Consider the following 72089-nt stretch of genomic DNA (forward strand, 5'->3'; position numbering starts at 1 on the left):
AGAGTTCAGTCCGACTTGTGGCCTCAGTTACTGTTTTATTGCTATGAAGAGACACCACGACCAAGACAACTTACAGAAGGAAGCACTTAATTGAGGGCTTGATTACAGCTTCAGAGGGTGAGCCATGATGATTGTGGTGGCAAGCATAGAAGCAGGTAGTAGCCATGTCCCTGGAGCAGTAGCTGAGAGCTTCTATCTGATCACCAGCAATAGGCAGAGAGGGAGAGACTGGATCTGGCTTGGACTTAAAATCCCAAAGCCCACTCCAGTGACACACCTCCTCTGTTGAGGCCACACCTACTGATCCTTCCTAAACAGTCCACCATCTCTGAACCAAACCTTCAGATTTTTGAGCCTATGGGGCCATTCCCATTAAAACTTTCTCACTCCCCAACAGTATTCAATTAGTGAAGCTGCTAAGGAAACAGCTGTTGGAATGCTCAAGAGACAGCTCCTTCTCTTTCCTACACACCATGTAGGAGTCAGGCTGCCCACTCTCATAAGTCTTTGCACTTTGCCTAAATCCTGAGGATGTGATGTAGTCAGTCAGTTAAGATTAGAGCTAGATTCTCAGATAACTCTTCTGAAATATGGGGAAGGAACCAAAGTTTTGTTCCATTTCAATTCTGGAAACAAAATACTTAAAGTATGGTGCTCTGGAACTCATATTTATCTCTCTGCAATAGAAGGAAGATCTGAAATCGATGACTATTGTGTCCCTCAAGAAAGACTCATATTTGTGTACAGAAAGAGCAGAAAAGAAGTACATGCTATCTTATTGGCTAAGAAGCAAAATACAATGTCAAATGCATGTTTAAATTCCAGAAACTATTTAAATGTCACATAATAGAATAGACTCTCTCATAAGAGAGCACTGGAATCCACACCTTGCACAGCCTTGGTGCAGTGGGAAGGGGCTTGGACCTGCCTAGGCTCAGTGTGCTGGGCTCTGCTGACTCCCCAAGGGAGTCCTCAATTTTGGGGGTGTGGGGATGCAGGGTGGCTTGGGAAAGACGGGTGGGGGTGGGAAGTGGGAGGAGGGGGGTCTGTGGGTAATGTGGAGTAAGTAGAAAATTTCTCAATAAAGAAAAATGAAAAAAAGAGAGCTTGTCAACCTAAAATGAATGCTAAATCTAATTAAAAACCTCAGTGCCAGGCATGGGAATCAGTGGGAGGCCACAACTGACTCAGTTTCCCAGTTTGAATCTAAGTCTCTTCTGAGTCAATAGAGTTCAAGCTTGTTTGCTCCAAGGCTGTGAGGAAGTTCTGATTAGCCCACAAGAGGGAACACACTATCTAGCTAGATGCAGGCTGCTGATGCCAGCCAGAGGTACTTGGAGATAGAAAAAGAAACTGCTTGCTCCTTGATGCAAGGCAGGGTAGATAGTAGTTGAATGCCTGGGCTGTGCATTGATCTACCTCTGTCCTTCAAGACTGTATATAAGCTGGCTGTGAAATAAACTCGGGGCTGTCTGACATTGACTGGCAGACCTCTCAACTCTTTTCTGTCTTCGTCATTGTCTCTTCAATCTGCACACCTCTACCCATTTGCCCAGCTGACTGTCGGCAGGCCCCGACAGGAATCCTGCCTTCAAGCTGTTCATTGAGACTTCAAGTGTCTCTTGCAAATGAGATAGGCTATTGCTATTGGCTTTGATTGCCTTGATTGTATGTAACAACCCTTTGCTAATGAGACTTAAGTCTTGAAGAAATTTAGCTAGAATTGACCTGAAAACTCCTTTCTGAGGATGAGTTTTCAAGTATATGTAAGATTCCAAGGGAGAAAAGCAATACATATTCCTACCAAATTGTATAAATTCTGTGAAAAAAAAATGACCATCATGGAAAGAACATCCACAAGGGTGCAATAGTAGAACTTTATCTTGATGGAAACTAAAAATATATGTCTTATTGGATTTAAGACATGCTCAAAGGAAGGAATTTAGGCCCAATACTGTAAACCTAGTTAACTATGCATGTCTGGAGAGGTCATAGACTTAAGAGGAGAACTTACTATCGCCACTATCCTAAGTCAGTACAGCTTCTAACAGTACTTTAAATATTGATAACTATACACAGAGGTAAGTGTAGTTCTCACACCTCATCACAGAAGGTTCATTTTGGAGCATATAGGGGCCACTGCAGAGTTTGACAACTGGTCACAATGCAGAGCATAAGTGGCTGCGACATCTCTAGTTCCAGTTAAGACATCAACAATGCAATCCTACACCTAAGGCTCATGGAATACCATAGAGAAGCAGCAGGAGGGATTTTTAAGAACCAAAGGCCCAGGACACCCGCTGAGAGTGTGACAGGAAGGAGAACACTTATTCACTGCTGTGAATGAAAACAGGTGTAAACATTGTGGAAATCAGTATGGAGGTTCCTCCAAATGCTGACCATACACCTGACACACTAGCTATACCACTCCTGAGGAATTAACCAAAAGAATCTACATCTTTCTAAAGAGATACTGGCTCCCATCTGGTTACTGGTCCTGTCCCAACTTGACTTGCTCAACTTGGTTGACTCCCCTGGGAGGCCTTACCCTCTCTGAGGGGTGAATGGAGGGGGAAGGTGGGGAATAACCCAGAAAAGGGCAGGGAGGGGGAACTGTGGTTGGTATGTAAAATGAGAAAAAACTTTTAAATAAAAAAAAGGGGGGAGGAGATACTTATTCTTCCATGTTCATTGCAACTCTATTCATAAGCACTAGGAATTAGAAACACTCTAGATGTCCATCAGCTGATGAGAGAAATCTGAAAATGTGGTACATTTACACAGTGGGGTATTATTCAGATGCAAATAAGAAAAATGAAATTATGAAATTTTCAAGCAGGTTGTTGAAACTAGAAACAGTCATCCTGTGCAAGATTAACCAGATCCAATAAATAAAGAAGCATGGTGTTTTCTCAAATACATGCATGCTAGTTTTTAACATGTGTGCTTTATTTGGAATATCCGTGTGTGTTATGTGTCAATAAGAGGCCATGAGGGAGAAGAGGATCTTCAGAGGAAGAGGAAATACAAAAACTGCCATAAATGGGGAAATGGAACACGAAGGGTTAATAGACCTGGGAATGAGAAGACAGAATAGAGGAAGGAATGTGGGGGAGGGATAGCTAGCCCTAAAGGCATTTTGAACAAATCAGTATGGAAAAATCTGTTATAGAAACTTCCTGAAACAATGCTCCAAACAAAGTTGAGCTTAGTTATAATCTTTGAGGATAGACACACACTTAGAAGGCTGTTTGACAGGATTATTTAGCAAAGTACCAACAGTAGTTCCCCTAGAGCCTAAGGCCTCTGAACTGTGGGATTTTCAGCCATGTCACAATACTAGGCATGGATTCCCTCCTGTTGAGTAGGCTTCAAATCCAAACAGAAATCATTGTTACTCTGTATCAGTCAGGCCACAAATGCACTACTGAGCATATATTACTGGAAGTGCAGTACTGAGCATGCAGGGTCCAGCTCTGGTTAATACTCTTGGGACTTTTCTTCCACAGAAGCCTGCATAAGATTTTCCAGTGCTATGTAACCTAACCAGCCGGGAGGACTTTACTCAGTAAGTTCCAGGAGGATTTCTCTATGTCATGCAACAATAGAATGTGGAGGCTTTAGACATAGAATCTTACTATCTAGTTACAGTGGGCAGCCAAGAACCATGACAATAAGCTGTGTTGTTTTGTATACCTTTATGGCTTCCTTGAACAAAAACTCACATGCCTGATACTGAGATTGTTGTTTAATAAGTTCATCTAATTTCTCCAAAGCTAGATTTGTTCACATAAAAATCATAATATGAGTATTAAGTTGATAAGTTCTTATATTAAGATATTCTTTTTAGAACATTCAGTTGATCAATTATTCAGACTGGAAGAATATTTAATGTGGGGATACTGAGGCACATGCACCAGAGTCCCTTACACAAACAGACTTAAGGTCTAAGGAGCCCCCAGTGGTATGATCACATGGTCCATAGTTGACATGTTGAAGACTGTTATTCACCAAATACTCCTTAATATTTTCATTTTCCAGGTGATTATAAAGTTATCATGAACTCATAAACATATTTTAGACCTGGCTAGAATGAATGACTCAGTTGGACTTACTCAAGTAACCCACTTTCATTCACTGTACACATGGGTGATGTCATCAAGATTTCACAGCCTTTAGCTAATGGTGCTTTCCATTATGTCTATTTGCTTCTTGGTTTTTTTTGTTTGTTTTTTTTTTTTTAACTCAAAGTCATGTTGATTTATTTCCAGTTATTTTTCAGTGTTGGAATCTGTAACTCCCCTCCCTATATTACTGAATATAATCTGCTTCCACTGTTCCTGCTCTAACTGCTCACTGCTACCACACTGTGCACTCTGATCTGTCTGAAGAGGATTCTGTCCTTTGTGTTCTTCCTTTGGTACAAAATTGTCTCATTGAATGCTAACTGTTAAGGTACTCAATGACTTCATTTTGATTGACAACATACACACACATGCACATATACAGAGGAGGGAGAGAGGGGGATTGTTGTACTGGAATTGAAATGCAATGCTCATAACTCCTGCCCCCTAGTGTCCATGCATTGCATCATCTCCTCGGTGGGTAGGACCTAGAACATGTCCAGTGACATTTTTAAATTATGTTGTATTTTATAAGGAAAGCCAAGGGACTGAACAGGAACTGAGTCTCTCATCAGTTTGATGTATGTTGAATTTGACTTTCAGTTCATCAAAGTGAAGACTGTAGCAGATTTGCTGGCTCTTTTTAAATGTATGTTTACAGTGATTATTTTAATCTGGACCTCTTAATTTACTCATGTGGTAACACATCTGCAATATTCCTAGCAATATCTATCACATCTTTTTCTTGGACATTTTGATGACATGTAGAAATCTGGTAACTATGCAATGTTCTGATTCTTTTGACCCTGGTACTTGCTTTGAAATGTGTAAAGATGCTGTAATTTCCTTATTCTAAAATATATTATTCTCCCATTTTGGTTTACAACTTTATATTCTTATTTTCTAAAAACACACAAGTTTCTACTAAGAAAGCATTAAGCTTCCTTTGTGCATGATGAAAGCCTTGGATTCACACTCAGAAGTCAGCAAAGAGAGGGGGATGTCTATTGCAGTTGTGAACTTGTTATTTCTCAAATGGGCCTCTAGAGGATGCTCCTTTCTAAAATGTAAATGGTGTTCTCATAGATTAGAATAAACTCACAGAAACTTTCTTTCCCTCCTTTCCTGCCACACCCCTCTCCCCTTAGAGCCTTTCCTGTCCCCTTTAGCATACATTTCCTGTGTTTTACGACCCTACCACTTTCTCCTAAGCTCTTTCTTCCAGCCCTTGTGGCTATGTTCTAGTACTTCTCCAAGGGGAGGAGGATTTAGTGGGATCTGGGAGGAGTTGTAGTGGAAACAGGGTGGCGGTTGATACTATTGGAATACATTATGTTCATACAAGAAGTTACTAGATAGTTATTTGTTTTTAAACCTCCTCCAATGCTTCAGTAGGTGTTCCGACAGAACATATTTCATGCAGATGTTAGAGACAGGCCAAGGGAAAGATAGTGTCTCTTCTGGATTGTCTCCCCAGTGTCCCTAGGTTGAAGGTATCTAAACCTGCTTTAACTTGGAGCAGCTTCTCTGTCTACCTCTCCGACTCTTCAGGCTGTATTTGCTTCCTGGGACTCTTCAGGAAAAAGTGATCTGCTTCCTGCCCACCTTGGTGACATTCCTGTGCATTCTGAGGCTCAGAGTGGCCCTACTGCCCACTGTCACTCTTCTTTAGGGTCTCTTCCATAAAAATAACACTGTGCTGTTTACTGTGAACAGAGACCCTCCTTTAGGCTGAGATCCCTACACAGCACTGATGCTGCAGGAGAATGTAGAGCTCAGATAGTGCTCCTGCCTGATGGCTGCCTCTGTGCAGCTACAGTAGCTGCTCTGGCTCCAAGGGACAGCAAGCTGCTCATTCCTTGTCCCACAGTGTCCTGTCTTGCTTATATAATACCCTCACCTTGGTATCCAGCACCACCTGAAGGCCACACCAGGAAGCCAGCCTGTCTCAGACTTGGAGGGCTTTCAAACTGAGTGCAGGAAGGATGGAATCTCCTTCTACCTGAGACTCCTCTGACAGGGGGACTGAGGGAGTTGGGCACTCCTCAGCTCTGAGTCCCAAGTATAGAGCTGAACAGAAACAACTTGAGACTTGCAGAGTGAAAAGCCAGGGTCCCAGCCTCGGACAGTTTTAGGCAGTTGGCCTGTTCCATGAATGCAACAGTAAAGAGAAAGTGGAATATTGAGAAATGCTTCATTCGTACGGCACAGATCTTAGTTGCCAATTATTTGTTTCTCATTTTGCAAAGAAATGATCTTGATTTTCCATTAGTAGAATTTTGACTTAGGTAAAAAAAAAAAAATGTCCTGCATAGCACTTTTCACCTGAGTCAAAATTTCTATGAAATTATCCTACAGTATTGGAAATCATTAGCTTGTCCACTACTGTTCAAGGGAATAATGGGTTGAAATAGAGTAAGTTTGGGTGTGTGTTGTGGAATATTTGATCATTCTATGTAAAGATGTGTTTCTGTCCTTCCTTGCCTGTGTAAGGCATCTTTTGATTGATTTAATAAAGAGCTGAATGACCAGTATCTAGGAGAGGATAGGCAGGACTTCCAGGTAGAGATAGGAACTCTGGGAAGAATTTGATGCAGGGGATTAAGGTGAGACACTGAAAAAGTCAGACATACAGTATGGAGGAGAATTAATCTGTCACATGGCAGAAAATAGATTAATATAAATGGGTTGATCTAAGGTTTAAGAACTAGTTGAGAATAAGCATAACATAAGGCCATGCTTTCATACTTAAGAAAGTCTCTGTCATTATTCCGGAGCTGGAGGTACAAAGAAAGCAAGGCTATTGCTGTAACTGAAGTTTTTCTGGTCCTCCTTGTTCCTGTAGCTGCTCAGACCTCAAATGAACACACAGAGACTTATTCTAATTAAAGCTGCATGGCATACGGCTCAGGCTTCTTGCTAGCTAGATCTTACACTTAAATTAAACCATTTCTATAAATCTATACTTTGCCATGTGGCTTGTGGCTTTCCGGTATCTTTACATCATGCTTCTCATGGTAGCAGCTGGTAACGTCTCCTGACTCTGCCTTCCACTTCCCAGAATTCTCCTCTCTGCTTTTCCCGCCTATACTATACTTCCTGTCTGGCTACTGGCCAATCAACATTTTCTTTATTAATCAATCATAAAAACACATTTTCACAGCATACAGAAAGATATCCACGGCATATTGCTGTGAGTTATTTTTGAGGTAATTGTTTATTTCTTTTTAGTAGTCTTATTTCACAAGAAGTCATCTTTATGGAGAAAACCTTAAAATACATTCCGTATTGTTATGAACACAAATGCATTGTCCTCTTCATTCACCATGTGCAATATCACACCAGGGCTACTGCCCCTGTCACTGTGGAGGCAGCACCCCTATATAAGTTTTCTCCAATATACTTCCTTCTTATATGGTCATATTTTAAACAATATTTAGAGCAACCCTAGATTGTTGCAGGAGTGTTCCAATTTTTAAAATGCATTCAAAACCTATGAAACCATTACATTACTCAACTGTTATGTTACCATTCCTTCTTCTATTGTGGTGATTTTACTTCAATATTTCACAGGTGAAGATTCTTTTTTAAAATGTGTATGAGAGTGGGTCTGCGCAAATGTCTGGCACATGTGTGCAGGTTCTGAGGAGGACAGAAGAGAGCATCAGGTCTACTGGAGCTTAAGATACAGATTCTGTGAGCCACCTCATGTGGATGCTGTGGGGGGAACTAAGGCCTCCTGGAAAGGCAAGGAACCTTATCTGCTGAACCATCCCTCAGGTCCCAGTAAAGTGTCCTTAGTTAGAACACGCATCTGTTTCCTGAGTTAAACTTTTAGTGTGTTGTGTCTCTGAGTGTGCCAGACTGTTTAGGGCTGAGGCTTGTTCTCTTTGGGAGTGGTTGGTCTTCACCCGCTTTCCTGGGTCTCTAACTCCCTACAACCCCAGGGTCATCTCAAAATGTTTCTCCCCAACACTGTCACCCATACTGTGCTCTGCCCAGACTGTTGGCCATGTCTGGTTTGGGAGGAGCTTCAAGCTCAGAAGGCTGGGAGGGAACTCTGCAATGTCTGGCCTGGCAGGGCTCCTGGGTGGAGCTGACTGGTTGCAGGAGGAGGGACAGTCAACAGCCATCCTGACACCACAGCCCAGGGCTTGGTTCCTTGCTTCTGTCTCCAGCAGCCAGACAAGCACCATGAAGAGGCTGCTGTGCCTCTCTGCTGGGGCTGCTGTGCACCCAGGTTTGCTGTGAGTCTGGCTGTCCACATTCAGGGGACAGGGAGGATTCGGTCAGCACATGGAAGGGAGGGGATGCAGCTGAGGGGTCCTGCAGAGCTCCCACCTTCTCAGAGGACATAGGGTGTGTTCAGGGTTCTGTGGATGCTCAATGACACCATCTGTGTCTCTTTGTCTGTTTCTAATCAGGGGTGAAAAGTCAACAAGTGAAGCAGAGTCCTGTGTCCTTGGTCCTGCACGAGGGAGATCATGCAGAGATGCAGTGTAACTCTTCTACCTCTGCAACCCAAATGCAGTGGTTTTACCAAAGTCCTGGGGGACATCTGAAGAGCCTGTTTTACAATCCTTCTGGAACAAAACAGAACGGAAGACTGACATCTACAACAGTAGCTAAAGAATATCGAAGTTCTCTGTACATTTCCTCCTCTCAGACCACAGACTCAGGCACTTATTTCTGTGCTATGAGTGCACAGTGCTCCCCGCACACCTGCAGCCAGTACACAAACCTGCAACTGGGAGGGTGTGGGCATTGCCCAGTCAAAGACATCAGAATTCCACCATAGAACATCTGCTTGATTTAATATCCCTTTTCTGTATAGGCAGTGGTTTGACCTGGAATAAGATTTTGGCCATGAACGTTAACGATTTGGATGTTTAAATTCTCAATTCATATACCTTCTTGAACCATAAACGTCCATCTTAGACCTAACAGAGATATTGATGTGATCATTTAAGTCGCAGTGTGCTGAATTCACAAACAATGAGGAGAAAGGGACAGGAGAGGGAAAGGCAGGCTTCCAGGTGATCCTGCTGTGGGCAGGGGCAGGGTCAGTGAGGAGAAAACAAACTGTAGCAACAGCAAGAACATCAAGTCATGGAAGACACAGAATGTGCACACAGCTGGATTCTCTGTTTCCTTTCTGTAGCTGTGATACAACTCTCTGAGAAAAAGCTACTGAGGAAATTAAAAGATCTATTTAGCTTTTCCTTCCAGGTCATAGTCCATCATTGGTGGTAATTAAGGCAGGAACTCAAACAGGAAATTACAACAGAAAATATGGACAAACTCTGCAGCTAGGTCACTCACAGATTCAAACTTATGAAACCCAGGACACTTTCCTACAGAATGGTGCCACCTTCAGTGGGCTGGTCTCCATCCAATCCAAAATTCAAAACTAAAATGGGGCTTGGAGTTTTAGTGCGATTTTATGGAAGACATTGGGGATATTGAAAGTACTGAATTTTCTAACCCATTATTCTGAGTTACCTTTTCATATATTTAAATTTGCTCATCATTTCTGTGAAGTTTTCTAGACAGAAATCTGAATATCTTTAAGAAAATAAAGAGAACAGTAACTATGAGAAATTACTCAAACATGTATCTTGTACAGATAACGTTAAATAGAAGATCTAAAACATCTTACAACTCAATAAAAGAGAATGAATAGCTCATTATAAAATGAGCCAGATGAGCAGACCCTGTGCAAAGGAATGTGTGTGTGTGTGATAAGGACAAATGATTAGATTGTAGTTAGGGATTATGCTGTTTTAGTAAGGTGGTGGTTGTAGGTTCTGGTCCAAGATTCATGACTTTACTAGTGGATGGAGGCCATTGCAGACAACACAACCAGTCAAGATGCAGAGTGCTGGAATCTAATCTCTGTGGATATGTCCACAATATAACTGTTGCATCAAAGGCTCAGGAAACAATAAAGAAGCTGGGAGGAAAGATGATAATATCCAGAAGATCAGGGAGTTTTTTCTGTGAAATTGTGTCTCTTAAGAATGTCAGGAGCTATACATGTGAAGATTCACCAACATGGTTGTCTCAACATGAGCTGAAAAAGAACAACAATAGACATGTTAAGGTTTAATAGACATGGAAAAGTGCACAAAGCCTCAATCCTAGCTAATGAGCTACTGGCAACTAAGGAATGCTGATAGTGGGAGACACAGACTTTCCCAGAGAAGAGTTAACAATTGGTTATCCAATACAAACTGGTCAGCCTTGAAAACATGCATACGAGTACCGTTATATAGAGGAATGGGTTGTATTTACATATTTTAAATAAGTACATTTATATTTACATATACAACAATCATTCAAGAAAGACGAGGGCATAAAGTAACAAGAGAGCAAGGAGGGGGAGACAGAGAGTTTTGAAGGAGGGATTGATATGATTATATTAAAACTGAAAAAATAAGAAATGATAAAAGTGTGTGCAAGAAAAATAAACTTTATAGCTTAATAATCAGCATGTCTACAGTCTATATAAGGGCATCGATAAAATATGACTCATGTGAAATCCAAATATTTGCTTATTTTATAAGCTTTACTGTAACAAGCATTGTCATTTCCTTTTAACAAATAAATGGCTTCTCCAGAACAAAGTGGTTTTAGGTATAAAAGAAAGATAGGGAACCATGGGGGAGGTGTGTAGAAATGCTGGAAGGTGGAGAAAACTAGGCTACAGCTGACCTCAACAAAGACAAACATCTCTTTCCATCTCAAAAATATTGGCTCCAGAGAAAGATTCAATGACTTTCTTCAAGGCCTGGTCTTCTAAGCTCAGGACACTGGAGTGAAGACCTTATTTGTCCACAGAGGGGCAGTGCTGCTTCAGAGCAGGTGAAGGTTGTGGCTCTTCCACACACTCCTGAATAAGCTAGAGATGATTATTTAAAATACCTAAATTTTCTGCTATGTGCTTAAGTTTACATAGAGAAAAAAACATGTATCTGTCTAGCTGTTTACCTTATTATTCCTGTTTATCCTGGGCCCATAGTGTTGACAAATAAGAATTTATTTGCAAGTGAACACTATGCAGATACATGTTATCCTACATGGCTGGGGCCACATTACCTTCTCTAATGTACATTTCTAAGATTGTCCCCCACACTTGGTCCAATATCCAGCCAAGCTTATGTGACCTGTGCCTATAGTTATGTTGTATATCCTTTCCACTTCGAAATTCACTCATGGCTTGAAGCCAGCTCAGTCTTCTCCTCCATCAGGATCTTCTCTGACTGGATCAGGAAGCAGTGTCCTCATCCTTCTTCCTTCATCGTCCTGTCTAGACACACAGGTGTCTTTGGTAGGCTTCAGTTTTCTGCTCTTGAGTGCTGAGCCGAGAATGAAGATTAGAACAGTGTGTATCATGAAAGACATCCAAGCTCTACTGTACAGTAGGCAGTATGGCACTCAGCAAATACACAGGACATCTTCCTCATCCTGTTTAACTTTTTCAGTTTCATGTCCCTGTTTTCAGGCATTTGATATTTTAATATCTAATGAAAACTTCAGAAATAACTTCAGAAAAGTCCCTTTGTTTTAAACCAACCATTCTTTCTGCTAGTATCAGAAATCCTCCACCAGTAATTGTCATCATCTTTGTCCAGCATCTCCCTGCTGTCCATAACACAGGTCTGTTTTCACTGAGAAGCAGTCTGTGTCATCAGAATGACTGTGCAGGTATCAGTGCTGTGTGGTGCTGCCATTTAGATATAGATGTCTGGCTGAAGAAAAAAAAAAAGACACCAAATGTAAAAATAAATAAATAAATAAAAGAGAACAACAACAAAAACCTCTAGGATGCTGAAGTATAACCTGTTTGGATAGAATTTTATTGTTTTTCTTCTTAGAATATTTTTACTTCATTTATAAAATTGTGCAGATGAGGAAGATACAAAGTGTTTGTTCAAATTTCTGGAGAAATGCTACATTCTTGAGGTGTGTGTCCTGTGCAGGTTGCGGAATGTTTTCATATTCTCTCATTCATCTGAAGATCTGAAGATCAAAGCCTTTCCTATGTAAGCATTCTGTTAATTTCTCATTTTTGTTCCCACAGGTGTATTCTTACATGCATTTAGTTAACCTGGTCATTATTTTATAAGAATATAATAAAATTTCAACTAATTCAAATCTTTCATTTGTAAGATCATAAAAACCATGGAAATGTGAACAATCATAATGAAATTTAAGTTCTCTTAGGTGATTGGAGCATAATCTCTATGCTTCACTTGTTCATAACCTTATCTCATAACGGCATATTATATCCACTATGTGTCCTGAATTATCTTATCTACATTTTCAATAAAACCCAAATGCTCTGGGCTTGAACAGATGCCTCCCTGATCACATGTACTTGGAGTACTCATGCTCACATTGCTTGTCCATGCTAGGATACTTTTCTGCCCTAAGCTTGCACAGGCTAGGTGCAAACTGTCACAAAACTGTGGCTTCATATGTATCCAGAAGATATCATTTCCTTGTAATCATCCACCACCTCCAGCTCCAATGTTCTTCCTGCTTTTTCTTCCACAGTGATCCCTGACCCTTGGGAGAAGGGATCAGGTATATCATATAGATGTCTCATTAGTCTTTTATTCTCTGAGTATTAGCTGATATGAGGCACAATGTTAGTCATCTATTGTAATTAGTTTCTCTAATAAGGGTTGAGATTACCATCAATCTATGTGTACAACACTAAGTCATTAGGAGTTGGATTCATATTATTCCCATTTAATAGACTACTTGTAGTAAGTTCTCTTCTAGGACATAACATACCTAGCCAGAGATTCTTGACTTGATAATGATGCCAGGTGTGGGTTTCATCTTATGGAGCATTATCAGAGAGTCGTTGGTTACTACCAAGATGTTTGTGCAACTACTGCACCAGTGGGCATGTCTTTCCAGGCCAGTTCTTATCATAGCTCACAGTGTTCACAGCTGGGTGAGACAGAGGATTGCTTTCCTCCCCTAGTAGCATGCATAGCACATTCAAGCAGGATGGAGCCATCCATTAGGAGTGAAGTTTCCAGGTCACTACTAGCTTCCTTTGTCTGTGTTCTATGTTACAACTATTGATATCTTCAAGAATAGGTGCTTACCACCAAATTTTGGAGGGGAAAGAATAGCATTTGAAAATGTCCTATAATGTTGGACAGGGGTTGTCTTTAGCACTGCACTGACCAACAATGGTGGTTGTTCCCCTCAGATTGTCTTGTGAGTATGTTATGGGGGCATTTTCTTCATGCTTGATGTGGGAGGGAGGGGAGGGCCCAGAACACCATGCGCAGTGTGACCCGTCCTCAGATGGTCCTGGGTTGTATTAAAAATTAAGCCTGGAAGGCCACAGACTGTGAGCCATTAATGGATGTCCTCCATTTTCTCTGCTTCAATTCCTGCCCTGACTTCCCTCAGTGATAGATTGTAATAGGGAAGTGGTAAGATGGAAAATACCCATTCTTCCCCAAATTCTTTTTGGTCAGAGTTTTATCACAGCAGCAGAAAGTAATTAATACAGAAATTGATATTAGGAACATGAGGGTATTTCTATGATAAACCTGACCATGTTGCCTTTGGGGAGGATTGTGGAAGTATTTTGGAACTTTGGGCTAGTAAAGGCCATTGAGTCGTCAGCATTTAATGAGCTCTTCTGGAAGGTTAGAACATGAGAATGCTAGGAGAGGTACAGACAATGGAGGCTTGGCTGCAAAGTCTAAGAGAGCAGCAAAAACTTAGCAAGACTGCTGATGAGATGTTTTGAATTAAGAATATGTGGAAATGGAACTTTTGCTTTATTGAACAATTGATCCTGATGAGTTGGTGCTGAAGAATCAACTTTAATGAAAAAGGGGCTAGCTAAACTGAAGTAAATCTCATAGGAATTATCTTCTAAAATTCAGCACACAGAAGCTATGGTCTGGGGAGGTCAGGGATTCACTGCAATATGGAAACCCAACATGGCAATGTGTAAGAGTCCCACATTTGATGCAGGTTTTGGCAAAGAGGAAGCTGCAGGACTGAAGGAAACAGGAAGAAGCTGAGGCCTAGGCACTGTGAATTTGCTGTGTCTGATTTAAGTGTGTCCTGGTTCTCACCTTTGGAATAAGAAGTTTGGGTGTGGTGGTACACACCTTGTTCCTAGCACTTGGGCAGCAGAGGCAGAAGGATCTCTGTGAGTTTGAGGTCATCCTGGTCTACAGAGCTTGTTCTAAGACAGCCAGGGCTACACTGAGAAACCCTGTCTCAAATAACCAAAAAATAAATAAAAATAAAAGCATAAAATAAAATAATTAGAAGTTTGTAACTATTTTGGGTTTTATAGAAACTCACCGAAGACATTACTTACGTTACAAAGATGGAACATTTTTGTTATTTATTTGTTTATTTGTTAGTTTTTACATTCTGCCCTCAGTTTCCCCTCCCTTCTTCTCCTTTACTTCCTGTCCTCCACCTTCCCTCTACCCCTCCCCACATCCACTCTTCCTCCTCTGCTTCTCTTCAGAAAAGTGCAGGTCTCTCACTGATATCAACCAACCATTGCATACCAAGTTGCAGAGAGACTAGACAGCTTCTCTCCTGTTAAGGCTGGAGGTAGCAACCCAGTCTGAGGAGTATGGACCCAAAAAGCAGGCAGCACAGAAGGAGACAGTCCCTGCTCCTACTGTTAGGAGTTTCATAAAAAGACCAAGCTGCACAATTGTAACATATATGCAAAGGGTCTAGGTCAGTCCCATGCAGACTTCTTGATTGTTGGTTCAGTCTCTGTGAGCCCTTATCATCTCGGGTTTATAAGAGGAATTGCTAAACAGTCTTATTAATAAAAAAAACCCAGAGCTAGACATTAGGGTGGAAATTGAGAGGTCAGAGGAATAGGACAAGCCACAGCCAACCTTGCCTACCCACTCCTCAGCTCCCAGAGAGACCTACTTCTTCTATACCATGCCTATATCCTTTCTGTGCCTGCCATCTTACTTCCTCTCTTCACTCAGATACATCACTTTTATCTTTCTGCCCAGCTCTATCACTTCCTGTCTGTCTGTACAGATCCCCAGACCTCTATGGTTAACTAGTGTTGGAATTTAAAAGAATGTGCCACACCATACCTGGCTCTGTTCCCAGCATGGCCTTGAACTCACAAAAGATCTGGATGAATCTCTGCCTCTCAAATGCTGGGATTAAAGGTGTGTGCTACCATTGCCTGACCCTTTTTTTTTTTGTTTGTTTGTTTGTTTGTTTTTTTTCGAGACAGGGTTTCTCTGTGTAGCTTTGTGACTTTCCTGGATCTCACTCTGTAGACCAGGCTGGCCTCGAACTCGCAAAGATCCTCCTGCCTCTGCCTCCCAAGTGCTGGGATTAAAGGCATGTGCCACCACTGCCCAGCCCATTGCCTGACATCTATGTTTAGTTTAGTGGCTGGCTTTTTCCTCTGATCCCCAGATAAGCTTTATTGGGATACACAGATAAAATATCACCACCTTTTCTCTTTTTTGTCTAATATAAAAGTTATAATAATATATAAACTATATGCAATAAGTAAAATAACTATATACAATATATACAGGCAATAAATACATTAACAATGTCTAGTCCATTTGCACTTAACAAATTCATTGAAAATATTCCATCATATATCGTATCTTTGTGAATCCATAGAAAAGCTTAGCTTCTCTGAGTCTGTGGATTATAGCACAGTCATCCTTTACTTTACAGCTAATATCCACTTACAAGTGGGTACATACATGTTTGTCTTTCTGGGTTTGGGTTACCTCACTCAGGATGATATTTTCTAGTCCCATCCATTTGCCAGCACATTTCATGATGTCATTGTTTTTAGCAAATGAGTTTTACTCCATGTAAATAACAAAAGTTGGTTATTTAAAAGTTTTACTATGGTTTATATTGTGATACTAAAATGAGATCTTGGAGATGAACAATAAAGAAAAGATTATGGCTAAATGACGCTGTTTGGATGTTTTAGTTTGACAAGGTGTCAGTTGTGATAGTAAATTTTTGTCAACTTGATGTAAACCAGAGATACCAGGAAGAGGGAAACCTCAATCAAGGAGTTTTTTCACACTTGTTTAGAGGCATGTTTGTAGACATTTTCTTATTAACAATTGACATGGGAGGGCCCAACCCCCATTGAGCATTGTCATCCCTGGGCAGGAGGTCTGGGTTATATAAAAAACAAGATGAGCAAGACGGGAGGAACAAGTTAGTGAGCAGATTTCATACATGTTTCCTGCCACTTTTCCAGCTTGAATTCCTGATGGCTTACTTCAGTGATGGACTACGATAAAAAATGTAAACCAAATAAATTATTCCCTCCTTAAGTTTAATTTGGTCTCTATGTTTATTTATCTTAGTAATAGAAAGCAAACCAGTTCAAATACCAAAAGAGGTAACCCAATCCTGGCACTGGCATTTTTATTTGATACCCTGTGGTATCTAGGAGATTTATTCTTGTTCCAGGGTAACTCCATCTTAACTCCTTTAATTTGTGTGTGTATATAAACTTCTAGAATGAAGAAAATTTTAAATTGATTTGTTATTTTATCATATAGTTGTAATAATAAGCACACATTAATTGTACAAAGCAGTTGGCTGTTGTAAAATTTTAGTATATGCATTTGCATAGATTTCCTGATATTCTTCTCTCCTTCATCCTCTGTTGTCCTCTCCCTTCCCCTGTCCCATCTCCCCCCTTACTCATTTGTATAAATTCTATTTTCAAAGAATCTTTACTTTCTATTTTTCCTTCTTTTCCTTTTTTGTTAGGTTTCACATATGAGAACACATGTGTTGTGTCTCTACATGTCTGCTTTATTTTGCTTAACATGATGTCCTTCAATACCATCTGTTTTTCTACAGATGGCGCCAGTTCATTTTTCCTTGTGGTTGAAATTTGCTCTATTGTTTGAAGTACAATATTCTCTTCATTCATAGTTTGACAGGTAGTATCTAGGCTGCATCTTGGCAATAGTGAATAGTGCTGTAATAAACATGTATATGCAGGTCTCTCTCTTATTTGATGACATCAGTTTCACTGGATAAATATCCATAAATGATATTAGCAGGATCATTGGTCTTTTTCTTTCTTTCTTTCTTTCTTTCTTTCTTTCTTTCTTTCTTTCTTTCTTTCTTTTTTTCTTTCTTCCTTCCTTCCTTCCTTCCTTCCTTCCTTCCTTTCTTTCTTTCTTTCTTTCTTTCTTTCTTTCTTTCTTTCTTCCTTTCTTTCTTCTTTGCTTTCTTGCTTTCCAGTTCTTTTTATATTTCAGAAGAAAAACACTGCTATTCTTGGTGGCTTTATCAACACATATTCCTACCAACAGTGTATAATGGTAGAATTACAATGAGGGGATTTCTGATTCTCAATTAATTTTTTCTGAAATACTAAAATTGAGCAAAATGGGGAAGTACTTTCGGTATCAGAAATAGCTTAAGACAAAGTGTTTATGAGGGGGTGGAGCCTGTTGAAAAAAACTAAGTGCCTGTGAAGACAGATTCAGTGTCTGTGTGGAGATAAAAGGTCACTGGAGTTCTCCCCAAGCTTCAGTCTAGGAGGAATGGATAAGATCCTGAAGTCATCCGTTTTAGTCCTAGCCCTTCACCTAGCCTGTGAGTCATGAAGGAGAAAATTCAGGATGTGTGATTAGTGTGGAGGTGTGAGATAACTGGGGCACAGGACAAAATCATGGGTGCTGAAACCACAAGCAGGTAGTACAAACCTGGGAAACTAATGACATTTGTTGTGTCTCTACACAGGGGTGAATGGCCAACAGCAGGACAGACGTGAACGGCAGCAGGTGAGACAAAGTCCCCAATCTCTGACAATCTTGGAAGGAGGGACTTCAGTTCTGAACTGCACTTATGAGAACAGTGAATTTGACTACTTCCCATGGTACCGGCAGTTCCCTGGTGATGGCCCTACACTTCTGATAGCCATACGATCTGTGCTGAATAAAAAGGAAGATGGAAGACTCACAGTCTTCTTCAGTAAAAGTGATAAACAGCTCTCCTTGCACATCACAGCCTCTCAGCCCGGAGACTCAGCCACCTACTTCTGTGCAGCAAGTGCACAGTGCTCTCCAGGAACCTGCAGCCCACACTCAAACCTGCACCTAGAGCTCCAGCAAAACCCTGCTGTGGGGCAGAGCCTGGCAGAGGGGCAGAGGGTTTTCATTTGCAGTAGCAGGTGACAAGTGAGGCAGTGATTGTAAGAATTAGACTCATTCAGGCCAGAGACAAACCAAGGTGAAGTCATGGCTTACTTCTCTCCAGTCTCCCTTTGCTCCTCAGGTACCACTGAAGTTTAAGATCTATGTCCTTAACTGGCTTAGTAGAATTATTTTTCTAAGTGGTTGCACTAATATTTTTCTGTGTGGTTGGTTTGTACCAAGTGGAAATTATAAAGTCCCCATCACCCTACACTCTTGTCAACATGCTATTAATGTATAGGTATTACAAATCAATATCACTTATTTTGACTATGCCTTATGTGATAGAAATCACATAGAATTGTCTTTACCTTAATCTCCTCTGGTTACCAGGGAAGTGGTAATGTATGTGACCACTAACTACATCTAATTCCTCTTTTTTTGCTTTTTATATCCCCATCTACCTTCAAGAAATTCATGTATGGAAACCAGGATGCAGGTGTGTTTACAATAGACAAATGACATCTGTGAGGGAAAGAAGAATTCAGTTTGCTCATATCATGAAAATATATGAATTTCACTAAAGAAATATTTTCGTAAGTGTATTCCATAGATGAACAAAATAAGATTTTGAAGGTAAATTTTTTAGCTAACAGAAGCAGCTGCAGTTTTTATGGCCATCGGCAGTGCACAGAATGGAAAAGGGACTTCTCATTGCCTAACACTTTGCAGGGTTTACTCACTTAATGCTCCATACATACTAACAAGCTTTCCATTGGGGAAAAATTTAATTAGCCTATAAATTTAAATGTTTTCATGCTACTTAGTTGAAGGCTGTGGGAGCTCTGACTATCTTGGAAGCCAAGGCAGGAGACATGGTTGAGCCTAGGATTGGAAGTCTAGCTGAGCAACATAGTGAATCTTTGTCTTGGAACACCTAATCCAGCAAGAACAACATGGAAGATGTTTAACTTAAGCATCTAGAGACTTCAAGCTCTCCTTCCCATCCACAGTGAATAATATTTCAATATCCAAAAGAGAAAGTAAAGTAGGAAAATCAGTCAGTTGGCTCTTAGCAGTAGGAGATATATCTCACAATACTGGTGGGTGAACTCCCCAAGTCTTTCAAAGTATTAGATCCTTGTCAAGTTTAAACTTGAGCCAGAAGTTGGGAACAGTATTTTTATCAGATTGAAATAGGCTTCACTGAATACAAACACTTAGTTCAGAAGTCAGCAGGAGAGCAAAGGCATCATTGAAGATGCAGAAGAGAGAATTGAGAAATCCTGCATACTTCAAGGCATAACTCTGAGCTTCCTAAGAATTTAGCTGCTGGAAAATATTTAAAGAGATCTAAGAGACAGTGAAGACAGGTTAATTTATAATAACAAAATTATCACCATTTGGGTGTCTTTATGCAGTGGTCAAAATCTATCATGTGGTAGATGTCTGTGTTTGAGGCCAGCCTGGTCTACTGAGTGAGTTCCAGGACAGCCAAGCTTAGGTGGTAAAGGAGACAATTGAAATCAAGAAGATTTTTTTTTGGGGGGGGGGGTTGAAGACAGGGTTTTTCTGTGTAGCTTTGAGCCTTTCCTGGAACTCACTGTGTAGCCCAGGCTGGCCTTGAACTCACAGAGGAGATGCGCCAGGCTCTGCCTCCAGAGTGCTGGGATTAAAGGCATGTGCCACCCCACCTCACCCCCGCCCAGCCAAGATGTGTTTTAACAAGGGAGCCAATCCTTGGTTTAGTAAGCAGGAGAACTTGGCAGCCTTGGTAACATGGATTCTATTTTAGAATCCAGGATGAACTCTGTGGAACCTCCCTCTGTAACCAAGGAAGCCCTCTGAGGCCAGGCATGTAGTGGGGGGTATACCTGAATAGAGGTCCAGAGAGGCAAAACCATGGAGTTGTGAAGGTTAAGCCTGGATTGCCTTGGAGACCCCAAGATGTTAGAGATGCCAGAGTCTTGTGGTATCTGTCAGGAAAGATTCTAACAGGTAGTGCAACAAGCCCAAGAGAAAGAAATGTGTTACAGTCAATAAAGCTGAAAGGAGATGGAGATCTGAAGAGCATTTTGATGTCAGACATTGAAATGCAGAGATTGGAGTTTGCCCAGATGGTTTTCAATTTTCTTTGGTCCACCATTACCTTATTATGTTGTTCCCTTTCATCCCTTTTGGAATAATAATAATATGTATTCTTTGCCATTATATGTTAGAAGTATATGATCTGTTTTTCGGTTTTCATTTTACAGGACATCACAATTAAGAGATTTCCTTATGTCTCAGAAGCGATTTTCTTTTAAACAATGTTGAGACTGTGCTAGACTATTGGGATTTTTGAAGTTGGAACAAATGCATTTTTGCATTATGATATATCTACAAGCTTATGGGGACCAGGAGTGGAATTTGGTGGTTTGAATAAGAATGGCCCCTAGAGGCTCATAGATTTAAGTTGTTAGTCACCAGGAAGTAACTATTTGAAAGGATTAGGAACTATAGCCTCTTTGGAGGAACTGTGTCACTGATGATGGGATTTAACGTTTCAAAAATCTATGTCATGCCCATTATATCCCCCCTGTTTTTCTCTCTCCTCTACCTTCACATAAGGATACATGTGTTAGCTACTGCCCCAGTACTTGCCTGCATGCCACCATGTTCCCTAACATGATGATACTGTGTTGATTTTTGCTGACCTATGCAGAGCTGTCTGCTTGACCTGGGATCTGAGAATCTGAAAGATTAGGGCCAACTACAGTCTAATATTATAGACAACCATACTTCAGTTTCAGCATACTTTTATACTCAAATGCAACAAAGGAAGCAATGATTCAAAGAAGACTGACTGGGTGCAACGAAACACCATCAGAAAAACATGTAAATAAACACCAGTAAGCACATGATAAACATTAACAGAGCATCCTTTGATAGAACTTTCTCTGGACCGGCCAATTGAAACACCATTGACTGGCACATACTACAGATTATGTATGAGGAAGCACAAAAGCCAGGCAGAAGGCCACATAAAGGTTCAGAATATACTCACAAGACTGGTTTCTATAGCTGTATTCTGACATTCAATGGTAATAAATACATCTTATGAATTGAATAAAGATGTTTAACGCAGGAGGCATGCAATCACTCCCCAAAACAAACCAGGGAACACAATGCACTTCAGTTAAATGGCCCTCAGCATTTTTTTTTTTCCCTGGAGCCTCTCTCATGGTTCCTAAAGGCTTTGTTCACCATACATCATTCTTTTGACTGTGTTTCAAGAATAATGGACTAACCCTCTGAAAGTAAGCAAGTCCCAAATTGAACACTTTCTTTTCTAACAGTACGCTTGGTCAAGGTATATCTTCACAGCAAAGGAAGGGTGACAAAGATACCCCCCATAAACCCTAATCCCCACTTTCTTGGATGACTGAATTCTTTTCTATGATCCCTTAAGGATTGAACTTTAATCTTTTTTAAGATTTGATTTTTATTTACATTTGTGCATGTGCAGGTCCATGTGAGTCTACACAAACTTGTGTGTGCATCATGGGTGCACACACTGTAAAGGCCTAGACTTAAATTTACAGGTTCAGAAATATGCCATGATAACTTGAACAGATACAGAGCAGTATCCTCCTGCAGACATCCTGTCTGCTGTTTAAAGGAAAGATTAACAGGATCCATATATGCCTGCAGACATCCTGTCTGTGGTTTATGGCCCTTGGAGATACCTAGATAATCCTGCTGAACAGGTCAGATAATCCTGTTCATCAGGTTGTGGTTTTGAGCCCAAAGTCTAGACCAATAGTTTCAAAAAATCACCTTTCCCCTTCTACCCAATCCCAAGTTGCCAATTCCTGGCTTGTGGTTTTTCCCTATAAAAACCCTCTACACCTGGGCTCGTGGCCACCACCACACTTCCTTCCATCTGCCATGTGGCAGCCCAGGTTGAACCTGAATAAAAGGACCCTTATGTGCTTGCATTGGAAACTGACTACTTGGTGGTCTCTGGGGTTTCACAAAATGGGTACAACAACATCTCTGGGAGTATGTGAAGGACAGAAGATGGTGTTCAATCCCTCAAAGCTGGAGTTGTAGGTTTGGCAGGATACTTAGCTAGTCAAGTGGGTGTGTAATCTGAACTTCCATCTTTATGCTTAGCAGCAAGTGCTTTTCAAGCTGAGAAATTCTTTACCAACCACAAGGTTTTCTTTACTAGGAAGTATTGTTTGTCAATTAAATCACAAAGAAGCATATAGAGTGAGACCAACTGTCCAAGCCAGCATTCAAACCCAATGTGCTCCAAATCCCTATCTCAGAGGCTGTGGCCATGCAGCTTGGACATTGTCCACCTGCTCTGTGGAGAACTAGAGCAGGGAAACAACCCTGCCATCCTGAGCTTCCCAGGCTGCTGTGGCTCCCATGGTCTCCTGTTCATCCATAGAGACTGCAGTCCAGGGCATGTGCTGCCTGTTAGCAATCAGCAGTGAGGTGGGCAGAGTAGTATACCTCAGATACCAGAAATTCTTCCCCAATGTACATGTTGACCAGTTATTTAAACTCAAAGCAAGAACTGGAGCTCTTTTAGAGACCTTGTTTGTACTTTCTCTTCTGATTGCCTTTGGGTTCATTTCATCCATTAGGATAATGAGAGCAAATGAAAGATTAAGAGCTAAATTTTTCAACAATGACACAGCATACCCAAAATCCAACCTCCGATTTATGTGGCATTAACATGCCCCTAAGTACTTCAGGTTACATGTATCATGTACATATAATAGGCTACAGTCACAGACAAGGCTAGCAAGAGTATCACGAGACTCTTTTGTACATTAAAATATACACAGAGTTTAACAAGTGAGATTGAATATTTCAGGGCAATGGTATAGAAACTTCTAGGAAATGTAATAAGTAAAGTCTTTGTGTGGCAAGAACAGGACATTTTCTGAATAAAACTAAATGTTAGACTATTACAAGCAAATTGGGTTTTGTAAAAGTAGGCTTTTAAATTAGTGTAACTTCTCTCTGTGTCTCTCTGTCTCTGTTTCTCTCTCTCTCTCCATGTGTGTGAGTATATATGTGTGTGTGTGTGTGTGTATGTGTATGTGTATGTGAGTGTGTGTGTGTGTGTGTGTGTGTGTGTGTGTGTGTGTGTAATTCAGTGGTCAACATTGGTTATCTTCCCCTATTGGTCTCCACATTTAGTCACAGGCCTTCAGTATGGCATGTGTCAGATGTTAGTTGACAAATGCCAACTACAGTGTGGTCATTAAAAATACAAAATAAGTAGGTTAGCTTCCAGACACTGAAGCAATTTTGGACATTTTCTCCTTTGTTTTCAAAATGTATTTTAAACATTGAAATACAATTTTGTCTTTCCATTTTCCTTGCAACAGTATATGGTGATTTTCATAGAGAACCAGAATCACTGTGCTGCAGAAAAGAAGAGGCTGTGGCACACTCAGCCCCATGAGGGACATGAACATCACACACCCTCCTCCCAATGTAACAAGTCAATGAGGAAGGGGGGTGGAAAGACTGTGGTAGCCATAGGTGGGAAGTGACCACAAGGAGAAAGTATTTTCTGGACACAGCAGGGCAGCTGCACACAGGAACTCACAGAGTTGGACAGCACACGTAAGATCTGCAAAGGTTCAGACAATACACAATTTGACCACAGAGGGAAGGTGCGTATTCTTACCATTAGCTAAGGAGCTATGGGCAGTTGGAAGCTGCTGGGAGTGAGACTCAGGTTTCTTTAAAGGTGAATCCCCTGGTTCATAGTCCACCCCCAATGGAGGGCACACATCCTAGTGTATATGGGAAGCACATCCTATAATGCAAACCTTGAGGTATTTTATTTTTAAAAAGGATGGACAAAACTGGATTTGTGGGTAAAAGTGAATGGATCTGTCAGTATTTAAATGAGCAGGTGAGCATAATAAAAATTAACTGCATAACATTACCTAAAAAAAAAAATAAAATGAAAAAAATAGATAAATTTTATCAGCTGTGCGTGTGTGTGTGTGTGTGTGTGTGTGTGTGTGTGTGTGTGTGTGTGTTTATGGACACCTATCACACTAAAAAAATGTATATACATAGCTCAGTAACACTAGAGATGTCAGGCACCCACTGTGAACTTGAGTCCTGCCTCCTTTGGGTGAGGTTTCAAATTTGTTCACAGTGTATTGTGCAGACATCTGTGGTGTAATTTGAAGGGTAATCAGCAGAGGGCGCTGCCTTTTCAGCCATGGTTTAGAAGGAGGTCCTTGTTTATGAGTGAGGAGTTTCAGTAAGGTCCTGCAGGGGACTTGCCTTGTGAGTTTGGTACACTTAAGAACCAAGTTTCATTTTCTCCTATGAACATGCTTCCTGACACCTGCTCAGTTCTGCTGCTGCTCTTCATGCTCAGTAAGTTACATTTACCCTAAGTGTGGTTGATATAATTTTCTTATACCTCTGGAAGTCTTTATGTTCTTCCTCACATGGAAAATTTCTCCTCATTTATTTTTTATCTATTTACTTGCTTATTTATTTTCAGGGAGAAGCAAAGGAGACTCAGTGGCCCAGACAGAAGGCCTGGTCACTGTCACAGAGGGGTTGCCTGTGATCATGAACTGCACCTATCAGACTACCTATAGTCCTTTCCTTTTCTGGTATGTGCAATATCTGAATGAAGCCCCTCAGCTACTCCTGAAGAGCTCCATAGACAACCAGAGGACAGAGCACCAAGGGTTCCAGGCCACTCTCCATAGGAGCAGAAGCTCCTTCCACCTACAGAAGTCCTCAGTGCAGCTGGCAGACTCTGCCCTGTACTACTGTGCTCTAGGGACACAGTGAGGGGGACTGCAGGGGAAGCTGCACACAAACGCAGGTGCAGGAGGCTGAGGGGTGTGGCCTGTGAGGGAGGGCTGTGTGTCTTCTCTAAGCAGGGTCTACCCAGCCCCTGAAACACAGTAAATCTCAGATCAGATTCCTAGAAACCTAGGAATCTGTAGATACTCTGATAGGATAAGATGGAAGTGATTGCTAGAGACAACCTGGGCTTTGATACCCTGGACTACTGCTTTCTCCCCAAGAGGAGGATCTCTCAGAAAACATCTCAATGGAAACCCTGGCATGGGATTTATCTCTACCAAGTTGTCTTAGGAAATTTAGTGATTTATATTCTCTGACAATCTTGTTATTACTCAACAAATTTTTGACCCAAATAAGGAACCTAGACTCTAGTCTTTAAAAATATGCTTCAAATTCCACAGTGCTAAGTATTTTACCATGGGAACTGGATTTTTGGAGCCCATTCCCTATGGTGGGATACCTTGCTCAGCCTTGATGCAGTGGGGAGGGGCCAGTACCTACCTCATCTTAGTATGCCAGACTTTGCTGACTATCCAAGGAAGGCCTTACCTTCTCTGTAGATGGGGTATTTGTGGTGTAGGAGGTGAGGGGGGTTGGGCTAAGAGGAGGGAGGGGGAACTGGGGATGGTATGTAAATTGAAAAAATCTAAATAAAAAAATCTACTTCAGTCTCACTCCACAAGTAATTTAGGTACTTCCTCTCCTTGGTTCGTGTTATAGAGGTTTACCCTAACTTCTGGTCTCAGCTACTTGTTTATTGCTATGAAGACACACCATAACCAAGACAATTTATAGAAGAAAGCACTTGATTGCGTCCTTGATTATAAATTTAGAGGGTGAATCCTTAACCATCATGGTGAGGAGCACAGTAGCAGGCAGTCATGTTTGTCCCTGGAGGAGTAAGTGAGAGCTTCTATCTGATCACAAGCAAGATGCAGGAAGAGGGAGAGAATTTAAGGTTACAAAGCCCACCACCAGTGACACACCTCCTGTGACCAGGTCACACCTCCTGATCCTTTCTAAACAGTCCACCAACTGGGAAGCAAGCATTCAGGACACATGAGCCCGTGGGCCATTCACATTCAAACCACCACACTCTTCAACAGCCTTCACTTAGCAAGGGTGTTGAGGAAATACAGCTGTTGGCGCTCTGCTGTTACTGCCCTGGGAGCTGGCTCCTTGTCTTTCCTACACACTGTGTAGGAAGCAGAAATCCTTCCCCCTTAGTGTCCAGTCTTATCTGCCATTGTACTTTGTTTAAATCCTGAGTACATGGTGTAGTCACTCACCTGGAATTACAGTTAGGTTCTCTGATAATTCGTCTGAAATGTGGGAAAGTTGGCCAGGTTTTGATCCATCTCAGCTCGAGAAACAAAGCACTGATTTAAAATAAAATGCTTTAGTACTCATATTTATCTCTCTGTAAAGGAAGAAAGATCTGAAATCAAAGACCACAAAGTCTCTAAGAAATATTCATATTTTTTGTAGACAAAGAACACAAAAAAACATATCTTGTATTGGATGGAGCCTAGCAGAATCAACATCAAAGAGATCAGAGGAACTTCTTCTAGCTGCTGATGGGAGCATATGCAGAATCCCACTGACAACATTAGGCTTGCTAAGAGAGTGCTGAAGAAGAAGAAGAAGAAGAAGAAGAAGAAGAAGAAGAAGAAGAAGAAGAAGAAGAAGAAGAAGAAGTAGTAGTAGTAGTAGTAGTAGTAGTAGTAGTAGTAGTAATATGGGATGAACCATAGTGCTCAGGGACACTGGGAGTACGTGGCCTACAGAATCAACTGACAGGGACTCATGTTGGCTTGCTGAGATTAGGAGCCTATAGGGGACTGACCTAGGTCCTCTGCATATGTTATGGCTGAGTGTCTTGGTCTTCTTGTGGGATTCCTAACAGTGGGAGCAGAGATTGACTCTGTGTCTTTTGTCTGTTTGTGGGACCCTTTACCTCTTACTGACTTGCCTTGTCCAGTCTTGATGTGTGATGGTAAATGCATGGAATTATTGTAGTTTATTATGCTATATTTCATAACAGGTTTTTCTTTGGACTGTCAGCTCCCAAATAATGACAAGGAGATTTCTCATTAAGTATGAAATCTTGGCCTTAGCTAAGGCTTGTTCCTGATTAGCTCTTATAACTTAACACATTTTTATTAATCTACATTTTGCCACGTGGCAGAATACCTCTCCTCCATTCTGTATATCTATCTGACTTCCTTCATGTCTCACTCGTGAATCACCTGACTAAGATTCTTCCCAGGGTTCTTCACTGCCCAGTATTCCTGTATATCCTTTCATGCTTAGCTAATGGCTATTCATGTCTTCATTAAACCTGTCAGAATATGCCTTTGGCAGATGAAGTAAAACAGCAAGATATCTTCATACACTGTGATCAAATATCCCACAACAGTATTTGGTTGATGTCTCTGGGAGGCCTACTCCTTTCTGAGTGGAGAAAAGGATTTTGGATCTGAGGGAGATGGGAGGTGGAGCAAGTGAATCTGGGAAAAGGAGGGGGGGGAAACTGCCATTAGAATGTAATATTTGAGAGAAGATTAGAAAAATAAAGGCATGGAATATGTAATGATCATATCAGAGAAAATGGCCTATTAATAAACCTTCACTTCATCTTACTAGTTAGGGAGCAAAATGGAATATTATCTTGCATTTCTGAGCTCCAAAAATCTACTTCAAATGGCACAGAATAGAATAGGATCTCTGAGATGAGTGCTTGTCAAACCTAGAATGAATGCTACATCTAATAAAAAGTGACCCCAGTGATAGGCATGGAACACCTCCTTTGAAATTGTTGGTCAGCGTCTTCAAGAATCTCCTCCAATGTAATAGGCTATTTACATTGCTTTGATTGCCTTATAAAACTTGTAGGCAAGATCCTTTTGCTAAGAGCACCACATACTTCAGACATAGATCTTGGAGGAAATTACCTAGAAATGACCTGAAGACTCTTCCCAAAGAATGAGTTATAATAATATGTGCAAGATTCCAAAGGAGAAAAGCTATAAATAATCCTACCAAGTCTTAAAGATTATTAACGAAAACAATGACCTCAAAGGCAAGCTATCCACAAGGATGCAATGTTGCACTTCTATCTTGATAAAAACTAATATAAGTGTCTTAGTAGACTTAAGGCCTACTCAGTAAGAATGATATAAGGCCCAATACTGCAAACCTAATTACCTACCTATGTCTGAAGAGGTCCTGGGCCCTAGAGGAGAATCTACCATGACCATTGTTGTGGGATGTTGTTCTGTATGCTGCAACTATGTGTTGCTCTGATTGGTTGACAAATAAAATGCTGATTTGCCAGTAGACAGGCATGAAGTATAGTCAGGCAAGAGGAAGAGAAGTCAGCAGGTGAGCAAAGGCATTCTTGAACATGCAGAACAGAGAACTGGGAAACACTGGGTTCCTCAAGACAGAACCCTGAGCTTCCTAGGGAATGAGATGGTGGAAAATATTTAAAGAGACCTGAGAGATAGTGAAGACAGGTTAGTTTATAATAATATTATCATTACCATTTGGGTGTCCTCATGAGATGGTCAAAACAGATCTTTGAGTTTAAGGACAGCCATGCCTACAGAGTGATTTCTAAGAGAGCCAAGCTTTTAAGTGAAGGAGACAATTGAACTCAGAAAGGTGGTAAAGATGTAATTAAATAAGGTGGCCATGTTGTAGCACCACTAAGAAGTAGAACATGGCAGTGTTGGTTACATGAGTTCTACTTTAGAATCAAAGAAGAATCCTGTAGAATCTCTCTCTGCAGCTAAAGAAAGCCATTGAGGTCAAGAATGTGGCAGAAATGTACCTGAATGGAGGTCCAGAGAGGCAATTATGTGAAGTTGTGAAGGTTAGGCCTGGATTACCTTGGAGACGCCAAGATGCTAGAGATGCTAGATTCTTGGAGTATCTGCCCAGGAGAGTTGCTAACAGGTAGTGCAATGAGCCCAAGTGAAAGAAGTTTGTTACAGTCAACAAAGCTGAAAGGAGTTGGAGATCTGAAGAGCATTTTGACGTCAGACACAAAAATGCAGTTTGTAGTTTGCCCAGATGGCTTTCAGTTTTACTCTGATCCAATGTTTCCTTACTGTGCTTCCTTTTCTCTCTATTGGAACCATAATGTATATTCTGTGCCATTGTATGTTGGAAGTATATGATCTGCTGTTTGATTTTAATTTTACACAGCATTATGATTAAGAGATTGCCTTGAGTGTCAGAAGAGACAGTCTTTTAGACAATGTTGAGACTGTGATAGACTATTGGGACTTTTGAAGTTGGACCAAATATGTTTTTACATTATGATATATCTACAAGCTTATGGGGACCAGAAGTGGAACGTGGTGGTTTGAATATGAATGGCCCCCAGAGTGTCATAGATTTGAATTCTTAGTCATCAGGAAGTAACACTACTGAAAGGATTAGAAGGATTAACGAGTGAAGTCTTGTTGGAGGAAATGTGTTATTGGAGATAGGCTTTGAGGTTTCAAAAACCAATGTTAAGCCCATAGTCTCCTCTCTCTCTCTCTCTCTCTCTCTCTCTCTCTCTCTCTCTCTCTCTGTTTCTCTCTCTCTCTCTCTCTCTCTCTCTCTCTCTCTCTGCTGCCTTCAAATAAGGGTACATGCCTCAGCTATTACCCCAGTACTTGCTTGCATGCCACCATGTTTCTTATCATGATGATAATGTGGTGACTTGTGTTGACCTGTGCATATCTGTCTGCCAGATCTGGTATCTGAAAACCTGAAAGGATAGGAACAACTACAATCTAATGTTGTAGACAACCTTACTTAAGTTTCAGTGTGCTTTTATACTCCAATGTAACAAAGAAAGAAATAATCCAAAGAAAATTGTTTGGGTTCAATGAAATACAATCAGGAAAATGAATAAACAAGTACCAGTAAGCCCATACTAAATATTAACAGTACAGCTTTTCAGAGAACTTTCTCTTGGCCTGGCCAATTTAATCACAATTGCCGGGCATGTACAGAGATTATTTCTGGGAAAGCACAAAAACAAGGCAGAAGTCCATATCCAGACTCAGGGTGCACTTACCAGATTGGGTTCTATAGCTATGTTCTGACATTCAACAGTAATGAACATGTCTTTTAAATTGAATGGAGATGTCTAACATAGGAGGCATGCAATCATACCCAAGAACAATCCAGGGAACAAAACGCACCTCAGTTAAACGGCCCTCTGCATTGTTTTCCTGGAGCCTCTCTAATGGTTCCTAAAGGCTTTGTTCACCATGCATCATTCTTTTGACTGTGTTTCAAGTATAATGAACTAAACATCTGAAACTAAGCAAGTTCCAAATTAAATGCTTTCTTTTACAACAGTTCACTGGGTCATGACATATCTTCATATCAATAGAACAGTGACAAAGATACCCCCCATTAACCCTAATCCCCATTTTTTTCTGAATGACTGACTTCTTTGGTATGACTTCTTAAATATTAAGCTTTATTTTTTTGTGATTTGACTTTTATTTACATTTGTGTGTTCACACCCATTTGAGTACACACCAACTTGTATGTAAACATGGGTACACCAACCTATGTACATTTGAAGGTGAGAAAATGATGCCCAATCACACAAAGCTAAAGTTGCAAATTGGGAGGATACTTAGCTTGTCAAGTGGGTTCTGAGATGAAAACTTCCATCTTTATGATTAGCAGCAAGTGCTTTTCACTACTGAGTATTTCTATATCAACCTTAAGCTTTATCTTCACTTGGAAGTATTTATCAATTAAATCACAAGGAAAGATAAGGCAACACAGCATGAGACTAATTGCCCAGCCCAGAACTCAAACCCCACGTGCTCCAAAGCCTCACCACAGAGGCTGTGGCCATGCAGCATAGAGAGCATGGACCTACTCTGTGGAAACAGGAACAGGGGTACAGCTCTGCAATCCTGCTATCCTGAGCTCCCCAGGCTGCTGTGGCTCCCATGGTCTCCTGTTTAGCCACCAAGACTGTAGTCCAGGGCACGTGTTCTCTGTTGACACTCAGCAGTGAGGTGGGCAGAGGAGTATATCTCAGATACCAGAAGCTTGTCCCCAATGTACATGTTGATCACTTATTTAAACTCATAGCAAGAGCTGGAGCTCTTTCAGAGACCTTGTTTGTACTTTCTTTTCTGATTGCCTATTGGTTCATTTCATCCACTGGGATAATGAGAGCAAATGAAAGATTAAGAACTACATTTTTCAATGATGATACAGCAGTACCCAAAATCCAACCTCCAGTTTATGTGGCATTAACATGTCCCTAAGTGCTTTCAGTTTATATGTAACATGTACATGAATAAACTGCAGTAACAGACAGGCCTGGCAAGATTTTCATGAGACCCTTTTGTACATTAAAATATGCACAGAATTTAACAAGTGAGACTGAATACATCAGGGCAATGGTATAAAAGACTCTAAAAAATATAATAAGTAAATTCTTTGTGTGGCAAGAACAGGACATTTTCTGAATAAAACTAAATTTTAGACTATTACAAGCCAATCAAATTTTGTGAAAGTAGATTTTTAAATTAGTGTAACATCTCTCTGTGTCTCTGTCTCTCTCTCCGTGTGTGTGTGTGTGTGTGTGTGTGTATGTGTGTGTGTGTGTGTGTGCAAACCAGTGGTCAACATTGGTTACCTTCCTCTATTGCTCTCCACATTTATTTAATTCATTTATTTAATTAATACATTTATTTATTTCGTAGAGTTTCTCACCCAAACTGAAGCTCACCAATTGGACTAGACTGTCTGACTAGTGAGATCACATGATTTTCCTGTCTCTTGTTTCCCAGAGCTCTGACTGCAGGTGCACCCACATCAACTGGATTCATTAGTAACTGCTGGAGATCAGCACATAGGTCCTCATGATTCACAGCAGGCAGCTGACACTTTGAGCATCTCCTTAGCCTCTATAACTACTATTTTGTTTCTGTTACAATTTCACAGAACATAAGCAAACAGGTATCTTCTGGCATTCTGATGCACTGCTCTTTACCATGTGATTTAAAAGTAGCTCTACTAATTGCTTAATTTATATGGACCCCAGCAATCAGTAAAAGGAGGAAGATTATTTCAGATCCCAGTGAGTCACAGAGAAATTAACAGACCTGTGAGGACTACTTTCTAAATTTAGGCTTTATCAGTTGGTAGATGTAGAGAAATAAACATATGACAATGGTCTATAAGTGCATTAAAGAGTGCACATGGCTCTTGAGGAATCTGACTTTGGGTCTCCCAATTTATCCTTCTAAATAACAACTGTAAGTTCAAAGCAACTTTATGCTCAGCAGGGATGGGTTTTCCCATTCTCCCTTTTAAGTGCTGCCTCTTTTAACTACCAAGAAAGACAAGAAGCAAATAAAAGTCTATGGTGAGCTACACGGTTTCTCTCTGTACAAGGAACTTCTGGCCTATGATAATATAAAACCCCATTTCCTGCTTGTGGCGATGTATGAAACACAGTACACATGCAGTCACTTGACACTGATCTAAGGCCGAGGAGACATATTCATAGAGAAGAAGATGTGCCACATACCTCCTCACAGCCTGCTCTGTGTGTTAGTGGCCTTGGCCTTCTCTGGTATGGCTGTTTTAGATATAGTTAAGTATATTAAGCAGGAACCTTTGCCCTAGGCATGTAGCAGTTCACATGGACATGATGGGGAACAGGGATTAGAGAAAAAAGAGCAGAATATGTCTTCAGTTAGGTTTGTCTTGGGTCTCAAGGTATTGAATTCCAAGAGTGTTTTGTTCACACTATCACAGAATGAGTTTTTTTTTTTTTCATTTGATTGTTTTCCAGGATCCAATTTTGGCCAGAAAGTGACTCAGGTCCAATCAACCGCAAGCACACGGGAGGGGGAAGAAGTCACCCTGGACTGTTCATATGAGACAAGTTGGAAGTAGTATTACCTTTTGTGGTACAAGCAGCTTCTCAGTGGAGAGATGATTTTTCTTATTGGCCAGAGTTTCTTCTTCTACTCAGACTGAGAAGAGCAGCCGCTACTCTGTCGTCTTTCAGAAATCAGCCAAGTCCATCAGCCTTGTTATTTCAGCCTCACAGCTACAAGATTCAGTCAAGTATTTCTGTGCACTCTGGGAATATACTCACAGTGTTTGAAATGATAGCACAAGCTGAACAAAAACTGGAGCTCCTTAAGCATAGCCTCTCTCAGGGCACCCTGATGAGAAGCACACCTGCACATCCCAGACAAGACAGTCCCAACCATGGCTCCTTCCTCTGTGGTCTGCATCAGAAGTGTGTTTCTGAGTCAAACCTCATATTATGAAATTTATACTCAGTCTTGGTGAGTGTCTTCCTATTAATTCTTTGTCTTGAAAGTATTTAGCTAAAAATAGACCACAGAGAGCACCTGTAGTATTATCTGTAACTGGGAATCTTACACCACAATAATCTAAAGTATTCATTTATCTTTTAGTTGATAACGACCCAGAGCTCAGACTAGGCATCCGGAAGAGCAAAGAACATTATTTTCTTGTGAAACTGAGAGAAGCAGAGACATCATTAGTGAAGTTGTCAGAGACACATTAGGAGGAGTTCACCCCATGAAACTGCTGGTTCTGGGGAGTCCCTACAAATCACTGTCTTTGCATCTAGTACTGAGCCTGAGAAATGAAAGGTCAGCTAGACAAGAATAGAGAAAACAGCAGCATGCAGCATGAGGGCAGCATCTGATTATAATCATACTTCTAGAATCACAGTGAGGCTCATAAGTCAATTGGAATCTAGAAAGACAAACCTCCCCCATCTTCTCAGTCTCTCTTGTTTGAGGGAAATTCAGAAGAAGCCATGATATTATCCAACACGCTACACTCAGACTTGACCCAAGATAAAGAAAAGCTCTAGAAGGGAGGAGCAGAGAAAGAAACAGAAATATGAGTTGGGACCTCATTGAAATCATATGTTCCTGGGCCTCTATCAACTGAGGTACATAAAAAAATTATAAATGTATATAAATATCCCCCACCTGTTTCTCAACTTCTCTGTAATCGCTTTTTCCAAATCTAACCTCCAAACAGAACAACCTGGGGAAGAAAATTATGAAAATATGTTCCAGATTCAAAGATTTAATTATTTATTTTATATTGTATGTGTAACTGTTCTTTCTGCATATATGTAGTTGTACTTTGTGCAAGTCTGGAGCTCTTGGAGGCCAGAGGAAGGCATTAGATTTTCTGTAATTGGATTTATTGAAGGGTATGAGTTACCATGTGAGTGCTGGGAACTGAATCTGAGTCTTCTACAAGAGCCTCCAGTTCTCTTAAGTACAGAGTCAATGTTCTAGCCCCTGTTTCCAGAAAGTTTACCTTGGGACTACAAAGCTACCATAGGGCTTCTGGATAAGCTGTGGGATTAGATGTTGGAGGAAATAGAAAAGAGGAAATAGAGGTAAGGTAAAACTGCAATAGGTTATTGAAGAGAAAGAACTAAAGCAACAGAAAATATCTGACATGGTGCTTTCACCACAAAGAACCAGCTACGTGACAGATGTAACAAGCTGCTCTTTCCCGTTACTACCAGCAGTAGCCAGCAGTGAGGTGTCCACCTGCATGGGCTCCATAAGAGCCACAGAGAGAAAATCCAGCTGTCCTAATACATTTTCCCTTGTCTCTGCTTCAATTCCTGGCTCTGGATTCCTGCCCTGAGTTATGACTTGGTTCTTTCGATGATGGCCTGTGAGGTAGAAGTATGATCTGAAATATTCTCTTTCTTATCCAGCTTGATTTTGAAATGTGTTCTATCACAGAAACCCAAACCAAAATCTGACAGAAACGTGATCTTTCATCACAGAAATCCTCTTCTGGAAGGACCAAGTGATAGATTCATGAGACTAGCTGCCTTTCCGATCCATGGAGACTGAGTCAAAAATCATTCTAAGCAGAGGGAGAAACCACCTCATCCTGAAGAGGATTGAACAATGATTGTGTGCATGATGCCTTTTACTTTACGATATTGGATATTTTAATTTTTTAATTTATTATTTTTGCACAATTTTACACATACACATACACAATGTACTTTGGTCATATTCCCCACTTATCCTCACTGACTACCCTCCCTCTGCTCACAAACTCCTTCTTCTTTCCCAAAAGTCTCATTTTCACCTTATATTTATATCTTTTTCTTGTGGCCTACTACCTTCAAGTAGGGTTTCTTCCATAAGCATGGAATTGGGCAGGGAAGTTTCTGGAGTAAAACAACTGTTTATCAGTATTACACCACTGAGTAATATGACTGCCCCTCCCCAAGCAAGCACCAACAGAATGTAGATCCTCAGATAGGCTTGAACCTACTGATAAAGATAAAATATTTAAAGATCAGCTCTTGTACTTGTAGACACCACTTTTGTGATTTCATAAGTTCATTGCCTCTGTCATTTCCAGAAGACTGTATTTATTCATATTTGTAAATTTATATTTTGTTAGGATGCTGTCTTACAATTTAATCTTGCTGTCAAAGATTTTATGGCTCTAGTCTTACAACAGTTTCTTTATTGTCCAAAACTGTGACTCACATGCTTCCTCTCTCATTTTAATTTCACTACTTCTTTCCTCCCTTTCCTTTCCTCGTTCTCTTTATGATTTAAACATTAACTCAAAAGCATACATTTTAAAATTAATACTGTTTTTGATCTCTGTTGGGAATTTGGAAAAGTGTCCTAGTGTTTTCTACTGTAAGTCAGCACTGGGACTTCTGCTGAGTCATTATGTCTGGTAGTTCATGCACATTGCCTGCTAAAAAGCAGCAGGTAACATGAATCCAAGTAAAGACAAATCACCAGGAGAAATCACATGAGACAGAGAATAAAACAGAGGAGAAAGTTAGAAAACACATCCATCAGATGTATAAAACACAATGAATAAACACAAAATATATGAGAAAACCACCCACTATGATATCCACCTAAACTCACAACTCCTCAGTAGTAGACACCAAAGTGAATGGGACAGCTAAAATACAAGATAAAGGCTTAGTTTTTCTCCTTTGAAAGAGTATAATTGACCATCTATGGAAGTCAAGTAAGCATAAGAACAATGAAACAGACTCAAACTCAGGGACTAGATAATGAAGTTATCAAAGTGAACAAAACAATCAGGAACTTGGAAATTTTAAAAATGGAGGAAAGCTTCAGCAAGAAAATTGATCAGACTGAAAATGAACCAGTCATAGTTGTTACAAAAGGAGGAATCAATCAATCAAACAGAAAGCATCAGAAAGCATCAGTTACAGACAAGTACAAGCAGAAGGATAAGTTTCATAGATGAAAGACAAGGTTGAGACAGCAATACATTCATAAACTATATAAAAAATAATGAACATAACCCAAGCCTTCCAAGAACTTTGAGACATATCCAAGAGACCAATCCCAAATAACCACGAGGCAGAAGAAGGAGCTGAGAAAAAGGTTGGAAACATAGACAATTTATTCAATCAAAAGATAACAGAAGATCCAACAAACTGAGTGAAAAAATAGAGATCCAAACTAAAGAGCATTTTTCCTAAACATACATGAGCAGAGAAGAACTGTTTCTTGACAAGTAAGGAAATCATCAAAAGAATAAGGAAAACTGGGCTGTGCATGTGCTTAATGTCATCACTCATGGGACAGGACTAGGTGGATCTCTGAGTTTGAGGCCAGCCTGGTCTACAGATTGAGTTCCAGGACAGCCAGGATAACACAGAGAAACCCTATTTTAAAAAACCAACCAACCAACCAACCAACCACACAAACAAACAAACAAAACTGAACAACAAGAAAATTCCCAGAATTGTGGTAACGCTTGCCTTTAATTCCTACACTCTTGAGGCAGAGACATGGGGATCCCTAAATTTTGGCTTCTCTGTTATGCTAAATAAGTTTCAGGACAGCCAGGGCTACACAACGAAAATTTGTCCCTAAATATAAAAGAAACAAAAATCTCAAAAGAATTACAAGAGGAAAACATCAATCCATATAACATCAGAAAAGACTAGCTCTCTATAAAAGCCAAGAAAATATGCCATGATTTGCCTTAATGTCTGAAAGTAAACAGCTATCAACCAAGATTGATACACTTGGCAAGTGATCTCTTCAATTAAATAGAGAAATAAAAAATTCATCAAAAGCACAAAACAAAACAATTCATGGCAATCCATCCAAACACGGCAGAGAAGCGTTAGAGCAGCACTATAAATGAAGAACAAAGGTAGTCTCAGTCATAAGGACACAAAAATAATGCAATTCATGAGAGGGGTGATAAAGGAGGAGAGACAAGAAGAAACTGATCATGTCAACACAGCCAACCAACAAACCCGTAACATGAACAGGGAAGGAAAGAACAGCAGCGAGCCTCACAACCAAAACATTACCCAAGAAAATCATGACAACAGCAAGTCACTATCAATAATCAAGTTAAAAGGACACAACTCCTATTAAATTAAGGGGTCATGATCTGGTTAATCCACTCTAAATCTTTGATGATTCAGAACTACATCAGCAGCAGGAGGTTGTATGCATGAGACAATGTAAAATAGAAAGTAGAGACATTTACTGATTAAAGCTCCACATAGACCTTTTAACAACAAGCATTACTGTATTGTGATTGTGTACAGGTATCAATTAGGTCTGTCTTTTATATGTTGGGTAGAGGGCAGAATTAATAAGTGGACACCTACTGGAATTTTCTTACTGACTATACAGAAGAGCAGACACCAGCACTGCTTTGACATTTATCCCAGAAACCACTATCAACTGTGATATGCTGTCAATGCAACATGAGCACAAGTAACCATGACCAACATGGATGGTATGTTCACTTGCATAACATTCATGCAGTGGGTGTAAATGATGTTACTATATTACATAAATTGTAAATAATACAAAAATGTAAATAGCTTCAATTCACTAGGTAAAAGTCACAGACTAACTGGCTGGATCAAGAAAAATCCTATTTGTGTGTCCATCAAACACTTCTCATAAACAAGAACACCAAAAATTAGCAGTCATAGGATGGTGATCAGCACACCAATTCAGTAAAATCTGTAGATGTGGAGCAGCAAGTTTCATCTGAAAAAGTGGACTTCAGACCAAAGTAAGTCAGAGAGATGAAGAAAGCCACTACTTAGCCATAGAGGGAAAGCACTGGGCATATGGGTGTGTTGTAGCCATTTTGCAAAACCCCCAGAGACCTCCAAGGAGCCGGTTTCCGTTGCAAACATATAAGGGTCCTTTTATTCAGGTTCAACCTGGGCTGCCACATGGCAGATGGAAGGCAATGTGGGAGTAGCCACTAGCCCAATTCGCTACTTGGGATTGGGTAGAAGGGGCAAGGTGATTTTTGTGAAACTACTGGTCTAGACTTTGGGCATGAAACCACAACCTGCTGAACAGGATTATCTGACCTGCTCAGCAGGGTTATCTAGATATCTCCAAGGGCCATAAACCACAAACAGGTTGTCTGCAGGAGTATCTCCTTTCCTGTATAAACAGTAGACAGGATGTCTGCAGGAGTATCTAAATCCTGTTAAGCTTTCCTTTAAACAGCAGACAGGATGTCTGCAGGAGGATACTGCTGTGTATCAGTTGAGTTATCATGGCATAATCCTGAGCTTGTAAAGTTAAGTCTAGACCTTCACAGGTGCAAGGAGCTTTGGAGCTCCAGTTCAAAAGAATAAACATTAAGTGACATAAATTCTCACACAGGATCCTAAGCAGTAATGATCTGAAACTTCAATGGCTCACCGTGACTTTAACAAACCCTCCCAAACTAAAACCTAGCAAAGAAACTTCAGAGTTACGTTATTCTGCAAGGCTACAGCACTTATTTTGTTAGGAGAATCCCCCGCCACAGACACACACACATATCAGGAATGCAAAGTAAAGCAATGGACACTTAGAGAACTCATTAAAGGCAAACAATGAAATCTTCTTAACACAAGTAAAATTCATATTCTCTACTCTGAGCCTTTGACTTGTCTGCCCATAGTACTGTCCCATCACCTCCCAGCGTGGTGCTGCTCTGCACTCCCTGTAATTCATAATTCAAATGCAACCGCCTATGAAGATTTTGTTTAAAACTTTCCATTTTCCTCCTTGAAAATCAGGCTCTAGCCTACTCCAAATGTGGAAGAAGGAAATATCATTTTCAAAATTTTCATTAATGTCTTAAATAATTTTATCGGTCTTAAACACAATGCTATGTGTGATGAACTTCTGAAAGAGTTAGAAAAAGGAATATTTGTGGATGGGAAAGCATGAGCAGCACCCTGAGATGGAAGTTTCTAGTTCCCAAGAGACACTTGAATGGAAGTGGTTAGAAGGTAAGAGTATTGCTATCTGAAGAGGACCAACAGGGAAAAGAGGAGGACCCGGTGTGCTACCAAAGACTCAGCTCGGAATCAGTTTAGAGAACTTCAGCCTTAGAGTATCCCTCATCCCTAAAGGATAAACTTTCCTCCTCCTCTGAGGTTCATCTTCTGTCTTTCTCAGACACCCAGTCCTCTGTCTGTCACAGGGAATGTGACATTTACATCTGTAAAACCCTAGATGACCACCAGCATCACTGCTACATCTGCTTCCCTTGTCCCCTCCTACTGTCTTTTAGACACTGTATGGTAGCCTCATGGTTTTGTGTCACCTGTACTCTGTTACTGTATAATTTTCTGCTTCTTTTCATTTTTCAGCCCTCTGCTAAGACCTATTTTTTTCTCTAATGTCCTTTTCTATTTCTGTGACCAGTGGCATTCTTCCACATATCTATGTATGTATAAACATTAAAATGTATGAACTGCATATGAGAAAAAACATACAATACTTGTCTTTCTGAAGCTCAAAAGGAAGTCATTTTTGACTGAACCTCTGCCTCCAGAGAGCTGAAGTATTTTGATATTCAAGCTGAGCTCAGGGCTTCCCTCTAGTGCTTATAAGTTAAATTGTGAGAATGTCTAGTGTCAACAGCAGTGATCTTTCTGATCTGAAGTTAGAACTTTGTGATAATCATGGCAGGAGGATTCAGAAAGAAGGTTGTGGTGTTTGATCCACTGCTGTCAGATGTGACTGTGGTTCATGTAGGAGTGCCAAGTATGATTCCTGGTGTTCTGGGATGGAGAACAGAAAACTACTTAAGATATGAGGCTTAGCCCAATGTATGGTGTTTTTCTTTGCTAAATGTGTTTGTGTTTATATGCTGCCCCTTTTGGTACTCCAGATCTATCCTGAGAGGTAAAACAAGTCACTGATGGTGGAAAAAGCCACTGTAGGAAACATGGCATAGTGAGCTCTTGTCATGTTCCAATCTGCCTCCACACTTCCAAGGTAATACAAGGTTTTACAATGGGCACTTACACATGTGATGAACCACAGATACCTAGGAGAAGCTGGGAAAGCTGTCCTTAGGATGCACTGCCAATTAGATCTCAGAAGACTTCCCATGGGCTTTGTCTTGTGGGCTGACACTGTAACCTCAGTGAGTGCCTGCTAGTCTTTAATGGAGGACATCTTAAGCAGACCCAGCAAGTGTCTGAGGTACTGGAGCTACTGTGCTGTGTGATTTCCATGTGTTTTCCTGTTTAGTGCTTACTGGACAAGCCAAAGTTCTTGAAGCTTCCCTCCTTGAACAGCTTAGTGACATTCCAGAGACTAAGATTTGGGTTAAACTTCTTGATCTGCCACTTACTAGATGAGGGGAATTTGGCAGACTGCTTCATAATTTCCATGCTTGATCTCCTCATTCCTACTGTGATTGTTGGTAATATCTAGTGCAATGTTCTTTATGTTGGATAAATGAAATTACAGCTGCCAATGCTTAGGAGCCTGTGCCAAAAGAAATTGTACCAAGTTATTTGGAGAAGAGGAAGTTGTATGTGTGAGGAAATGAATACTTTGTGCAGTTCCATGAACTGCCTGTCAGAGCGTAGCCTTCCCTGCACTCCTGTTAGAGACTACCAGCAAGTCTTACAGGAAACTGAGTTCACTGAGCCTGTATGAGACACACATGTGCTTGTCTGCATTCATTTTCATTTCTGTTTAGTAGAATTCTCCCAAGAGAATAGATCAAAATTACTAAAAAAAAAAATCTCATTTTTTAATTCATGGTGAACAAGAATGTGTTTCCTTATGACATTTTCATCCACACATATCATTTTTTGTTCATATTCACCTCATCCCCTTCCCTTGCTCCCACCCCACTTCTGCCAGCCTTCTCTTCCTCCAATATTCCCAGTCTACACCCCCTCTCTCTTGTGTATATTCAGCCTATTGAGTCCATTTGTGTCGTCCATATCTACATGTGTTCAGGCATGGTAAAGTAGGGTTGGAAAACCTATGTGATCGTTTGTTTCTGGAGGAAACAATTCTAAATATGTCATCAACTTTGACAATCTCAGTCTTCATCTAGGAGTAGACGCATGTGGACTTTCCCCACCCATGTTGCCATGCCGACTAGTGTTACTATGATGTTGATTTTGCCTAGGAAACCATATTTTTGAGATTTGTTGGGGCATTTCCCTTGAAATGTCTGTAGGAACCTGTGGAGACACAGGCAATTTTTATCCTCTGGCTCTAACAGTCTTTCTGCCACATCTTCTGGGAATGTCTTCAGTCTTAGGTGTAGGGATTACATTGCAGATGCATCAGTTGGATTTGTTACCATATCAGCACTTATTCTTTGTATAGTGTCTAGTTGTGGATTTCTGACCTGTAGAGAACAGGATGTACACAGAGTTGTCTTTGGGGATTGTCATGACTGTCAATAGGTGCAGGGAGGTCCAGCACACTATGGGTCAGACATCCTAAAGAGGTGGTCCTAACTTATATAGGAAAGCTAGATGAGTGTAAATTGACCTGCAAAGCCACATAGTAAAAAGCCACATTATCCTTTGTCCTTGCTGTATCTCTTTGGCAATAAAGTGCATTCCCATGCTGGAGGTAATGTTGTATGGAATAGAAAGCAAGCCTGATATCAAGTTTATGTACTGATTCCTATGGTGATATTTTATTTGTGCACCCCAATAAAGCTTATCTGGGATCAGAGGACAGAGCTAGCCAACCATATTAAACATAGATATTAGACAGTGGTAGCACATGCCTTTAATCCTAGAATTCAGGGACAGATATCCCTCCAGATCTCTGTGAGTTCAAGGCTACCCTGGGAACAGAGGCAGGTATAGTGGCACATGCCACAAATCTCTCTCACCCACCAGTCCTGCAGCTGCTCAGACCAAGCCAAGTAAATACACAGAGATTTATATTATTCACAAACTGTATGACCATGGCAGGCTTCTTGCTAACTGTTCTTATATTTTAATTAACCCATTTCTATTAATCTATAAGTTGCCACGTGGCTCATGGCTTACTGGTATCTTAACATCTGCTTCTCATCATGACGGCTGGCAGCATCTCTGTGCCTCAGTGTAGTGGGTAGCGATTCCAGCCTTGGCCTGGAAGTTCCAACCCCCATTGAGGTTTCAGTAATGGTCATGCCTACAAGGCAGGGCTGAGGGAGGATGCTGAAGACCCAGGATCGAGAGGAGAGGCTTCTCTTGTTTCCAGGACCCTGGACGCTGGAGGTAGACTGAGCAGAGTTCTCCAGAGAATACTGCCAGACTGTGCCATACCTTTCCCCGACCCTGCAACCTATCCTTTCAATTGTAAGTTACCCAACAAAATAAACCTCCCTTTTAACTACATGGAGTGGCCTTAATAATTTCACCAATACCTCAGCCTTCCACTTTCCAGTATTCTCTTCCCTCCTTGTCCTGCCTATTCTTCTTGCCTGGCTATTGGCCAATCAGCACTTTATTTATCCATCAATCATCCACAGTACAGACCTCAGGCTCCCAGGAGAACACACACACTCACATGTCCCCTATCCCCGCCCCCCCACAAAAATTACATACAATTAGGATGCTCAAAAAATACAGGGAGGTGTCACTGTCCCAGAGTATAAAGAAGAACAACAGAGAGGAGCACTGATGAGCTTCCATCCTTACAACCACACCCTGAGATTGATGAATGGGACAAGGCCCCTCCAGCTGCTGCCGGGAGCTTTCAGCACACAGTCATCTGCTGGTCAATACAAAGATTCACCACAAAATCACAGGACCTACCATGTCCCATAAGCCAGCACCTGTCAAGGCCTCTTTTAATGTATGCTGAGAGCTCACACACTACTGTACCTATTCCCAGACCACAGGCTCTGCTTTTCATTTAGAGGAAGTAGAATAGCCTGTGTCCCCAACTCAAACCTACCCAGATTCCAAACACTCCCTCACCAATGCTCTCAGGAAAATTAATTTAGGCACCAGGACACCCTGGAGGTTCAGCTACCTGTTCCTCAGGAAAGCTTGGCTTGACACTGTAGGGTCAAGATGGTCATCAGAGAACATAAGGACTACCTGTTGTTCCAATCCTTGTTGGTATAACTGGACATGATTCCAGACAGCTCAGTTCACTCATATGTTATAGTCTGTAGCTGAATGGTGAGATCCTCCACCTTTTTCATCTGCTGTTCCTGCTCAGTGAAAGTGGGAAGTTGTATAGTGCCTCCCCAGTAGTCCTTGCAGGTAGCTAAAGACAAGTGAACTTGTATACTTGAATGTCATAGGACCAGAAGGGTCCATGCTGAGTCCCAAGAAGTGGTCCAAGGAGGAAGAAATGCTAGGACCCCAGTGAAGGCCACAAAGAGCAGGACAGCTATCCTCAAATTGGTGTCCATGAGCTATGTCTCTGTCTTCAACCACCATGGCTAGGCATGTGCCTCACTACCTAATGCAGACCCCTGGCCCTGGAAAGTACAAAATATCCTGGCCATATAGATTTTGAGGGCAGTGTCACCTCATATCTGATGCAGTGTGGGTAAACCCTTTTGTCGCTAGAGATTAGCAGTGTCAAGACCTGATCACATGTTTCCAGGATCAAAGCATCTGAGTGTCTGAGACTTTGGTGCATGGCTAGGGGAGTTTCCCTCTCTTTTTATTAGCATCAGATTCCCATGGAAACTGAAGGAATCCACCAGGATGAAGTACAGCACTATCCTATCCTGAGAGGAACACCAAATTTGGCATTCCTTTGCTCTTGATGGCCTTCCTTTCCACTCAGAAGCAGATTAAAGAGTTCCTAGAAAAGTAGCTGCAGGATTGACTATTCATGGCTTTCAAAAACTAGTTACTCTGGGTCTTTACAAGCACATTGTTTCCTAGAAGTTCCCAAATGCCAAGCCCCACTACAGGAAGGCCTAGCTGGAGCTCTGCCTCCTCCTGGAAGCACCCCATACCCTGCCCAAGACTAACAATTCCTTCCCCAGAACCATTTACTTCTCCATGTTTTACACTGAGACCAAAGGCCATTTTCCTTCTGCCTTTCTCCAGTCTCCCCATGTTCCCCATTCTTTCTCCCAAGTTGCCTGTTCAGTCTTGCCAACATGTTTATGGGCACTGAGAGAATACCCCACAGTCATTTGATGTTCCCACAATACTGGTGACATCATAGAGAATACCAAGGGCTCTCCAAAATACAATAGAATCTCCAGAGAAGTGACCATTAGGGTCATCAGCAGCAGCCCTCACCTACCCACTAACTAAATCTTCTGCAATTCACTGGAAATGGAAGACCTTCATCACCTACTCATTATAAAGCCAGACATCCCTCTCTGCTTCATTAGAATATATTCACTACTTCATGTATGGGAGTTTGAAGACACACTTCCAAACACATCCCAGGAAAAGGCTCATCCCTTTCTTGAGATCTCTAATCATAAACATGAGAAATAAAGGTTTCTAGGTAATTAAGTCCAGATGGTGGGGAGGGAAGATCAGTCCCCAGAAGGCAACACGCACATTGTGGAGGATCCACAAGGCTGTTACAATATGTTGGTATGAGGGGAGATTGTGGGTGTCCTGTCAGAATACAGATAAGTCCCATAGTTGATGAAAATTACATCAAAACTTCAGCAGAATACATTCCGGCCATCATAAGTTAGCAAACGTGTGATCAACTTGTGGCAGTTCAGGCTGGAGGTACTAAGAACTGGGGCTCCCCAGGTGAGTCTTCTACACAAGGGCAAACACTTTTATGAGGAGTCATGGCCCACACTTGCACTAAACTTTGAGGAAAGATGAATGGCTGTTGAGAGGCCACACACAGATATGGAAATGCATTTCAGAAAGTCAAATTTGCCGTAGTCATGGGGAGACTCTGTAGTGCATCACTGCAATGGTGCTATACCTACACAAAAGCCAAATTAATAGATCTGGAGCCACTTGTGACAGTGCACATGTCCTTAGAAAAGGGGACACAGCCAGCTTAAATCACAGTATTGATCAGAAGGGCTAGAAAAAGGGCACCAAAAGAGAGATAATTTGGGTCCTTTGCCCTAGACCTTTCCCAGAGTCCCACTTCACACTTTTGAATTTACTGGCAGTTCTGAAATAACTAGCACCATGTTTATCCTTGACAGGCTTCAGAAGTGTACTTGGCAAACCCCAGAACAAATGAGTGATGGGGGTAAACTATGTCCATTTAGATGTTATATCACATGGTCAACCATATTAGACAATGTTAGGTATCTCAGTAATACTTAATTCCAGAAGTCAAAGAATAGCAACAGCCTGCACACTACCTCATCTCAGTCAAACCTGACACAATGAAGGCTGTTCAGCAAATGTCTTACAGATGAGACTTGACCCTAGCAGGTTCAGAAAAACCAGACTTCAGTCCTCCCTCTTCATGATGTTTGTTCTTTCTGCAGGGAGGTGGGTGTCTCTCAGAAGTTATCTTGTTTTCTTTGTTTCCCTGCACAAGGTGACCCAGGGACAGCCTCCTAAGGCTTACTCACAGCTGCAAAGGATGCACCTTGGCTTCAGGGCCCTCAGCCATATGCTTTCAGAAGCCCAGAGATTAATTGCTACTGTCACAAACCCTCAGGTAGTGTAGGGATTCTTGAATCACTTGCTTGGTGCTTCAGACTCTTGTGATTTTGGAGAAGCCATGCAGGGGAAGAACATAGTCACCAGTCCCAAAACCATCCTCACTGACAGCCCAGGACACCCAGAACTGGCAGGAAGGAGCAATCTCTGCCCAGATCCACTGGTTCTTATAGCTCTCAGGCTGAACTGGAGAGCAGTGTGCTAACCATGGCTGGGAAGCCAGAAACGTTTGGGGCCACTGGAAGACAACAGCACTGTGCCTCAGTCCTGTTAGTGGGTGAGATATAAAACTTGACTAACTAGGGCTTTGTCAGGGTACTCTCTTTTCCCTATTATTACTGGTACACAATGTAAAGGACTCCAATGGTATCAAAGTGCAGTGATAGTATTGAAAACTCATTAATTCCTCTGTGCCTCCTTCCCTACATTAACTATCATGAATCCTTGCTGTGGGTCAGCCCTTTAGAAACCCAGAGAAGCAAGTTAGTTCTATTGCCTTCCAGGAGCTTCCAATTCCTGAGCCCTAGCCCTGGAAGGCTCAAGACCATCATATCTAGAAACCTCCCAAGTTTGTAACCTGAACTCACTGCGTCTTCCCTGGAAACATTTATTTCTCCATGTTTTCTAGTGAGACATAGGTCCAACTTCCTTCTTCTTCATTCTGGTTTCTCCTCGCTGTCCATTCTCTCTCCCAAGTAAACACCTCAGTCTTAACAACATGCCTATAGGCAGACCTTATAGGCACTGAACCAATGTCCTAAAGTCACTTGGTGTTGCCACAACACTAGTGATGTCACCCACTGGGGTTTCCAAGAACTCTCCAGGATACAATGGAATCCAGACAATGGACTATTGATGTCATGGGGCATAGCCTTTGTGTTCTTGCTAGTTATTTCTCCCTGAACTGACCAGAAGCTGGGGTTCCCTTTCCAGGAGTCTCTCCTGTGACACAGGGGAAGCCATTTAGCACCTCCTCCTTTCAAAGCTAGATATTTCTCTATGTTTCATTAGAATCTTTTCACTACTTCATCCATGGGGAGTTGAATACTCACTTTATAAGCACTGCTCAAGAATGGTCCTTACCCTCCTTAACATCCATACCCAAAGATATGAGAAACAAAGCACACCAAGAACTTAGGTCAGCATGATATGGAAGATGAGGATTGAGTCCTCTGGAATGAACAAGCAACTGGGGAAGGCTAAGGTTAAGGGAAGGTGGCCATTAAGAATTTGTAAGTGAGCTGAGACTGTTATGAGAACTAAACTGCTCTAGACTGTCCTCTCTACATCCTAGTATAGTTTAGCCAGGGATCTCTAGATTAACAGAAGTTATAAAATGAAGCACTATATATATATATTGAAAGGGGGTTTGTTACAATGGCTTACAGGCTATTGCTCTAGCTAATACAACAATGGTTAGCTATGAATGGAATGTCCAAGAATCAAGTAGTATCTCAGTACACAAGACTGGATGTCTCAGCTGTCTGCAGTATATGCTGTAATCTTAATGAAGTAGGCTCTAATGCCAGCGAAGGAATGGATGTGCTAACAAGTGAGAGAAAGCAGAGAAAGAGTAAAAGCTTCCTTCTTCCATGTCCTTATATATGCTTCCAGCAGAAGGAGTGGTTCATATTACATCTGGATTAAAGATCTGAATTAAGGGTGTGACTTCCTAACTCAAAGATCCAAACTAAAGTCAGTTCTTCCTACTTCAAATTAAGCAGTAATGTCCCACAGTTGTGCCCTCTATTTGGGGGTTTTAGTTAATCCCAGAAACCAAGAATAGCTATCAAAGTCTTAATCCCATCTACTAATATTCTTGAGGAAATGGCTCCATTAGAGATTGAAAGGAAGGAGTGGGTGGCACAATCAATGGGTACATGTGAATTAGCTGTAGATCTCATGACCATGATGACTTTTAGTGGCCTCTTTACAGTCATGGGTGACTAAAATAGAATGAAATAACCAGTCTTTGGTTTCTTGAGTAAGAGGGAGCAGCTAGAAACCCAGTAATTTAAGAATCTTGTCTTCCTCTATAACTGAAGATTGGAAATTCAAATAATCATGTTATGTCTGGTAGTAACTATGGTGGAAAGGGTTTTCTAGGCAGAAAATAGGTATATTTCAAGAAAAAGGAAGAGTGGACTAAAATAGCAAGCACACTGGACCTGTCAGCAAGACTGGGGGGTCTTGTTCATGTAAAATTTGACTTGAACTCCTCCAGACAATGTATTGCTCACTCCATCCATCTTGTGATGGGAAAAAACTCAATCTCAGGGAGCTGCTAGATTTATAAAATGAATTTTAAAAAGTTTCTTCTCTTATGATTTATGGAATAATTTGAGGAATATCGGTGTTAGTTATTTGAAGGTCTGGTAGAACTCTCTGCTGAATTTGCCTGGCCTTTGGCTTTTCCTAGTTGGGGAATTTTCTTTTTCTTTTCCTTTCTTTTCTTTACTATTCTTTCCTTTTCTCTTTCTTCTTATTATTTTTAAAGCTGCCTTTTCTTGTATTACAGCTTTGGCCTTTGAGTGGTTTGTTTATTATTTATTTATTCATCTATCTATTTATTTATATTTTGTATAGTCTTGTCTTTTAAGATTTATTTATTTGTTTGTTTGTTTGTTATGTTTACAGTGTTCTGCCTGCACAAATGCCTGCACTGCACACCAGAAGAGGGCTCCAGATCTCATTACAAATTGTTTTGAGCCTCCACGTGGTTGCCGGGGATTGAACTCAGGACTTCTGGAAGAGCAGTCTGTGTTCTTAACCTCTGAGCCATCTCTCCATCCCTCTTTTTATTTTTTTAAAACCAGGTTCATTATGTAGCACTGGCTGTCCTGGTACTCACTTTGTAGACCAGGCTGGCCTTAAACTCACAGAGGTCCACCTGCACCTGCTTCCCAAATTCTGTGATTAAAGGCATATTCCACTCTTCCCTGGTAGTTGTGAATTTTTAATTACTGCCTCCAGTAATTGAGTTGATTGTATCTGTTTCAATGTTTTTACTTCATCTTGATTTGCCATTGGGAAGTTATACGCATCTAGAAATTCACATATTTAATTTAGATTTCTAGTTTAGTGGAATATAAATGTTTGTAATATATTCTTTTGATTCTCCAAATTCCTTTTGGTCTGTTGTGAGGTTCTCCTTTTCACCTCTACTTTTACTAATTTTGGTATTAGGACTTTTTTGGTTAATTTAGGTAAAGGCTTGTTAGTATTTATCAAAGAAAATGCATATCATGACTTGGTCAGTGCATTCCATTGACCCAGACAAAGCTACAGGTTTTTCATCTCCAGTTTCTCTCCTGGAGGACAGCAATTTCACCAGCCGTGTTCTAACTCTAGCAATCAAACCTTCCCATCTAGAGTCACAACTGCCATGGACAGCAGAGGCACTCTTCATGTGTTTTCCTGTTACCTCTGTGTTGCAGAGCATACACCAAGGGCAATATCTGCACCATCATACATCACCACCAGAGCTGTAGTGGCCATTCAAACTCAGCCTGAGACAATTGCATCTGAAGTCTGGGGTGCACTTCATAAACTGGTTTTATAATGAATATTAACAATCCATTCTACTTCCAGCGGATGCCATATCTAATCCATCATCATAGATTAGGAAAAGGAGTAATGTGCTTTATTAAAGTTTTACTATGTGAAACAGAGACAGAACAGGTGACAGGCTGTGGACCCTCAGGACATTTGGTTCCTCATTTGGCCTGCAGAGGGCGCATCTGCACTCACCAGCTTTATTACTTCCATTGGAGATCTTCACCACCTGTTCACATCTCATCCTTCTTGCAGCTGGCTAGTTTTCAGCAAAGGCATGTGAGGACAATCAGATATTCAAACCTTCCAGGCTCGTGTTAGCTGCTTCACCGCTTTCAGCTGGGTAGGACACTTCTCCAGCACACCCTTCCTCGCACCTATTTTCAAGCTCTTGCTTTCTTCAGCCTCATTTCTGTCTGTCCTGTTCCAGAGAGCTCTCCCACAACAGAACTTCAGCCTTCCCAGTGTTCAGCCATGCTCCTGATGCTCCTCCCAGTGCTGGGCGTACACTTTCTCCTGAGTGAGTACAACTTCCTCATGGTCTCCATATCCTGGGATTCTGACTCTCCACAGTGAAATCTCACTGCAGTGACTGACCTAAGATTCCTTTCCAGGAGACTCCAGAGCACAGTCAGTGACTCAGCCTGATGCTCAAGTCACTGTCACTGAAGAAGCCTCTTTGCAGCTGAGATGCAACTATTCCTCCAGTGTGGCGCCTTACCTGCACTGGTTTGTCCAGTACCCACGCAGAGGCTGCAATGGCTTCTTGGGTAGTCTGGAGACACCCTGGTTAGCGGTGTGAGCAGCTTTGAGGCTGAGTTTATCAAGCAGGACTCTTCCTTCCACCTGAAGAAAGCCTCTGTGCACCTGAGCAATTCGGCTGTGTACTTCTGTGCTCTGGGTGCACAGTGTCTGGGGCTGCAGGGAGAACTGAACATAAACAGCCATGACAGTGGAGTGCTCAGACTCAAGGTCTCTCGTTGGGTCTTTAAAGATCTCTTTCAACTTTAGTGATGAAGACATAAGGAAAGTTGAGCAGTCCCAGCTGCCTTTGAACAACTCAGGTTCAGCTGCAATATCCACTCTCTTTGTCTCAGAAGCCCTTCGCTTACTTTGAAAACTATCTAATGCACAATCACAGTTACTTAGAATGGAGGAGACTGTGTGGTTACCTGTGATAATCATTTCTGAAGTGGACATTGCTTAGAGTGCAACTACACGAAGTGGCTGATTATGTCTGCAGGGAAATATCAGAAGCTGGACTTCCAATTGTCATTTAAGGTGTTGTCTACACACAATGTGAAAGTATACTCTTCAGGCTTTGGCCTGTGGCTTGCCTTCACTACAGAGTCCTTCATACTGATTTTCCTATAAATTCTTCTTTTGGTGCTAAATGTACTGATCAGAATTGGTCATAATATTTAAGTATTTCTATTTAGAAAAGAATTTGGTGCATTGTGAGTCAATATACCCATGGCAGCTTAGAAATAATGTAAGTTCTAGTAGACACTAAACATAAAATAGGAGAAGGAATTGGAGATCATTGGTGTTTTTCCAAAGAAATCTTCATAGTTATAAATGTCCTGTCTTTTTTTTTTTTTTTTTGCCATCTCAGATACTTCAAATCTACTTGAGAATTTGTGGTATGATCCCCTCGGCGTCTTTTATTACTATACATTGCTTTCACACTATTTAATGTCATTTTACTGCTGGAACATCAAAGATAAATCTTTTATCCTAACATAGCAATGCCCTGATGAAAATGCAGGCCAGAGCCGCGGTGGATGTTAGGGCTCACTGGCTCCAGTATGGAAATTTAGTCCCTTCTCCCTGTATTTGGGAGAATTGTAGAAGATTTTATGCTTCTGTGCTTACAGCCTAGGAGGATGACAACTGTCAAGATAAAAAGTAAAAAGAAGAGAGAATTTTCTAGCTCATGCTTGACTAAACAAAGGAAATGTGTAGATGACATGGAGCCTTGAGAAACTGAGTATGATTTCCAGCACACACATAAACAGCTAGCCACGGTGGCTGTGCTGGGGAGGTGAGGACAGGCAGATACCTAGAGCTCCAGGTGTCAGGGATCAGGCTTGCCCCCAGTAAACAAGGTGGACAGCTCCTAATAATGAGATCCAAGTTTGACTTCTGGTTTCCACATTCATGGGCAAATATGTGTACTCAAATACACATATGCACATACACACAAGCAAGCTGGTCATACCTGTAGAACAACATACAACATTTTCTTTTGGTTTCTACATGTACATATACACATGCACCTACTTATACACATAGGTACTTATCCATGTTCCCACACACTTGCACCCATACAGACAGGAGCTCATTCACATACACATGTGCACATGAATATTCTGATACAGAACACAAACAGAATTTATCTGAAGATTCTAATACCATGTGATTTATCTTACGCATTACATGTAAGTTTCTTACTTTGATTTTCTTTATAGTGAAATGAGAAGGGAGGTGTATTTGTAAAAAAATCTAAAGACACAATACCTATGTCACCCCAGGAATTGTCATGTATACCTTTCAAATCAACTCACTTCCTGTAGGCAATAGCTTTTTCAGTTTTTTTGTTACTGCACACTTCATTGTAGGGTACTTCTACAATGGTAGGTTCTCATATGGTTTTTTCAAATATTCTTTAGTGTTAGTTGTCCCTCTTTTCCCTTTCTCTTCCACCCTCTCCCTATTTAATCCTCCTATTTTCCCTTCGTCTCTCCATAACACTATATTCTATTTCTTATTCCTTGGGTGACATTCTACCACCTCCTAGTCGCCTATCTAGTACCTGACTTTTGCGATTATTTGGATTATAGCATGCCTATCAAAAACTTAAAAGCTAATGTCCACATATAAGAGAAAATATGCAATATTTGTCTTTTTTGGGTCAAGGTTACCTCACCCAGGTTGATTTTTTTTTAGCTCAATCCAATTACCTTCAAATTTCATCATTTCAACAGTGGAATAGTATTCCATTGTGTAAATGTACTACACTGTCAGCATCTGTTCATCAGTTGATAGACATCTAGGATGTTTCCAATTCCTGCGTATCTGAATAGGGCAGCAAAGAACATGGATGAGCAATCGCCTCTGTCATAAGATGTAGAGTCCTTTGGTTATATGCCCAAGAGTGGTACAGCTGAATCTTGGGATGGATCTATTCCCAGTTTCCCAAGGAATTGCCATATTGATTTCCATGGTTACTGTACAAGTCTGCACTACCATCAATCATGAATAAGTGTTTCCCTTTCCCCATATCCTCACCAACATGTTACATCACTAATTTTATTGATCTTGGCCATTCTGGCACGGGTAAGATGATACCTGTCTTTACATGTACAACATGTTAAAGACTGACATTATTAAGATCAGGGAGGAGGCAGAGGGTAACATCCATCCTCACTTCAGTTTCTGACCACCAGGGGTGGAGTTTCCTAACACACTCTCATTTCCTGAATGATATTTATCTAAGCAAACTCATCTTTTCTCTAACATTTCAAGCTAAGCATCAAGACCATTTTCTAGATGACATTAAAGATGAACTCTTCTCCAGGCTTCATGACTGCAATACTCTCATACTCGGTAAGTAAAGAGATGTAAACAGCAGTCTTTAGCTGTAAGTTATCTCAGAGCATTATCCTCAGGGTGACAGAATTTACTCTCCCTCTCTCTCCTCTCCTTGCACTCCAGGAAGGACCCATGGAAACTCTGTGACTCAAACAGGAGGCCAAGTGCCATCTCTGAGGCAGATTCCTGACAATAAATTGCACATATTCAATCACAACCATAGGGTCCCCTACTCTTTTCTGGTATGTTCAATATCCTGGAGAAAGTCTACAGCTCCTCCTGAAAGCATTATAGCTGGCGCGAAGGGAAGCAGCAGAGGTTTTGAAGCTACAATAAAGAATCCACTTCCTTCCACTTGCAGAAAGCCTCGTCCAAGAGTCAGACTCGCTGTGTACTACTGTGTTCTGGGTGACACAGTGGTGGAAAATGCAGGGGAGCTGAACACAAACTGAGAGGCAACAGGTGGTCTGGCTGCTGAGCACCTGCCTCTGAAATCCCTCTGGCTTCAGCACACCCTGTGTGTGGGCCTTCTTCTCTGTTGAAAATCATGTAAATGTTCTCATGCCAGCCACATAACTTCACAAACCATCAGAACAATGAAGTGGTCTCGGGGCCGGATGTTAAGTTATTTTCCTGCAGTGCTGGGGATCAACCCAGAGCCTTGTACAAGCAAGTAGTCTGCCACTGAGCCATTTTAAACCTTATCTATCTTTAGATAATCAAATGTGCTAGAGAAAGAGACATTTACAAAATGTGACCTAACAGAGTCTGCTAGGAAAGGTGACAGAAGGCTGCAATCCTTCCCTTCAAAGCCCTGCGGAATTCTTAAGGAGAAGGAAAGCAGACTCAGGTGCAAACAGCAATGTGAAGGCTAAGAGAAGACAGGTCACTTCAGGTAAATCAGACAGGATTTCTTCTATTTGGGGAAATCTCATTCTTCCTTCCTTCTTCTATCTATCTATCTATTTCTCTTTCCTTCCTTCTTCTTCTTTCTTCTCCTTCCTTCCTTTCTTTCCTTCCTTCCTTTCTTCCTTCCTTCCTTCCTTCCTTCCTTCCTTCCTTCCTTCCTTCCTTTATTTTTATTTTAAATGGAGTCTCTCTATGTAGCTCTGGCTGTCCTGGAACTCTTTGTAGACCTGGCTGGCCTCAAACTCACAGAGAACCCCTGCCTATGCCTCTGCCTCCCAAGTGTTGACATAGAAGAGTCACTATCCTCACTATCATTTTACTCTTAAACCTTTCAAATGATCCCATGAGATCCACCTATTTTCACAGTGAGAGTTAGATTAGTGTTAGACCTGGGTATGTGGCCTGGCCACACTGTCACAAAACCAGTGATCACACTGTCTTTACCTCTCACCATTCTTATTAGGAACATGTTTTCTCCTGTATGAGTGGACTATTCTAGTTCCTTTTGATTTCTCAGGCAAGCTATGTTCCCATTCCTCTGCTTTCTCCATCCCTGTGCATCAGATCTCAGATGTACAGTAAACCTTCACTTATCTAAACAACTTCCACATTGTCATTGGCTTCAATTTCACTGACAGATGAGAAGCATTAAGAAAGGAGTTTTCGATTTTTGGCTTTGGATGCTAGAGAAGTATGTCAGATAAAATACACTGTTAGAAGTTCTTAGGGGAAGGTATGAGAGCGCACAAGAAATTCATAGCAGGAAACAGCTGACATATTAAAAGCCAAATGGCAACCATAGGTGAGTGGCTGGGGTTATAGTCAGGGAGGCAACCGCCCCTGGGTCCCACCCCTGGGCACGATCCTGGAAGGACCTGCCCAACTTGGCCCCAGTTTCCAGCCAATCTGTGGGCCCTGTGGGAAGGCTCCCCATTTCCAAGACCACAGGCAGACACTGCAGTCTCCACACCCTACCCCACACCCATTTGCGGGAGACCCCAGCACTTCCTGAGACTCAGAGACCAACCCCCAGCTCCCATCTGCCCCAGTACTCCCATCTGTACCAGAGCTCCCATCTGCCCTGGAACTCCCATCTGGACCAGAGCCATTTCCTGAGACTCAGAGACCAGCCCCCAGCTCCCATCTGCCCCGGAACTCCCATCTGGACCAGAGAGAGACCCACCGGTGGACACTACAACCTCAATGCCTTGCCCCCACACCCATCTGCTTGAGACCTCAGCCACTTCCGGAGACTTAGAGACCAGTGTCCAGCATTCCATCCTGCCCTGGAATTCCCATCTGGACCAGAGAGCCCCAGCGCCCATCTGCCCCCAAACTCCCATCTGGACCAGAGCCTCCATCCTGTCGCAGAACTCCCTTCAGGATAAGAGGAGCTCCCATCTGGACAAGATAAGGAGACCTCAGGGACTTCCTGAGACTCAGAGTCCAGCCCCCAGCTCCTATCTGGCCAGCACTCTCATCTGGACCAGAGCTCCCATCCAGCCCAGAGCTTCCATCTGGACCAAAGAGAGGCTCCCTAAATCTGTCAGCACTGTCTGGACCAAGTACACTGATAAGACAAAGAAGGAACCCATGAGGAGATGGGCAGATGTCACGGCAGAAGTACATACAACAAAATAAAGAGCAATACAACATTGCCAGAGCCTAGCTCTTCTCCAACAGCTAGACCTGAACATCATGGAATGGAAAAAGAAGAAGAAGAAGAAAACAACCTTATAAGTAACATCATGAAGAGGCTCGAACCTTATATAGAAGAAATCAAAAATAAAGTAGAGGAACAGACAAACAAAAAATGGGAAGAATGCTATAAAAAACTAGAGGAAAGGACAATTAAAGCAGAAGAAATCCTTGAATGAAAATCATGAAAAAGCAAGGGAGACAATCCAAGACCTGAAGAGGGAAATAGAAAAAATGAAGAAGACACTAGCAGAAGGAATGTTGGAAATAGAAAATCTGAGTAAACAAACAGGAACTTCAGAGGCAAGTATAAACAACAGAATGCAAGAGATGGAAGAGAGGATCTCTGGTGTTGAAGATACATTAGAAGAAGTAGATTCATAAGTCAAAGAAAACATTAAAACCAACAAAGTCATGACCCAAAATGTCCAAGAAATTTGGGACACCATGAAAAGACCAAACCTACAAATAATAGGGATAGAGGAAGGAGAAGAATACCAACTCAAAGGCACAGAAAATGTATTTAACAAGATCATAGAAAAAAACCTCCCCAACTTAAAGAATGAAATGCCTATGAAGACACAAGAAGCCTATAGAACAACCAAACAGACTAGACCCCCCAAAAAAGTCCCCTCGCCACATAATAATTAAAAACTAAATGTACAGAATAAAGGAAGAATATTAAGGGCAGCAAAGGAAAAAGGCCAAGTGACTTATAAAGGCAAACCCATCAGAATAACACCGAATTTCTCAATAGAGACTTTGAAAGCCAGAAGGACCTGGACAGATATAATGCAGACACTAAGAGACCATGGATGCCAGCCTAGACTAATATACCCAGCAAAACTTTCAATCATCATAGATGGAGTGAACAAGACCTTCCAAGACAAAACCAGATTTAAACAATACTTATCCACAAACCCAGCCCTACAGAAAGCACTAGAAGGAAAATTCCAACCTAAGGAAGGCAGATACACCCATGAAAACACAGGCAATAGATAACACCACAGCAGTAAACCCCAAAGAAGAGAAGTACACACACACTACCACCAAAAAATAAAAAATAACAGGAACGAACAATCACTGGTCATTAATATCCCTTAATATCAATGGACTTAATTCACCTATAAAAAGACACAGACTAACAGAATGGATATGAAAACAGGACCCATCTTTCTGCTGCATACAAGAAACACACCTCAAATTCAAAGACAGACACCTCCTAAGAATAAAAGGCTGGGAAAAGACTTTCCAATCAAATGGTCTTAAGAAGCAAGCTGGTGTAGCCATCTAATATCCAGCAAAATAGACTTCAAACTAAAATCAATCAAAAGAGATGATGAAGGACATTACATACTCATCACAGGAAAGATCCACCAAGATGAAGTCTCAATTCTGAACATTTATGCCCCAAACACAAGGGCACCCACATATGTAAAAGAAACATTACTAAAGCTTAAATCACATATAAAACCCCACACATTAATAGTGGGAGACTTCAACACCCCACTTTCACCTCTGGACAGATCGGCCAAAGTTGAAACTGATGTTATAGCTCAAATGGACTTAATCGATATCTACAGAACATTCCACCCATACAAAAAAGAATATACCGTCTTCTCTGCACCCCATGGAACCTTCTCTTAAATAGACCACATACTTGGCCACAAAGCAAATCTCAAAAGATACAAAACAATTGGAATAACCTCCTGTCTTCTATCGGACCACCATGGTTTAAAGATAGATTTCAACAACAGAAAAAAACTACAGAAATCCTACAATCTCATGGAAACTGAATAATGCTCAACTGAATCACCAATGGTTAAGGATGAAATAAAGAAATAAATTAAAGACTTCCTAGAGATCAATGAAAATGAATACATCACATACCCAAACTTATGGGACACTATGAAAGCAGTGCTAAGAGGGAAATTCATAGCACTAAATGCCCACATAAAGAAGCTGGAGAAATCTCACCCTAGTGAGTTGACAGCACACCTGAAAGCCCTTGAACAGGAAGAAGCAAAGTCTCCCAGGAGGAACAGATGCCAGGAAATTATCAAATTGAGAGCTGAAATCAATAAAATAGAAATAAAGAGAACAATACAAAGGATTAATGAAACAAAGAGTTGGTTCTTTGAGAAGATCAACAAGATAGACAAGCCCTTATCCAAACTAACCAAAAAGAGAGAGAGAGCATCCAAATTAACAAAATCAGAAATGAAAAGGGGGACATAACAACAGACAATGAGGAAATCCAGAGAATCATCAGGTCATACTTCAAAAACCTCTACTCCACAAAACTGGAAAATCTAAAAGAAATTGATAATTTTCTGGATAGGTACCACATACCTAAGTTAAATCAAGACCAGATAAACCATTTAAATAGTCCAATAACCCCTAAGGAAATAGAATCAGTCATTAAAAGTCTCCCAGCCAACAAAGCCCAAGACAAGATGGTTTCACTGCAGAATTCTACCAGATCTTCAAAGAAGACTTAATACCAATACTCTTTAAATTGTTCCACACAATAGAAGCAGAAGGATATTACCAAACTCCTTCTATGAGGCTACAATTACCCTGATTCCTAAACCAAACAAAGATGCAACAAGAGAACTACAGACCAATCTCCCTCATGAACATTGATGCAAAAATACTCAATAAAATTCTGGCAAACAGACTCCAAGAACACATCAAAACAATTATCCACCATGATCAAGTTGGCTTCATCCCAGGGATGCAAGGGTGATTCAACATACAAAAGTCCATCAATGTAATACATCATATAAACAAACTCAAAGAAAAAAAAACACACATGATCATCTTACTAGAGGTAGAAAAGGCATTTGACAAAATTCAACACCCCTTCATGATAAAGGTCTTGGAGCGATCAGGAATACAGGGAACATACCTAAACATAATAAAGGCAATCTACAGCAAGCCAACAGCCAACATCAAATTAAATGGAGAGAAACTCAAAGCAATACCACTAAATCAGTAACAAGGCAAGGCTGTCCCCTCTCCCATACTTATTCAATATAGTACTTGAAGTTCTAGCCAGAGCTATAAAACAACATAAGGAGATTAAGGAGATACAAATAGGAAAGGAAGAAGTCAAGCTTTCCCTATTTGCAGATGACATGATAGTATACGTGAGTGACCCCAAAAAATCAACCAAGTAACTGATACAGCTAATAAAAACCTTCAGCAACATAGCAGAATACAAGATCAACTCAAAAAAATCAGTAGCCCTCCTATATACAATAGACAAACAGGCGAGAAGGAAATCAGAGATACATCACCCTTTACAATACTCACAAATGATATGAAATACCTTGGGATTACTCTAACTAAGCATGTGAAGGACCTATATGACAAGAACTTTAAGTCCCTGAAAAAAGAAATTGAAGAAGATCTTAGAAAATGGAAAGACCTCCCATGATCATGGATAGGCAGGATTAACATAGTAAAAATGGCGATCTTACCAAAAGCAATCTACAGATTCATTGCAATCCCCATCAAATTACCAACACAATTCTTCACAGGTCTGGAAAGGATCATACTCAACTTCATATGGAAAAACAAAAAACCCAGGATAGCAAAAAGAATCCTGTGCAATAAAACAACCTCTGGAGGAATCACAATCCCCGACCTCAAGCTCTACTATAGAGCTACAGTAATAAAATCAGCTTGGTACTGGCATAAATACTGACATGTGGACCAATAGAATCGAAGACCCTGACATTAACCCGCACACCTATGAACATATAATTTTTGACAAAGAAGCCAAAAATGTACAAAGGAAAAAAGACAGCATCTTCAACAAATAGTGCTGGCATAACTGGATGTCAATGTGTAGAAGGCTGCAAATAGACCCATATCTGTCACCATTTTCACAAAACTTAAGTCCAAGTGGATCAAAGACCTCAACATAAATCCAGTTACTCTGGACCTGATAGAAGAGAAAGTAGGAAGTACTCTTGAATGCATTGGCACAGGAGATCACTTTCTAAATATAACACCAGTAGCACAGACACTGAGAGAAACAATCAATCAATGGGACCTGTTGAAACTGAGAAGCTTTTGTAGAGCAAAGGACATGGTCAACAAGACAAAGTGACATCCTACAGAATGGGAAAAGCTCTTCATCAACCCCACATCTGACTGATGGCTGATATCCAGATTGTACAAAGAACTCAAGAAATTAGACAACAAAATGCCCAACAGTCCAATTAAGAAATGGGCTATAGAACTAAACAGAGAATTCTCCACAGAGGAAGTTCAAATGGCTGAAAGACATTTAAGAAATTGCTCAACATCCCTAATTATCCGGGAAATGCAAATCAAAACGACTCTGACATACCACCTTACACCTGTCAGAGTGGCTAAGATCAAAAACACAGAAGACAGCTTATGCTGGAGAGGATGTGGAGCAAGGGGAACTCTCCTCCACTGCCGGTGGGAATGCAAGCTTGTACAGCCACTTTGGAAATCAATATGGCACTTCTTTAGAAAATTGGGAATCCATCTCCTCCAAGACCCAAGGAATGCTCAATCATACCACAAGGGCATTTGCTCAGCTATGTTCATATCAGCTTTGTTTGTAATAGCCAGAACCTGGAAACAACCTAGATGCCCTTCAACTGAAGAATGGATAAAGAAAATATGGTACATATACACAATGGTGTGCTACTCAGCAGAGAAAAACAATGACATTATGAGGTTTGCAGGAAAGTGGATGGATCTAGAAAAAATCATCCTGAGTGAGGTAACCCAGACTCAGAAGGACAAACAGGGTATGTACTCACTCATAGGAGGATACTAGATGTAAAACAAAGATGACTAGACTGCTACACAACTCCAGTGAGGCTACCTAGAAAACAGGACCCTAGGAAAGACATAGGGATCACCCAATGACAGAGAAATGGATGAGATCCTCATGAAAAACATGGATGACAGTGACGGTAATGAAGGGCAAGGTTTGAGGGAAAGAAAGCTTAGGGGATCAGGAGATCCCATCTGGAAGAAGAACAGAAAGGGAGATCAAGGAATAACAGACCATGATAAATGAAGACCACATGAGAACAGGAATAGGCAGAGTGCTAGAGAGGTCCCCTTAAATCTACAATGATACATCCTCTGTAGACTGCTGGCAATGGTCGAGAGAAAGCCTCATCTGACCTAGTCTGGTGATCAGATGGCCAAACACCCTAACAGTCGAGCTGGAACTCTCATCCAATAACTGATGGAAGTGGATGCAGAGATCCTCAGCCAGGCCCCAAGTGGAGCTCCAGGAGTCCAATTGTCGAGAAAGAGGAGGAATGTAAGGGTGTGAATTGTTGAGTCCAAGTTTGAATAAAGTACAGGGACAAACAGCCAAATGAATGAAAGCACATGAATTATGAACCAAAGGCTGTAGAGCCCCCAGCTGGATCAGGCCCTCTGGATAAGTGAGACAATTGAATAGCTTGAACTGTTTGGGAGGCATCCGGGCTATGGACCAGGACCTGTCCTTAGTGCATGAGCTGGCTGTTTGGAACCTTGGGCTTACACAGGGACACTTTGCTCATCCTGGAAGGAGGGGACTGGACCTGCCTGTACTGAATCCACCAGGTTTAAATGAATCCCCAGGGGAGTCTAGATCCTGGAGGAGATGGGAATGGAGGGGAGGGGCTGGGAGTGGGTGTGGAAGGGGGAGGACAGGGGAACCCATGGCTGTGTAAAATTAAAACAGAAATATAATAATAAGAAGAAAAAGAAAGGAGTTTTCATGACCTTCATCACTTACCACTTTTCAGTACCTGTGTGGGATCCTCGACTTTTCTTCCATTGGTATGTAATTCAGGGGCACAGTACTGCTGATCCTTACAGTAGGTCTGGAAAAGTATTGTTGAACTAATAATGTCTGATTAAAAGTCCTATCATTACTATACGAGCATTATTTAATATTCACTCAAAAGTACATTATATGCAGACATGAAATTGTCATTTTAAACAGAAATTTAATGTATTAGTTTCTTGATAAAATTCATTTTTTAAAACTGGTGTCATGGTAGCAAATAGAACAAAGCAAAAGTCACATTCTAAAGGAATTTGTATTTTAGGTTCAGACTAAGTTCAGACTAGTCATTACCACGGCCCTGCCATGAATTCATTTCTATTCAAACCTTGAAAAATCATCAGGCATCTGCTTTCAGATGAGGAAAGTAAACATTACCTGTCCTGTCTAATTCCTATGTAGAGCTAGAATTAAACTGAGGTCTTAGACAGAATCTAATTGACACTCCACTGTGTTTCTATGGATACATAAGAATTTACACCCTGAATCACATGCCAGCAGTGAAAAGGAACTGCAAAAAGTTTACCCAAAGGTCTTGAGCAAGTCCAGCACCCAAGATGGCAGTGTTTGCATTGGTCCTTTCTCCAGGAGCTGAGTGTATCAGGTCTCTGATTGGCTGGCTGTACTTCCTGAGCCTTCCTTTGTGTTATGATTCTATTTCATCAGAAACAGCTGATGAAACAGGCAGCAGCTTTGGGGGCAACTTCTGCAGAACAACAATGGAGAAGCACCTGAGTGCCTGCTGGGTGGTTTTATGGCTGTATTTCCAGTGTAAGTTAGAGGAGGCTTAGGGGGGCATAGGAAGTCAAAAAACATTTTCTTAGGATTTGGGAAAGATGTAATTCTTGGGATATGGAGGAAAAAATAGGCCTATTCCTAGATCACCTGAGATTCAAGTGGAGAGTAAGGAAGGATATGAAGTAAAGTACAAAGTGTGGATGATCGATTCTGGAATTTCACACTCTTTTCTGACAGGGATTGCTGGCAAGACCCAAGTGGAGCAGAGTCCCAGCCCTGCTGTCCTGAGGGAGAGAACTGCATCCTTCATTGCAATTACACTGTGAGCCTCCGCTACAACTTAAGGTGGTACCAACAAGACACAGGCAGAGGTCTTGTGTTCTCTGGCAGTCATGGCTTATACAGAGGAACAAAAGTCAAATGGAAGGATACTTAGCAACTGTGGATACAAATGCCTCAGCACAGCACCCTGCACATCACAGCCTCTCAAGCTCGAGGACACTGCCTCCTACATCTGTGTGGTGGGTGCACCATGCTCCACAGATATTTGCACCCAGTACCTAAAACCTGCTCCTGGAGGCTTCAAGGAGGCACTAGGTGACAGAACCAGTCTTTATAACACTGTACTACGGAACTGAATTCCCTTTTTGGCTTATTAGTCTCATTAGAAAGACAATTTTAAGACAGTCTGAAAAGAAAGCTTGAGGACAATTTTAATAGATTTTGAGAGAAAAAACAACAGTATAGGAAAGTAAGAATATCCTGGCAGCCGCCATGAGGTGAGGAGATGGAGAAAAATGTTAGCCTTTCAGTTTCCCCACAGAGGGTCAGAGAAACAGTGAGAAAGTGAGAACATCAAGGAAATAAGGCTCAGGAGTGCTCAGCCCACAGATATGTATGTAGAGGGCAGTCAGTAGTACACTCTTGTGTCCCAGGCAAGAGGATCGCATCAGAAACACATGCTTAACAATGGAAACAGAAATAGCTTATTAAGAAGAAAAGAACACCCCTAAGAATGGATGTGTGCTAATGAGCTGAGGAGAGAATAAAAAAAACACATCTGAGCACACTGTGTACAGCTCTTCATAAGACACTTCTGAGACGATCTTCATTCTTCTACCACTTGTGGATTTGGGGTTATTCTAGGAGTTTGGAAATGAAAGACCATGATTAGAATGTATTGTATGAGATTCTTCATTTTAAAAAAGGCAAACAAATCTTACTAGGATTCTGCCAAAGCTCTTCTAACCCACTTGAGCCATCAGATTTCACACCCAGTATTCTGCATTTATGAATTCCCCTCCCTCACACATTTTTCCCTAATCTTCCCCTTATATGAAATCATTACCTTAGAAATGTAGTGTTCTGGGCTCTCCATATTGTTCTCCAGATGTGGAGCAGTTAATATGCAGAGTCCTGAGTTGAAGGTGGGTGGGAGTTTCTTGTTCAGATAGATGAAAGAGGACATTCAGCAATTTGCAGAGAAACTTTTGTGAGTAAGCACAAGTGTGTCTGGGCACAAGAACTGACACCACCCCTTGGAGCTGGAGAGAAAGGGCACCCCAGTATTTGGACAGGGGCCATGGAGAGGAACCTGGGAGCTGTGCTGGGGATTCTGTGGCTGTGGATTTGCTGTGAGTTGTGCTCACCTAAGCTGCTTTAGGGATTCCTCCAGAAACGTCAGTGGTGGAGGGGATGAGCCAACCCAAAGCTCTGTGCAGTCATCCTCCTGGTGTCTCCTGGGACATTAGACAGGTGTGGGTGAAAACCCCTCACTGATTCCAGTTTGCTTTTGTTTCCCAACAGGGGTGAGAGGAGTTGAGGTGGAGCAGAGTCCTCCAGCCCCTGAGTCTCCATGAGGGAACCAGTTTCTGCCCTGAGATGCAATTTTTCTATCACTGTGACATATATGCAGTGGTTCCAACAGAATCCTCAGGGCAGCCTCATCAATCTTTTTACTTGACTCCAGGACAAAGGAGAATGGGAGGTTAACGTCAACATTCGACTCCAAAGGAGCGCTACAGCATCCTGTACATCAGAGATGCCCAGCTGGAGGACTCAGGCACCTACCTCTGTGCTGCTGATGCACAGTGCTCCCAGCAAGCCTGCAGCCTGGCCCCAAACTGCAGCTGGGTGTGCAGCTACAGCCCTGCCACAGGGAGACTCAGCAGGAGGCTTTGCACAGCTGTGTCTCTATCAGATCTCCACCAATTACAGAGATGTTGTGAGGAAACCCAAAATTACCACAGCAGAAATTCATGGCAAATTCAGATTGACATGACACTGACTTGGAGAAGCTTAAATGTTCAGAAACTTCAGCCTGCATGACTAAAATGAACACTTTACTTGTGTTAATGTAATGAAATATAAACTTCTCTTACACATTCCAGAATTATTTAGATCATTTCTCAAAATTGGAAGTTTAGAGCAACTGTTTCCATCCTTTGTTTAGAGCACATGGGACAAACACTTCCAGCTACTCTGCTCAATATGAAGTTGATAAAAGCGTTAAATTTGAAGATCTGATAGATTAAGTTGTAGAAAGGCAAGATGAACAAATCTTATTATTAATCATGATGTCATTTTTACAATGTCTTGGTAATTTTAAAAATAGAATGCATTCAATTATGCATTATAAAACAAATATTTCACATAAAAATGATGAGCCAAAAGATAAATGACAAACTAGAGAAATATATTTGTAATTTATATCACAATAATATTTGCAGAAATTAATTCTACCAAAATATTTACATATCTGTATTGTAATATATATGCACAACTTCTCATTAAAACATTGCTTTCAAATGTAAAAGTGGGACCCTCTAAAGGTCACACAATAGGGGACTAATTCATTATACAATAATTTAATATGATCCTTACAACTGCTGTTTTCCAAGGGTTGACAGATTATATTCCACAGTTGAAAACTCTGGTGTGCCTCTTATCTCTGTTAGGACCTGGAAAGCAGCCATGCTCACTCATTCACAGTTTGTCTGTCCACTGTGTTTTCACGTTGAAACAGCAGCTGAGTGGTCACAACAGTGACTGGACTGGCTGAAACATTTCCTTTCTAGAGCTTCACAAATTCACTGACCTCTTGTGATTCCTTCAGCTTCATCCCCACTGCAAGCACATCTGCTTCATATACAGATGATCTGAGCTTCCCAGATAATCAACAATTCCTAATTGTCAATAAGATCCATGTGAGCATGGCTGCAAGTGGTGACATTAGAAGTGACAGCTTCTGCAGCAGGAATTATTGATCAGGTGTAATTCTACTAGGTTTCCTTTATATGTTACTTTTTCCTCTGTGCTTTTAATATTCTTTTCTTGTTCTGTGTGTTTAGTGTTTTCATTAATATGTGTCAAGGGAACTTTCTCTTCTGGTCCAATCTATTTGTTCTGTAAGCTTCTTGTACCTTTATAGGCATGTCCTTACCTCTGCACATATCTAACTCCACACTTCCTTTTTCTCCTTTTAGAAAACAGAGAAGTAAACAAACAAATGAAGAAACCAGAATAAAACAAACAGAAAAAAACAAACTAGCATGAGAATCTTATATACCTGCAAAGACACATGCACACACACAAAAATATATAAATCCACAAAATTGGAAATGATAATATATAAGCAAGGGCAAATATGTTAAATAATGACCCACATAAAGCATTAAGAGATGTAGAAAATAAACAAAAGAACAAAAATACAACTGAGTTCATTTGCTGGGCATGAAGCTTACCCTAAAGTGTGGTTTGTATACCCAGTGAAATGCATTGGTAAAAACTAAATTTCTTCTTGTGAGCAGTTTTAATTGGAGACAGCTTCTTGGTTAGATATGGGGAATGATGTCCACTTCTTCTTCTCAGGACTGGAACCCTATCTGTGCAGGACCTGTGTGGGCCCTTTGCATGTTGCCACCATCTCTATGAGTTCTTATGTGAGCCAATCTTATTGTGACTGGAGGGCATGGTTTCCTTAGTGCCTTCCATCCCCACTGATCCTTATTCACTTTCTGTTTCTTCTTCTATAATACTCCCAGAATCCTGAGGGAAGAAGTTTAATGGAGACATTCCATTTAGGACTGGGTGTTCAAAGGTCTCTCATTCTCTGTATATTTTCCAGTTGAGGAGTTGTGGATCTATGTGTTTCTTCCCATCTACTGCAAATTGAAGCTTCCCTGGTGATGGCTGAACAAGACATTGACCTATGTGTATAGCAGAAAGTCATTAGAAGTCATTATATTGCTATGTATATTTAGGAGGACAATGATATTTGATTTTCTCTTAGGCCCACAGCCTATCTAGTCTTAGGTTCCTGGCCACCACAGCAGTATCAGGCATGAATGCTACCTCATGGAGTGGGCCTTAAGTCCATTCAGAATGTGGTTGGTCACTCCAATATCACTTGTGCCATTATCATACCAGTGTATCATGTATGGTGGTCAATATTGTAGAGCAAAGGGTTTATAGGTGAGTTGGTGTTTACCTTTTCTCTGCTAGCAGCATTCAGAGTATATTCCTGAACCATGGACACAAGTTCATAGGAGTAAAAGCTTTATTTAGGAACCAGCTCAGTATCTCCATGTTCAATGAGATTGATAGATATTGTCTACAACAATAGTACTTTACCATCCATTTGTAGAGAACAACCAATAGCCTTGGTAATAGCCTCAGTTTTGAAAATTTGCATGGGTCCTCTTTGGCCAACAACTCCGTAAGATGACACCTTTCTTGGCACTGGAGTTTTTACTTGTTGGTAGGAAGTGTCGAGTTGGTGATTTGTTTCCGTTATTTGGTGATTTCATTGATTTATATAATATATGTGCATTACATTCAGAATATAATATATACTAGGAGTATATATGTATCTATATTAAGAAGCTTCTACTGTAGTAGGTTTCCATATGACCTCTCAGAATGTGCTTAGTTTGTGCTTTCTCTCCCCACACCCCCTCCCTTATTCTCTGTTCCCTCCTCCTTTCTGTTTAATTTTCCTATTCCACCCCTCCAACCCCATCTCTTTACTATCTATTCTATTTTCCCCTAATCAGGAAATCCTTCCTTCTCTCCTACTCTATCCCTAACTTCTACAGATATACAGATTGTGGCAAGCCTATTGAAGGCTTAAAAGCTACAAATGTCAGAGGATACACACTATATTTGTTGCTTGTAGTTGGGGTTACCTCACTCAAGATGATTTTTTTCTAGCTCCATAAATTTACCTGTGAATTTCATGACTTAATAGATAAGTGATATTTCATTGTAGAAATGTCCCACTTTTCCATTATCTATCCATCTCTTGATGGACATCTAGGCTGTCTCCAATTTTTGATATTATGTTATAAAATGAATATCGATGAGCAAGTGTCTCTATAACAGAATATAAAAATCCTATGAGTATACATCTATAAGTGGTCTAGCTGAATCTTGCAGTACATCTATTCCCATCTTCCTGAAGAACCACCATACTTATGTCCATAGTGAGTCTTAAAGTTTGCACTCTCAACTGCAGTGGATGAGTGTTCCCCTTAAACTACATCCTCAGCAGCATATGATATCACTTTTTATTGATTTTGGCCATTCTGATGTGTGTAAGAAGAAATCTCATAGTATTTTTAATTCACATTTCCCTGAAAAATAAGGATTTTGAACTTTTAAGTGCTTCTTAGTCATTTGTGTTTCATCTTTTGATAAATCTCTTTAGATGTGTACCTATTTCTTAAATTGAGTTGTTTCCTTTCTTGATATTTGGTCTTTTTAGTTTTTCATATATTTTAGATATCATCCCTATATCAATTGTATAATTGGTAATGATAATTTCATTTCCATAACTTGTCACTTTGTTCAAATGATGATGTTCTTTGCCCATACATAAGCATTTCTGTTCCATGAAGTTCCACTTGTCAATTATTGCTTTAATGACTTGCTGTGGAATATTTGTACACTGGGTGAAGGTGTATTTCTGTGATTTGTGTAATAAAAAGCTGAACAGTCAATAGCTAGGCAGGAGAGAATGGGCATAACTTCTGAGCAGAGAGTGAACTGGAAGAAGAAAGAGAGGGCCAGTATGGAGATGAGGTAAGGAGCCACATAGAAAAACATAGATTAAAAATATGTGTTAATTTCAGTTATAAGAACTAGTTAGGAGCTGGTTGGTGGTGGCACACACCTTTAATCCCAGCACTCGGGAGGCAGAGCCAGGCGGATCCCTGTGAGTTCGAGGCCAGCCTGGGCTACCAAGTGAGTTCCAGGAAAGGCGCAAAGCTACGCAGACAAACCCTGTCTTGAAAAACCAAAAGAAAAAAAAAAAACTAGTTAGGAACAAGCCTAAGCTGAAGCCAAGTTTTCATAATTAATAAGACTCTATCATTATTTGAGGGCTGGTGTTCCCAATGAGAAAGTATAGCATTACAGTGACTGTGCTATTAGTGTCCTGTTCTAAAAGTCTTTTCCTGTGCCAATGAGTTAAAGTTTATTCCACACTTCTATTTATTAGATTCAGAGTATCTGAATGGATGTTCTTGTCCTTGATCCATTTGGACTTGAGTTTTGTGTAGACCAGTAAAAATTATCCTGTTTATAATCTATTACGTGTAGCCATTTGGTGTGACCACAACCATGTGTTGAAGATGCTGGTTTTTTGCTGGTGTGTAGTATTTTGGGCTTCTTGATCAAACGAGGTGTTCATAGGTGTGTGGACTTATGTCTGGGTCTTTGATTCTAAATCCACTGATCAGCACGTCTTTTTATTTATGCAAATACCATCCTGTTTTTATGACTACTACTCTGCAGCACAACTTGAAATCTGGAGTGGTGATACATTAAGCAGTTCTTTCATTATTCCTTTTTAATATATCCTAAGTTGTTTGTGTTTCCATATAATGCTGAAATTTTTGTTTTTAATTTTCTATTACTGAGAAGAATTGTGTTTGAAACGACAGAGATTGCACTGAATCTGTCAGTTGTTTTGGGAAGGTGGCGACTTTCACTGTATTAATCCTGACAATTCATGAACGTGGGGGTCTTTTCATTATCTAATGTCTTCTATTTCCTTCTTCAGTGTTTTAAAATTGTTATTATACAACTTTTTCATTTACAGGATTAGAGGTGATCAAAAATATTTTATTTTATTTTATTTTATGCCACCAGGCTCTCAGGTTGAGTGTCTCTACTGTCATGTGACATAAAGCAATGGTGGTGTGTGAGGAAAGGAAATGCCTCAAGGGTCTGCTGAGTCCTCAGTGAATGGAGGAAGAGTGAGAGGACAGGTGGGTGGTCTGTTACAGGGCTGGGGATGGTGCCAGGGAAATGAAATAGAAGGACAGTGAAGATGGCCTATCTGCTTCCCAAGACTGTGTACACTCGGTTCCCAGTTAGACAGTGTTTGTAGCTATTCACGGTTGACAGGAAGGAAAGGTAATGGGTTAGAAGCAGGGGGTTATTGGAGGGTCCACAGGAAGGAGAAGAGATGGGTTATTGCAAGGTTTGGCAGATTCTCCAGGGAATCCACCACTGCTCTTCAATCAGTAATTCAGTGTAGATGTTGTGGGAGCGACTGACCTGGATGGTGCCATCTTCAAGATGAAATCACTTCTGGGAAGGTACCTAAGAGTAGCTGTGTGTATTGTTGATTGAAGGTCAACTTCTCTGGAAGGAAAGATGCATGCATAAAAATGTCATATCTGCATTGTCAACAAGAACTCACTGAAATAGAAAGAACATCACAACTGAAAGCCCAGGAGAGTCTGAAAAAGACTTTTCCCAAATGCCGTAACTCTGGAGGACAATTATTGACCTAAGTGTGTGTCTTCAAGAAAGGGAAGAGTTGCTTGATAATGATCTGAGCATTCTGGGATATGAGAGTGGATTAATAATTACGGTTCTATACAGAAGAAATGTTGTTACACATACACACACACGAATATATTACATATGAATTTATATAGGAAAATATTATATATATATACATTTTATATGAAGCATTATGAATATGCTGTGTTAGATTTAAATCTCAGAAACAGGCTCACTACCAAACTTGACCTCTCAGCACTAGAATACACTTGATACAACATTTTGCTGTTTTATGTCTCTTAGTCCCACACAGGTGAGAGAACACATAAGCAGAGGTCTCACTGGTTAAGGGTACAACCACAAGGTGGTAGTAGACCTCAGCTGCTGGGGAGTATGCAGAGGATTCACTTCCTTGTGTTGATTGTGCAGGCTTAGGACAGAAGCCCAGCCTTTTTCTCAGTGGCTAAGTGGATGACTCAAGAGGTAAAATTGTTACTGAGAAAGAACAACATCCTGTAGCTGTAGCTGAACTGGAAGTCATCACGATCTACACTGGTTCTTAATTTAATTGGAAGAACAATGAAAACACATGCTCCTACTTTATTCATGTTTCTGTGGCTGCAGCTGGATGGTGAGTTAAGATTTTAGGACCACAGGATACTCAGTGGGCCTGTCTGAGGCATCCAGGAGGAACTCTATTTTAGTCAGATTTCTCTAGTGACTGTAGAAAAGAGCAACCTGGACAGTGATAACCTGACAGCCTTTCTCCTTTCTTTCCATCATTCTGCATAGGGATGATCCAAGGTGAGCAGGTGGAGCAGCATCCTTCCATCCTGAGAGTCCAGGAGGGTGCCAGCGCTGTCATCAACTGCACTTATGGAGACAGTGCCTCGTCCTACTTCCCTTGGTATAAGCAAGGGCCTGGAGAGCATCCTCAGCTCATTATTGACATTCGTTCAACTGTGGAAAGAAAGCAGGAGCAAAGACTGATCCTTTTACAGGATAAGAAAGCCAAACATCTCTCCCTGCACATCACAGACACTCGGCCTCGAGACTCTGCCATGTACTTCTGTGCTGCAAGTGCACACTGCTCCACATGCACCTGCAGCCTGTCCTCAAACCTGCCGCAGGGCCTGGAGCCCCATCCACATCCTGTGTCTCAGGCCTCCAGTGCAGCATGTGTCAGTTGTTAGTTGACAAGTGCCAACTACAGTGTAGATATTAATAACACAAAATAAGTAGGTTAGCTTTGAGTCACTGAAGCAATTTTGGACATTTTCTCCTTTATTTTTAAATGTAACCATCTTTGGGGGATGACTAGAAGGAGACAGTGTTTTCTGGACTCAGCAGGGCAGCGGCACACATGGACTCACAGAGGTCGACAGCACACGTAAGACTTGCAAAAGATCAGGCCAGATGCAATTGCAGTAGGGCAGAGGGAAGGTGGGCTTCCTACCTTTAGCTTAGGAGCTAGGGGCAGTTGGTACCTGCTGAGATAGAGTTTCTTTAAAGGTGAATCCCTTGGTCCATATTCCACACTCCGCTGGAAGGCACACATCTAGGTGTATATGGGCAGTACCCCCTATAATGCAAACCTTGAGGTTTATTTTTAAAAGTATGGACAAAACTGGGCTTGTAGGGAAGAGTGAATGGATCTGTCAGCATTGAAGGGAGTGGGTGAATATAATCAAAATTAATTGCATAACATTACCTAAGAAATAATAAAATGAGAAAAATTACATAAATTTTATCAGAGGTATGTGTATGTGTTATTTTATGGACAGCTATCACACTAAATACAAACGTATATACATAGTTCATTAATTCTGGTGATATCAGGCACC

The 72089-nt window shown here is 41.0% G+C and overlaps 1 pseudogene and 2 gene segments (V, D, J or C); all 3 read left to right on the forward strand.

The window, feature by feature from the left end:
- The first annotated feature begins 17713 nt into the window (after positions 1 to 17713).
- LOC118576266 lies at positions 17714 to 18346 on the forward strand. The segment is given in 2 exon segments: positions 17714 to 17765; positions 17913 to 18346. Coding segments are annotated over 2 exon segments (486 nt in total).
- Positions 18347 to 24660: 6314 nt separating this feature from the next.
- LOC118576267 lies at positions 24661 to 25251 on the forward strand (annotated as a pseudogene).
- Positions 25252 to 70824: 45573 nt separating this feature from the next.
- Positions 70825 to 71438, forward strand: LOC118576268. The segment is given in 2 exon segments: positions 70825 to 70876; positions 71038 to 71438. Coding segments are annotated over 2 exon segments (453 nt in total).
- The last annotated feature ends 651 nt before the right edge of the window (positions 71439 to 72089 follow it).

The sequence above is a fragment of the Onychomys torridus genome, unplaced genomic scaffold (assembly GCF_903995425.1).
Source record: "Onychomys torridus unplaced genomic scaffold, mOncTor1.1, whole genome shotgun sequence".
Lineage (NCBI taxonomy): Eukaryota > Metazoa > Chordata > Mammalia > Rodentia > Cricetidae > Onychomys > Onychomys torridus.